The 60,948-nt window shown below is 43.7% G+C and overlaps 1 protein-coding gene and 1 long non-coding RNA gene across 3 annotated transcripts; one reads left to right on the top strand and one right to left on the bottom strand.

Moving 5' to 3' along the window:
* Nucleotides 1–4,095: 4,095 nt before the first annotated feature.
* On the bottom strand, nt 4,096–21,305 carry LOC118231259. Of its 2 annotated transcripts, XR_004766029.1 has the most exons (4): nt 21,220–21,305; nt 19,202–19,268; nt 18,831–18,912; nt 4,096–4,630 (listed from the first exon to the last, which is right to left on the bottom strand). It is a non-coding gene; the product is annotated as an uncharacterized LOC118231259 (long non-coding RNA). The 2 variants fall into 2 exon arrangements; XR_004766028.1 differs by lacking the exon at nt 4,096–4,630 and having other exon boundaries at nt 17,847–18,912.
* Nucleotides 21,306–25,743: 4,438 nt separating this feature from the next.
* Nucleotides 25,744–33,747, top strand: btg1 (B-cell translocation gene 1, anti-proliferative). Its single transcript, XM_035424911.1, has 2 exons — nt 25,744–26,150; nt 29,483–33,747. The coding sequence occupies exons 1-2, from the start codon at nt 26,006–26,008 to the stop codon at nt 29,869–29,871; spliced, it is 534 nt and encodes a 177-aa protein (XP_035280802.1). The 5' UTR covers nt 25,744–26,005; the 3' UTR covers nt 29,872–33,747.
* Nucleotides 33,748–60,948: the final 27,201 nt, after the last annotated feature.

Raw genomic sequence — 60,948 nt, 5'->3', positions numbered from 1 at the left:
AGAGAGATGACAGCACTTGGTCTGGTGTGGTTTTGGGGCTCCCACTGGGAACGGTGACTTCCTGGCTCCCCCCTTCCACGACTCATTATGTTTGTGTTGGTTTCATGGTTCAGCCTCTCCCGTTCTCCCGGGTCAACATCGGCGAGGGCATCGACAATACGGGAGAAATAGGGGCAATTAAATGCTAAGGACAGAGTGCAGTCCCTACCATTACAAGCCCCAAAGATTTTATGGATGTTTTACAGATAATTAAAATATAGCCTATCTGCACCTATAATCATCTCCTTTTGGAAAAACAAAGGGAGTGCACTATCCTGAAAGTAAAAGCACAATAGCTATAATTATAGTCTGTGCAAGGAGTAGAAACCTTTATAATACTGAAAGGAATTTGATTACTCTGGGCTCTCGGATGACTACATAAAACAGTGTCTTTCTGATGTTCTGTGTTTGGCAGACACTCAGTAAAGAGTTTTTTGTAGCGCCCAATCATTCAGTTCCTCTTTCCATTAAGCTGTCAGGAAAGACTGTGATTAAGACTTATTGTCAGGAGGTACAGGATGTGCCAGGGACGGGGGGAATGGAACCAGGGAGGAATAAGAAAATAAGACTTCATCAGAGATGAAGATGAAAACTAGACAGGACACAAACAGAGATGGATAGAGATAAGGATATGGATTGGTATTGGTATCCTGTGCTTTGCTGGCCCCATGGTCTAGTCTAGTCTGACTAATCAGCTGCAGACTGGACTCATGGTGTGATATTTGGGTTCAAAATCCCCCCTCTGTCAAAAGACCAGTCAACTACTGGCTGCACAATTCAAACAGCACAAATAACAGACAGGGGTTTTATGAGAAAGGAGAGTTCTAAGGACTCCCTGTATCCTGAGGCCGTGCGGCCTTTCTAAGCATCTGCATCCTTCTGACCCGCTGAAGAGGTAAAAATGTGAGCCAATAGCAACGTAGGTTTCCGCAGCACCTTGAGCTACCACTTATTGCACACCTTAAGGGTCTAGACCGAGCAGTTCTGGCAGTGCTGGCAAGTCACAGTCTGTGGTCTAAATGTCAGCACGTCTTAACTGATGTGCAACTGGCTGTGAACCTATAGAAAAACAGACAGTTTGATTTTCTTTCTGCAGAACATTCCGTCAAGGCACACAGTGTCATTAAACAGGCTCCAAATGGAAGACACGTTTTACATATGAAGATATATGCAGTTGAGCAGAACAGTATAATGGCAGCTATGTGGTGTGGTCTGATGTTCCTGCCATGTTCTATTCATATTTGCTTGTGGTCATAATACTGTATGCCTTTGAATTGATGACGAAATTTCAGTTAAAATCTGATATTTATCTTGGACAGATTTCAAAGCGTGATAACATAAATGCACTAAATCTAAAATGACATTGGGTTGTAAGCTTGACAATAAAAGAACAGCACCCAAGACCATGTGATGATGTTCAAACACACAGGCACACATACAGACACACACACACACACACAGAAAACCTGCTGACTTCAGCAGTCCTCATGAAGTCACAGTTCCTCAGCTGCAAAGTACCAGAAAAAGACATCTTTTGTGTGGGGGACGAAAACGGGAGAAGTAATATCAGTGGGAAGAGGGGTAGGGAGGGAGGGGGCACATAAACAGAGATGACCTCCCTCCCTGTGTGAGGATGTCTTTCCGAAGAGCCTGAAATCACAAAAACTCACGAAAAGAATCTGAGACACTCTGCCAGCGAAGCCATTCAGGGAAACAGAAGCCTGAGAGCCCATTACTGTGTGGGGGGAGCCGGGGTCAAAGGGCAGCTCACAGAGCTCTGGAACTTTCCAGGCCATGAATATCGGTCTCTGTATACCCTTAGAGTCCAAACTACCCTATTTGCTCTGACAGTCACAGGTATTTACGACACCCTGCAGGCTTGGGTTGGGTTGGCGGCTTCTGACCTAGGGAAAGGGGCTGCAAAGGGGATCCAAACGTCTGTATGAGCACGCACAGAAATGGGATCCAAACGTCTGTATGAGCACGCACAGAAATGGGACACACACAAATACACACGGACACACACGCACATACATACACACACGTGCGTGTGTGTCCGTGTGTATTTGTGTGTGTCCCATTTCTGTGCGTGCGTGTGTACAGTATATGTGTGTGTGTATGCATGTTTTTGTATGTCTGTAGGATCTTGTGTGTAAACAGAGAGGGAAGAGTGGGTGAGAGACATGGGCAGGCCTGCAGTCCTGTTACAGACAGAGATAGGCATGAATACATATATCTGTGATTAAAGTGATCTTCACTGAACCCCCCAACAGCTGCAGCTCCGTTAAACCCAAACAGTGACAAGATCCATGACTGAAACCTCTAAATGGACTCTTGGCAGGCATACTCATTGAAAGTGCTCATTCTCAATACTGTGCTCCAGTCACGTCCAGAGGGAGAGAGTCCAGAGGGAGGAAACATAACTTTCCACAGTGTCACCCAAAGAGAGAGTAGCGACTGTATTTCAGTGGGGTTTTCCCCTTTTTCACAATGCAGCAGTAATTGCGATTGGTCAGTCAGGCACCTGCTGGCCGCCTTCACCCACTACGCAAGAAGTGGAATCCTCTGGTGCAAACACAGAGCAGCTCTGTTCGGTCCCAAGCCGAGGGGAGAAAAAGCAGTGGCGGACACACATTTAGAGAGACACCCATACTAGTCAGTGCTCTCTCTCTCGAGCTGACTGAAGAGCCTTCACTGTGCTGTTTGTGGGAGGGCTTGGAATTGCAGTTTGTACTTCAGCATTGCGTCGGCTTGCGCCCGGCGATCAGGCGTCTGTATGAAACAGCCCTGATGTGTCAGGAGAAGAGAGGGAAAGAGGAAGTCCGAGCAGCTGAGGACTGAAAGGGGAAGGAAACCTGAAAATGTTGTTTTCGTGGGGTTTGGTTTTAGCATCAAACACACAGGGGTTTCTGTCCTTCTATTCTCAGAAATTAAGTAAGACTGGTAAATCTTGCCTTGAAAGGGACATTTCAGTAACCCCAATTAGTGCTGACTTGTGCTGGGCAAAACCACACGCTTACAAAAAACAAAGAGAAAAAGAAAAAAAAGTAAGAACAAAAACAGGTGTTTGAGAAGATACAATCAGAGTTCCAAACAGTGCTCTTACTCCACATTCTCAGCCCATAGCTCGGAGAACTGGTGACTGACAGATCAAATTGTAAACTGTTTTGGTTCGGCAATTTTATGCACGGCAGCAGTGAGGAATTAAATCTAACAAAGTTAACAGTGTTTTGCCTACAGCTCATGGGGTGTTGCTGAGCAAACTGGGCTGGTCTATCCTCCAGGACATGCAAACACACTAGATTATATCTTTGATGGAAATGACAACACTGCCACACAAGAGTGATTTGCATGCTGGACAGACCAAAAGTCAAAAGGATATATTTCATGTTCTTTAAAAAAAAAAAAAAAAAAAAAAAAAAAAAAAACTCTTTTCATGTAAATTTATTTCAGCAAAAAGAACACTCCTTGTTTGACCTGGTTCCTTCACTAATGACTATGATTCCTGCATTCGCAAAACAAAATGGCTTCTGTTTATTTCTTTAGACAAAATTTAATCAATTAAAAAAATTTTCATATCTGATATACATAATTAATCAGTGCATGTAGAGACTGTGACTGCTTATAGAGAATGCCTGCATCTCCATGTCGCAGTTTATAAATTTGGTCTGGGGCAAATATGAACTTACACTTCGATCTGTGAAAATGACACAGTAAACCGGCATAATGGTGCCATAACAAAGTTGGTTAATTTACATAACGGACAGCGGGCACGCTCCTCCTGGGACTCTCTGGTGCTTTTCTCGGTGGTGTTTTGGTAGCACACAAAACAACTTGCGGGTATTTTTCCTTTGTTTTTAACCGTGTTAGTCTAACGTTGAAAAGGGAACCGAAACCGTTCATCTTCTCCATGTGGCTCTGTTGTGAAAATCTGTGCAATGCTTATGAAATCGGTGGCTAAAAGTGCAAATGTGCCAAAAAGTTAACATTTCTGCAGTCTCCTTGCTGCTCGTTTTTTTTTTTAGAAGAAATAAATAAATAGAAGATACTCTGACATCAATAAAAAATAATTTATTCTATCTGTATTTCATACAATAAGACACATTTCTGAGCTTCTGCTGAATTTACAGTGATTTATGAAGTAATGGGCCATGTAACATCTCTCATCTCGCTGTCCCTCTCTCTCCCTTCCACACACGCGTCTGCACACACACACACACACACACACTCTCTCTCTCTCTCACACACACACTATCTCTCTCTCTCACACACACACACTCTCTCTCTTCCACACACGCGTCTGCACAAACACACACACACACACACACACAAACTGAAAGTAGGTTACACATCTGCCCCTACAGTGTCTAATCAGTCAGCAGACTCCCTTGTGCACATGCCATTCTTCCAGTACAGTGCACTGCTGTGATGGGGCGTCTGTAAGGCGGGATAATGGAGCCATTGAGGAGGGAGAGGACAGATGTGTTGGTGGAGGCGGACGGTCACAGTCGGGCATTGTGATCCGTCTTGGAGCAAGGGATTAATGGACTGCTGCTTTGCCCCTGCATTCTGGCCCGGGTAGCCCCGTCTCCTACGAGAGAGTGACATCAGCCCTTGGGGGTCAGGAAGGGGGGACGGGGGGCGTGGTCTGTGTCTGTCTGCAGGAGTCATGTAGCGGGCGGCTCGGTAGCACAAAAACAAAGGCCTATTGATCTCTCGCACCACTGGCCAAAAAAAAAAAAAAAAAAAAGCGGCAGCAGCAGCAATAACAACAACAACTGCCCCTTCCAGCCGAGTTGTTACATTTGCGCCACACTGCAACATACTCACGCTCCGGCCTTCTGGCCGAAAGTGAAAGGGTTCTGTGAACATCAGAACCAGGCCCAGATGGCTGTACCAACTGATGATGTTCAGGTGACTTCGTATGTTGTGAAAGACATCATCCTGCATTACGGTCTCTGTCACGACTGTTGCTTCACGAAACATGCTTTCCTTTGCAATTCGTGCTAAATAATATCAGACGCCACACATTTCACAAGAACAACTCTCATCAAACTGCTTTATTTGTCTGTTGGTGCAACAGTTTTACTTCCTCACTTGACCCTTTCTAACTACGATTTTTATCATTCTTGTGAAATACATCTTTTCTCGACTTCACATTAAAATTTTTTACTTACACAGTAATTTGAACTTATGTTTGAAGTTTTGCAGTTTTTTAAAATTTATATCGCTTAAAACCATTTTTCCTAAGCCGTTAAACAAAACAATAAAGCCCTCTTTCTTTTCAACCAAGGTAACTTGACCTTGAGCACAGAACGAATCTGAGACTCGCATCCCTGACTGAAACGTCTCCCTGAAAACGGTGAGAAAAGTACGGCTTGACTGTGACTGACGAGCCCTTTCGTTTGCGTAAACGCCACTGTTTCTCAGCCCTGTCCTGAGGTGGCCGCCGTCATTCGTCTTGGCATGGCACGAGCGAGAGTACACTTCTCGGTTCACGGTGTTCCTCGGTGCTGGAGTCTGTCCAGCGCACGATGGTGTAAACCCATGAATCATGGCCATCTCGACGGCTGCCGCCCAGCGCAATACCCTGGACTGGACTGACCCCCGCCATCCAAACTCCTTTCACTGTGAAATGTCTCACGACACCCCGGTGCTCTACCCAGGCACCAGCATCATAGCACCCGTATTTAGTGTGAGGGCCTTTATGAGCCTACCTGTCATAATTAAGTTCCGTTTTGCTATTCTACTCTGCCAGGTGCTCAATATGTGCATTACATGCACAGCCCCAGCCCAGTAGGAACCTCAACGATCGAACGTGAAATACAACGCATCTGAACACCTCTAAAATTTCAGATCTAAGAGGATTTCATTGATTGCTTGTGTGTGGAACTATATTTTTGGAATTGCATGTTGTGTATGTGTCTGTGTCTGTGTGTGTGTGTGTGTGTGTGTGTGTGTCTGTGCTCATATGGGCATTTGTGTGCGCTTGCATGAGTTGTACATATGCACATATGCAGGTCAGCACAGATAATTCTGACAGCATTGTGTGAAGAGATCCCTCCTATTGATCCTCAGGATGACCTCACTGTCTGTGGTATACATTTCTCATTCAGACAAGAGGCCAGAGGAGCGAACGACGGTCTGAACACGAGAGATTTTCTTACAGCTCCAACGGAAATTCACAGATCATGGCTACAACAACACAACACCAAGATAGTATTATTAGCTTCTGTTCAACAACAGAGTCTTATCTTAACTCTTAAAGAAGTCCGTTTCCTTTTTGTTTTTCTGCGCTTACGAAAAATATTTTTTGGTTTGTGCATGTGCGCATGTCTGTGTGTGTGCGTGCATGCGTGTTTGTGTGTGTGTATGTATATATGATGTGTATTTGCATGTCTCCTTCATCAGAGCAATTAAGCCTTGCGGTGAGAGCTGTTGTTCACACTGGCCAGGAACGTTTTGTTCTGTTTTGAGTGCGTGCAACTGTCTCTGCTGATGGAGTGACAGTGACATGTTTACAGCAGTTACCTTTCCCTTATTCCAGGAAAACAAAGCCGAGGCTGAAATTTTATCTGTGTGCTGATCAGGGCCATATACAGTATATATACATAAACACACACACGCTCATACACACACACACACGCACGCGCACACACAAACACGCACAGGCACGCACACGCACACGCACACACACACACACATATTGACAGTTATTTTGAAAAGTTTTGATCTAAACTGAGGCAGCACACCCAGTCCATTCTGGCTCAGTGTCATTGTGTTTCTCTATACAGAATCACAAATGAATGGTGACTACTTGATTGAAACATGTTCATGTCTTGTAAGGGGGAATTGACTCTGCTGCTGTCCCACTCAGTTACCTTGTCACTCCAAAAACATCACACTGACAAACTATATGCTACAGCAAAAAATTAAACGCATGGCTGTCACAAATGACATTCACAGATGAAAAATGTTCATTTGCCCAATTGCTCCTGTTGCATCTCACATCTGTGACACCTGAATCTAAGAGCACTCACAGACATAACACAAAGAAGTCAGACGACTGCGTAGTTTCCAATATATTTCTGTCATTTTGCAAAAAAGAATAGATATTGCCTCAAATAAGGGCCCATTACTTATTCCAGCTTTGTCCACAATCCTCAGAGGAACCCAAGAACCAACTGAAGTGTCTTTGAATTTGTACATGAAATTTCGGTAATCAGCAAGAGAAATGAACTCCGTTTAATTGCAAAGGGGAGAAGAGGAAGGGCATTTGCACCGTCCAGGGCATTGTCCTTCTTGGTCTTTGTTTCCGCAGCGATGATTCTCTCAGAAGAGATATCGCACATCTGTGGTCGTACTAAAAACACTGTTTAATCCTGTCAGGGTCGGGGGGAGGGGTACGCAGGAGGCTTTGAAAAGTGATTAGATTTAATTAAGACGCCCTTCCCGGAAAAGCTTCATCTGTATTCATGTGCAAAGTAAGTATTCTGTAAGTGATTCATTTGTCAATGATTGTATTGTTTTTTTTTCTTTTTTTTTTAAAAACCACCCTCTCTTCTGCCCAGCAAAGTGGTAAATGGTGTCTTTGTGGGTCACAGTTTCAGGGGAAATATTTCATATCTGGTCTCCGCTTTCTCTCCCATGAGTCTTTTGTCACAGGATAGTGTACAATCTATCTGACACAGAGAATGGAATTCCCACAGCAGGGACTACACCAGTTTGGTGAGAGAGAGACTTACAAAAAAAAAAAAAACATTCCAGCTATTTCAGCCTACACCAGCATTTCTAATCTAACGCACAGATGTTTTCCCTCCAATTACACCGTCTCCCACTGTTCAGAATAGCCAGAGCTGGAAAGAGAAACGTGTGTGAGAAACAGCCATGGACATGCTCTGGGTGTCTTAACTATGTGTTTTTTTTATTTTAACTATATGTTGTAACCGTACGGAGTACTCTTTCTCTGTCTCACTACTTCTCCCTTTCTCTGCCTTTTCTCACTCTCTCCATTCTCCTGTGCTCTCTCTGAAATTCTGAATCACTCCCTCTCTATCCCTGCCCTTATCCTCTCTTTCTCTGTGTGGGGGATGGCAGACAGATGACTCTTCGCACGTGCCAAGCTACGCTTTCAGGACGAAACACTCATGAAATTCCTGCCGCAGTCTCAGCGGTGCATTGTGGGAATGTTTTTAACAGTCCGGGTCAAATCTGGTTATCCCATCAGAAATGCATTCGATGTTACGCGCAGGGAACAGCTGTGAATTGAAGCCAGCTGAAAAAGGGACTGCCTCAACATACACTATTCATTCAGAACACAGATTTCTATTCTTTGATACTCAGAGACAGTGCACTGTGGCCAACTGCGAATCCTGTGAAATCTGTGGAGAAATGATGAAAATTTTCTGGCTTTCGTATTCTAGCGATAATAAAGAATTCCTTAGAGGTTGTGCTTTGCAGTTTGAATGAGACTAGTGAATGGAATAAGTAATGGTGGATAGAATTGCTTTTTCATGTTGACACTGCATTTCCTGGAAACCCATACTCAGATGTATCTGTTTGAACATGGATCTATGTGGGACCTCACCCTTCAACATAAATAAATGCTACATGTAGCCTGATGACTGCTATACCAGAGTGCATTCCTGCTTCTTGTCCAATGCACTCTGGGACAGGCTCCAGCACCTCCCGTAACCCTGACTAGGAATAAGCGGGTATAGATAATGGATGGATGGATAGATGCAATACTATCTCTAAAACAAAGCAATTGAAAATACTATGAAAAAGTATTTAATTTTCTCTGTGAGCAAGGCATTATATAAAGGAATTCAATATGATTTAGAGTAATGTACTTTGTTTTTCATCATGTACGTTATCTTTGGACACATGGTATTCTTAAGGGCACAGTGCACTATTATTCTCATTTCAGAAGTGCTTCCGATCAATTTGCTTCTTGTTAGCTCAACACACACAGCCACCTTAATGCTGATACTACTGAATGTGCTCCTCAATTTTGCTGGAGCAGCTGATTTTTTTTTTGTCAATCATCACAATGATCCACTTGCTATCTACCGTGACAGTTAGCAATTTACCTGTGGCCCTTCCCCACCATCTGGAACAGTTGCTAGGTTCAGAGTGCAGACCCTCTTCTCTCCTAAGGAACGGGGTTATCAGAGGGGCAGAGGTGGTCCACAAATACTCAACAAGTCGGGGACCTAATGGCCCATATAGGGTAACTAGCCGAGAAATTTGGGTGATAAGGGTTTGGGGAGTAACGTGCCCTCTCATGGTGGTGTCCCGTAGAACCTCGATGGGGAAGCAGCTGTCAGTTGAGTAACAGTTACCAGTAGCGAGGAGGCCAGTTCAATGGGGCAACAGTCTCACATCCCTGCCAGGCATTCGGTTCTTTACATTGCTGTTCTGTTCCCCGCTAACCTTTGTGTATTCGACTGACCTCTCTGCAAGCCGCCAACTCTTTCCTCACCACTTCCTGCTGAATGACACCCACCTGTGACATTTTTTTTTAACCTATTCCTCTTTCTTAAAAACCTCCTTCCTCACACTTCTATCGAAATCGGCTCGCGTGCGTATCTTAGACGGTGACTCCTAAATGAGCCACCGGTTGTGAAGTAAGGGCCCCAGGATCCACGCCCTGGTCCCAGGCCCGTGCCGATATTTCCTCATCTCTCATGCTTGCACATGCCTACCGAAGATCTTTGATCTCTGGATCATCCTGCATCACCGACTGCACAGGGCACGTAGAGCAGCAGAGTTAATAAGTGTGAATAATACAGAGATGTGCCATGCAACAAATAGTGCATGTGCGTGTATTTGTGGGGGGAGGGGGAGGGGAGTGGGGAACACACTAAACGGCTCATAAATGTATATTCTGCGTCTCATGTGATACTAGGAAAAACACTGAATACAGTATGTGAATGCAGGATATGATTTGTTTATACAGGAAACAAGTGGAAAGTTTGTCCTTTGTCCTCAGTTTTTGTTACATTGCAGAACGGCCCCCAAAGACTCCTTTCTTCTAGATGTGTGTTGTGACATTGAACAATGTGGTGGGGAAAATAGGTTTTTTACAGCTCGTACAGAAAACCCGGCAGCACCTCGGGACTCCAGCGGGGAATTTGCACTTCCTGTCGGCTCTCCGCTCTGTAAGCCAAGCTTTTTTGTCAGGAAAATGGAATAGCTCTCAGCAGAAGCTGCTGAACCCTGCAACTCCGTCTGCGTTGATTCATTACACTGAAATCATTAAACTGACGATTTTACTAAATCAAAATCTTGTACATAAAAAGTGCTATAGAGCGCCTGCGCAATGGAAAAGTCATATTTTGTTGGTCACATTATTTCCCTTCTCCTTCACAGACCTGATGTGATCTTTGGCTATTACACAGCTTTAAGAATTAACAGTGCGGTACCCCGTCAACAGCAAAACCAACAGCAAATCCAAAAACTGCCAGCTTCTAATCTTCAAAGCCCAGAAAATGTTACACTCAGAGGAATGGAATTTCCATGGCCCAGCCCTGAAAAAACAAGCCATTTTGCCTTCAGAAATATCCGTTGGTCCTGGCTTCAAAAAGTTGCAAAACAGGGAGCATGTGCTAGGAGGGATGAGGTTATTTAAACATGACCTGCTCGGGAGGGAAAAAAATATATAGGAAATAGTCTGGTTCCTTTAACAGTAGGGGTCTGTGCGATTCAAAATCAGAGAGCAGGTTGTAAGTGTGGGAGGTGTACGGCATGCGATGTGTGTGTGTGTGAATGCTGTTTTTTTCTGTGAGCTCATTGGGATGTATTTATGTATTTGTGTGACTGTATGCTGAATTAATAATCTTGTGCTTTGAGGGTGACAATTTTTGTTTGTGAATGTAAGCACGATCGTTGATTGTGTATGTGCATTAGGGGGTGTGTCTGTCCTGGTAGTAATGTGATTACTGCTAATCTATGCACTGAACACACAGGTCTCAGTGAGGCAATGGGGAGAAAGAATTGTTACTGGAACCCTGCGTGAAGCAGGGCTGGGTATTTCAAGCTTCTCAGGTGATCTAGGCATAGGGCTGTCATAACTTGTGTCCTGTGGAGCATTTTGTTGCTCCGTGGTGACCCAGATCAAGGTGGGTCCAATTTTCCTGACAGCACCCTCTGGTAAATCTGACCCCCAGGTGACATCACACCTGGGCCTGCTGATTCCACCCTTGACCCAATCCCCACCCCCAACCCCCAAAGTGACTTTGTGTAAAACCACAGCATGCTGGGTACTTACACAAAAAGGGTTGACGACACAGTGAACAAAATAACACAGCTAAGCCGTTGGGCCTTAAGGGGAGACAAGGCACTATTCTGTGTCTTTTTGTGACTGGACAAAAACAAAGATGTAGCCTCCTCCTCCTCCCCCCCCCCACCCCAAAAAGAAATCTTGGCCAGGTCTTAAAAATTGTTCCTCTGTGAGTTGAAATAATAAGGAGCTATTTACTGTCGGACAATTTATAAAGCGAGCATCACTACTTCTTGATTATTACAATCCCGACTGCGGTATATAATTATGACCACGGTTGTGGTCTGGTAGTTACTTTAACCAACATTGAATGATTTAACAAATGCTTAAGTGCCCTTTAACACTAAACAACGTTAATGGTCATTTTTTGGCGTGCGATTGTCTGTATGATCCCTTTCCTTTTGTCTTCTGGTTTCAAATTTGTATTTCACAGCACTTTTTTTTCTTACACTCCACATTTTTCCCCCTTGTCAATCTGATCCATTTTCTATTGTTTATTCTTCTCCCACACAGCCCTCCCCTGCATTGATACCACAGCTACTTCTCCCTGGTTACTGGGGATTATCTATGGCACAACTGATGGACCTTGAGGTTAACATGCACTTTGTTGTCATGTCTTTTATGTACTTTCCGACATCACCAAGTTTTTTTTCAGGCAGGCAGCCAGAACAAAGGGCTGTTTCAATTAACCAGGAGACCTTTGGCCCTCCCCTGCATAGCTGACAGGAGAATTTGACCCCTATCAGCTGCTACGGCCCAGACTAGTCTTTTTCTGGGAGCCGAACAATGGCGCAGTCGTGACCAGCCAGGGAGGCTAAGTGGGTGTAAAGTGGCTCATGTAGATTTCAAATACCACAGCTGACAACTGCTTAAAAAAAAAGGAACAAGTGGGAAAATTTTATATTGAAATTTTATACGGTTTATACCATTGGCAAATCATCATTGACAAGTCACTGACAAAAAGCTTTGACTTTGATTCGTTATTGAGGTATTAAGATTCGTTCCTATATCCCAAACTCCTGACAAAAAAGAAAATTAAATGTAATTACTGCTAGTTTGAGATGTCCCAGAATCTCAAGGAGAGCTAGCTGGGGATCGTGGATTAAACTTTTCTCAATGTCAAATAGTGCATTGCAGTGCTTGTATAGTCAATTTACTTTCACTTTTTCTTAACTTTTTGACAAATGACCTCTCAAATGGGTAATAGTTTAATCCATTAAAATGCATCTGTCCAAAAGGGAGCCAAAAATCCCATGTGGAAATGCGATGAGGTCCATTAGCTGGATATTAGATGAAGCAGTCATGCTGTCTAAGCTTCGCTCTGGAAAGGTCAAGACATTTGGGTTTGGAGCTGGTTGCTTTGCTTTGCGATTCGGGGTGATCCAAGGGTCACGTCCCGTGGTACCCAGGTGAGCGATCGCTAAGAGAGAGCAAACCTTCTGAGCTTTCCACAATGAAAAGATACACTGTTCGGTCTCGCACAGTATGCCGCTCTGTTATTTAGCGTATTTCCCAACGTGACTTGACTGGTCTGCAGACCACAGCTGCTCTTGCTCCTCCGCTGGTTCTGTGGGTTTCAGGAACGTGAAGCATTCCCGGGACTGCAGCAATGTCACCGCGTCTGTGGCCATATGCTGTTGGTCCTAAGGGAACGTTTGCAGAAAGAATGCATCCAATAGGAATGCCACTGTCCCATTCTAATTGATTACAAGGGAAAATGCCCCCTATCCCTTCGCAGAAAGACTTTTGCCTCTTTCTCTCCTTCCATCCTCCTCTCTCTTCTATCGGTTTAAGTGCTGCGATTGTGGTGACACATTTAACGTGAGTGCACCACCACTACACGTCTGCAGGATTTTCAGTAATCCAGCAGGATTGTCTAACATACATTAGGATTTTCAACTGTCCTGCTGAACAGACAACCACCACAATAAGATTTTAAGTGCTCTTACAGGATAGACCAAATCTGCAGACAAGTTGTGCTTGTCTTATTGGACAAGCTGCTTTATGAAGAGATTTTCAGTTGTTTGTTATGACAGGCTAATGCACCGCAATGTGCATTGTAGTCCTACGGTGTTTGGAGAGCTATATAAAAAGCTAAGTCTGATTGATCAAAGTGTATATATTATTAAAACTCTGCCTGAGCCCCTCATGCCCTGCCTTGTACTCAAAGGTAATGGGAGATGTCTGCACAGAGCTAATCACATCCACACGCAAGGAACACACTGTAAGGCCATTAATAATTCTATAGAGATGAACCAAAGTGATTAATGTTCCTTAATAATTAACCTTGATGAATTTTGGAATAAGGCCTCTGTATTAATGTGTATCTACAAGGTACTATGCGGAGATGGCCAGAAATGAACAAGAGATTTTATTTTTTCCCAAAAACAGCTTGAATGTTTTAAATTGTAAATGCGATATGTTTAATGGCATTAGGGACCAAACTGAAGAGAAAGAGAAAGAGAAAGAACTCTCCAAGCAAAGGTTTCAAAAGCGAATCAATACAGTTCAAGGAAAAGGCTTCTATCTTTACTGAGAGTAGAAAGACGATCTGTAATGATGATCTCATCTGTAATGTTAGGCCAGAAATTTCCTTCCATGAATAAAGCTGTAACATTTCCCAGAAAAAAAAGAAACTATGTGAAAATGAGCCAGTTGTTTTGTTCCCACAGCTGATAATTATGCTCGATTTGGCATAAAGTTGCTGCCAAATAAAATACATTTCTCAGATGCAGAAGCCATTTTTTTTTTGTCCCAGAAGCAGGATTTTCTTTTTGTGAAACGGAATTACCAGGGCTCAGGCAAGCCTACAGGGAGGACAGGCGGCGGGACATGCCCCGACACGTCAGAGACACACACAGGGGCAGAAACCGCAAAGGCCGTGCCTGGATGGGCTGGGACACTCCTCCGTGACTCGCCCCCTGCTCCCTTCCAACAAAAAATCTGCCTGACCCCCACAGTGCGAAACTATCGGTTTCACATGGGCGTGTGCGTGAGTCACAGGCCGGGTCTCGAAATGGAGATCAGGTAACGACGGTTCAGCCGGCGTCTGCACAGCACGATGCTGTCACGGCCTCTCTTCGTGTCCGCACTGCGGGTCCAGGACAGACCGGACCCCACAAACGTCTGTGCCATTACACTACACTACATGGCATTTAGCAGACGCTCTTATCCAGAGCGACTTACACAACTTTTACATAACATTTTTACATTGTATCCATTTATACAGCTGGATATATACTGAAGCAATTTCGGTTAAGTACCTTGCTCAAGGGTACAACGGCAGTGTCCTAGCCGGGAATCGAACCTGCGACCTTTCGGTTACAAGCCCAGTTCCTTACCCACTGTGCTACACTCCGCCATGAACACGGCGTGGACACAGTCAGCTTTAGAGTGAGCTGCAGAACCCGAAAAACACTGATCGGGCTCGTGCTCGTAAAAGGTGAACAGATTGCGAATCTGCCTGGAAATATTTTCCCGGTGGTACAGACCATAAATCACAGTTCAGCAACGAGTACAGCCATATATTATACATGCTCCAAATATGTCAGTTCGTGAATATCTCTTATAATGACTATTCTCTGTATATGCTCTTGAACCGTACCAGATTATTCATTTAGTCTGTATTCACGCTATATATACTGCATACATATTCATTTATTTATGATAGTTTCACGTGACCCGGGGATAAATATGAAAAAACAAAATCACTCACAATGTGGGTCTCTAGCAGTTGTGGTTTCTAAATGACTGCACTGACCATTTTCTTTCTTTTTTTTTTGCCAGGAGCTGGCTCTGGCATACACCAGCGTGATCTAAGTCCGTTTCTGTGGTCTGCTGACGTAGTCACATTCATACCTTAACTCTCACACCCTGATATTCATTCAACTGCTCTCAGATCTAGTTAACTATGAGAAGGTGCCATTCTGAGTCTTCATTTTACCTGAATTCAATATCAAAGAGAGGTCTGTTACTTCTATATCATATCAGAGGGGTGTCCCTGAGGGAAGAAAATTGATAACATTGATTGCATTGATTAGTTATTTTCATTCATTTCGACACCGTTTTCACGTCACGTCACAGTCACCGTTCAGTTTTTGTATACAGTTTCCAGGTACTTTTGACGCTTTTAAATGATAAAGACTTGGACCATTATGACCATGTAATTGGATTACACAACACTCAACCAACAATTTTGCCTATCATGACTATTCACATTGTAACACACATCCTGCCTGAGATAAGTAGTTAGATGAAGAGATGGAGGGTAAAGTCAGCACCATCGAGCGCCCCACCCCTAGCACCCCCCCCCACACAGCACTCAGCATCGAGTACAGACTTGTCTGGTGCAAACTGGCTCAAAACCAAAGCAATAATAGAAGCCCTTATCCCTGATGGTGAGCTCCTTGACCTCACACAGCCCGTATCTTGAGTTCTTCATACTTGCCACTCTCTTCATCTTCTTTGGTTCAAGGTTATAACTGTCCTGGGGGGGGGGGGGGGGGGGGGTGGCTGTCATTTCTCACAATCACTGCCTTCTGTCCCAGATGTGTGATGTCCATGCTGTAGTCTGTTAACTGCCCCCTGTCACTGTACGGTTCTATCGAAGTAGCTTTGTCATACGCCTTCACATGTCCAAAAACATTAGGCGACCAAAGAGGAGGGTTTCCTTTAGTATCTGCCTGAAAGCTACCTGGTGGATTTCGGCAGACAGACTGCACTTTTGCCAGTAAATAAACTGTCATGCTAGTTTGGTGCTACAAGCAGTTAGGAGAAATGACCCGCCAAAACTGTCAGATAGATTTTTCTAAATCAGAATTTGAAAATAATATATATGCATGTATTTTGCTAGGATGTTTTTTTCTTTTTTACAACAGAAATTTTATCAACAGAAACTATTCCTCATGGTTATCATGTGCTCAGCATGGATACGCCCCGTATACAGCAAGGCTAAACCCCGTATACAGTATGCAGTAAGTTACTAGGCCAGTACAAACAAACCTCCATGCACCGCTACACTAGTGAGGACTTGGGGCGACATAGCTCAGGAGGTAAGACCGATTGTCTGGCAGTCGGAGGGTTGCCGGTTCAAACCCTGCCCTGGGCGTGTCGAAGTGTCCTTGAGCAAGACACCTAACCCCTAATCCCTAACTGCTCTGGCGAATGAGAGGCATCAATTGTAAAGCGCTTTGGATAAAAGCGCTATATAAATGCAGTCCATTTACCATTTTACCATTTGATTAAGCGCAATGGGCATGGACTTTACCCCTTACACTAACCTTAAGCTAACCTTAAGAATCAGTATTGGCATAAATTGCATTTTATCAGAGCACCAACCTAGGAACAGTCATATAGGTTTCATATATTTTTGCACCAACCTAGCAATTGTTGCATCATGCATTTGTTCACGAAAATGTTTCGCTTTCTCCTATGACTCCTATTCATTAATCTGTAATGCGTACTGCACTAAACCTTTCCTGGTATTGCAGGGGAATTCCAAACTCTGTTGGTCACATGGCTGTGGCCTGGTTAAACAATAGGTGCCAGGGAATAGTGAAAGTGTTTCTGCGTTGGCTATTAAATAAACACATTTCCCAGAAGGAGTGCCGTAAGAGTGGAGAGTGGTGATCGGTCAAGCACAACAATGGAATATTTAAAAAGTTGGTGACCTCTCGATGTTATATAATGTCCTTCCTTTAATGGTGACAAAGGACAACAGCCTGCTTATTAGATGGTTATGGTATGTCGGCCTGCCTTTTACCCTGCATGTAGTGTCTCTCTCTTTTTTTTTTTTTTTTAGCTGTGAGTGTCGACAACCCTCCATAGTGAATGTGAGTCAGTAGATCCACAGCAATAAGTTAAATCTGCAGTATTTCAGAAAATGACCATGTTGAAGAAAACATTTCACAGATATACAGACTTATGCTAGTGAGGCTGGATCTACATGCACAGAATACATATAAGCTGATACAGTCATAGGGGTAAGACCTACAGGCTGAACAGATACAGACACTGTCATGAACTGGAGTAAACTGCAGGGGCGGTACCGGCAGAGATGCCTGCTGTGTGGCGCTGCAGTGATTTGTGCCCAAGCTATTACACGTGTGCCGCTCCTCGTGTCGTGGTGATCCGAGGCCGTGGCAGGTGTGTGCGGTGGCACTGCAGTGACTGCGGCCATTAGGGACACGCTCCCGCCGTGCTGCAGTGAGCTGTGAGCACGCACCGGTTTACAGGTGTCGAGTGTCGGTGAGCAGCGAGCCCGAATGCGGGAAGATCACAGCGCATGCCTGTTTCTGTCCCGGCGGTGAGTCACCACCGTGACAAGCGCCGGCTGAAATACACTGGGGAATATCATCACCATGTACGGGGGCCTGTTTTTTTTTTTTTTTAGATTTTTAGTTTTTAAATACAAATGACATCTTATACGCGAAATATGAGAAACACCATGCAACCACAGGTGCCGTGCTGAGATGCCCCCGCCCCCCCCCCCCCCTTCCCGGCCCCCAAGGTGTAGTCTGAAGAGGTGCTTATTCATACATTTGTGGAAAACAGCCCATGACTCTGTCTTCTTGGCTGATTGGGGGAAGGTCATTCCAGAATCGGGAGATGAAAACAGATTCAGGGCAGCTCGAAGAGATGGGACAACCAGCTGGCAAGAGGACTCTGAACTTCAATTTACCAAAGGAAGGTCAGCTGTACTGTATTTAGCCACACCACCGTAATACATAACTTCTGAAACTATTTATGAAAAGGCTGATGTACTATATATAGGGTACCGAACAGAAGGGCCAGGGTTCAACGAACTAAAGTTGCTTTGAAGATTATCCACAACTAGTCTTGGGACATTGGTGTGTATGCCCTGGCCCCACCTCCCGGTTGAATTTTATAGTGTATGGCTGCTGATGTTTGTGACATTGATACATAAATATTTAAAACTTGCTAATGAATGCTCATGTTTATACCGTGGCCTGCAGCGTCACAGCCTCACTTATTTTATTTAATTACTTTCATTTTACAAGTTATGTTTTATTTGCTTCATATAGTGCTGTCTTGCTAAGCAAATTAAGACATGGAAAATAACAGCCTTATAGATCATAGTACAGTGCCTCATCTTTGGAGCTGTAGGTTTAAGGGGAAATACTTAATGGGGCAACTACTAAGGTACTTGGATGAATAGGACCAAATTTCTGTGTCTGGTTTCTCTTGGGAATGACACATTGGTTAATGAATCTATTCAGACTTTACCCCATGAATCATAGTGGGGAGGGTTCGTGTAAACACTTTCCATGAGGTACATCCTCAAAAGTCACTTTTAAACAACATGCCTTGGGTCAACAGATTTATTTACTTATTTACTTACGTAGACTCAAGCATTAAAACTGAATTACTGAATCAAAGCTTACAAAATGGAGGAAATAGAATGACAGAATATGTAAGAATATATAGAGGGATACCAAGAATACACTGATATGTTAATCTACAGTCTTGTAAAAATCAAAGCACTTACTGGTTCCTGCTTCCAAGTTTGGGGACAGTGAGTCATGGACAGTTAAAGGCTAACAGATGAATCCCAGCTACTGTATGAAGTTCTGATGGAAAGAGAAAAGTGAAGTATGAGCGATATTTCTTGGTCTTTCAGTGTCATAGTATGGTGAAAATTCCCCGGTATCACTTGTTGAAATGCTGACCCCCAAAGCAGTAAAGTACAGCATAAATAACATTAAATATATGCATCATCAGTGGCAATGGAACTTGTGTTTCTTAACCAAGAAAATACTATACCATATGACTGTCCAAAGAGAAATGTCTGTGTTTTCTTCTTCACATGAACATGACATGTGGTAACGTTATATGTTAGATAACAGAAAAATCTCATACCCAGAGTCACTTGTGATAGGTGAAAAGCTGAAGGACGTAGGTGCAGTGACAGCTCTGATATCCCTCCCTGTGGAATAAAAGTGACACAGGGCTTAGTAATCATACACACCACAGCCTTGTGTTGCACACGCATTTAGGAACACAAGGCTGTGATATACCCCACTAATAATATACCCCAGGCAGACCAAAAAACGCAGGTCTTCATTCTGGCTTTGTTCTGCCTGGGGTATATTATTAAAAGCTTGGCACTGGTGGCTTAATGATGCTTCAGTTTCACTCTACCTGAAGGTGTTTCGAATAACCTCCCACCGGCCCCCAATGCTGTTACTCATTTTTACAGAACGATTACAGGCATGACTGGGGCGGTTTATTATGAGACTGTTAAATGTGAATAAGGATTTTAATGGATGGTTTGTTTTCAGGCCTAGACAGCTCTTGGATTTGTATATTAATTGCCCGGCATGCTCTTGGATTGGTCCTGTTGCTACCTGTTTTACTTTGGGATTGGTTGTGTCACTACCCATTTTTCTCCAGGCTTTGTATGCTGTAGCTTGCGTTTTTAGCAACCTCACTGCAAAAAAAAGTCTGTTTTGACAAGTTCTTGTGTCTTCTTTCAAATAGAAAATATGAGTTACTTTTTGCTTGACAGATGAAATTGTTTTACCCCACTGGCAAATCCTGAAATGAGTAAAACTGTCTCACCTCATTGCCTATCTTTTTGTCTTATTTAGCAAAATTGTAATAGAAATAAGATTTTAAGTACAAATATAAGACTAAAATACTTGTTAAAATCGCCTTTTTTGCAGTGCTGATGCCGTATACTAGACCAATGACTCAATGACTTGTGAGAAGACAGTATTTTCTTGAATGAAGCTTGTATTTTACACTATAAATATTCCTTGCCCTCCATTTTTTAGTTGAAATGTACTTTGATAGGCCTTTCTTTTCCTGATCAACACATACCCTAATTCGCAAGAGTAAACAGGCAAAATATTTCCAGGAATATATAGTCCCATCCATTGTGGAGCTACGGAAATAATGGATTGCTGATGGCTTGCCCATATCTTCCTCCCTGAGGTGGAACGATCACTTGAGATTGATGCACGGCCCTGTGGAGATCCATAGATTTAAGATGGAAATCGGCAGTCTCGTTAACAAAACGTGTCTACAAGCATTGGCCCTTGTCATGAGTGATAAAGCCTTATACAGTGGATGAAACTCAGGAGGTGAAAGGGTCAGTGTCGAGACATCCTCACTCCCCACAGAAAATCAAGAACTGTTGATGTGTGAATAAGATCAATTAAATGTTTATCTTTTTTTTGTTTTCGGGAGCCGTGCGCTTTTATTTAACAATGTTGTGGTGGATTTTTTATTGTTAAATTGCCGGAGGTACTCTTCACTCAGGAACTCATCGGTTTGAACGAGTCTTAGAATTCCAAGTTACTAAATACGCAATAGAGAAAGGGCCTCACAGGTAAATCTTTCCGCACGGCATATTGTAGCAAATGTTATATGGAAGTGACATAAGGTGTGCTCTTATTTTTCTGGTCTGTAGAACGTTTATAGGCAACGTATGCTCAATGAAACAGCCTTGGCTTCGCTGAGGAGTAAGAAACAGACGCAAAATTGCCAGCAAGCCAGCCTAGACAAGGCTGTTTCATTTAACTGACACACAGCTGGGTGTGGATATTGCAACAGGTTACTTTGATAATGTGCTGCCCAGCATTCAAATTCACAACCCCAGTATCCAATGTCTATACTAGTACTTCAAACACACCCCCCCCCCCACCCCCTTAATTAATGATTAATGGGTTGGCTTTCCATGGAACCCACCACAGTACAGAGTTTATTTTCACAGCCAGAAGGTAGACCGTTGAAAGTGGCGAGAACTGCAAGCATGGCAATCATAATGCATTTCATTTTAAATAGACCATTAATGGTAATGACTGGAATACATCAATACTTAGCTTTAGATCATATGAAGCGGACATGGATCAGCCAAAAGTGATGACGCTTACCAGGGCCTGACATCATGCTGGATTTCCTGTCAGACCTAGCTCTGCTTCATTCCTGCTCCACATGCTGTTGAACCCAGTGGAAAACTGAAGCAACAGAATCAATGTTCAGACCCAAATGGGTTCATCTGAAACACACAGAAGCTATAATACAAGCACGAGAAAGATCTGATCATCAGCGCATAAGGTCCAAGTTATTTTACCCGTTTTTAGTCCTTTTCACCAGTCTTTAGGCACTTTGCTTACACACCTCCCATTTCCTACCATAAATACACAGGACATTGAGTTTTATGCCACTGTACTTGAAATAGCTAAGAGACATTTAAAAATAAAGGAGAAACTCAAGGCTATTTCATCAGGTCAAAAAGGCCACAGGCTTCTGCTAATAGGGAGATGTATCTGTGTGCCACACTTGCACCAGATACAAACATTCCAATCAATGAACATTAGGAAGGCTAGTAAGTCTTAAAGAGGTTTTTTCAATACATAAAATATTTTAATTCACATATTTTACTTAATATTGCACCTGTATCCCAGAATGAAAAATGTGAATACCAGTTGATACAAGACATTCTAATTATATATATATTTTTTTTAATTTGATTGATGATTATTCCTGTAATGAATTCCATTGCCGCACGGGATGTTCTTTATATATTATTAAAAGTCCATGATGTTCAGATTTCTTTAAAAGAATGGATCACGTCTCAGGCTCGAAAAAATTTAGGAGGAAATGTATTAGTGAGCAATAAATAAAATTCAAGTTAATGGGACTGAAGTACAGAGACTGGGAAGGGTAGCCTTGCGTGTCTGTTACAGGAAATTCTTATGTTCATTTTTGGAAGTACAGTAGGACCTCATCGGAGGAATCCCCCACAGCAAAAGAAAGGTTTATGAGGAAAGCAGAACCAATGAAAAGGCTGCATGGTCTCAGAACTACACCACAGTTTCACGCATCCAAATTCTACTTAAGAGTGGGTGGGTTTTCCTCTAGTTAACAAGAAATGTTAAGAATTAAAGCCGCAAGTGGCGTTGGGAGGGGTCCAAGCATTGGCACAACTGCCCTATGGAGCGATTTTTAATCCTTCGATTATGTTCAAATTAACCAACAACTTTTATGTTTGGGGTCAATTTGACCCCAGCAATACAAATCTGCAGAAAATAATTGTAACTGAAAGTGTTACCCAAGTTTCTCTCTCAGCTACTTTAGGCCTTTCTACTGACCATCTTAATAGCCCAGTAAACAAAACATGACTCCCCCCATCCTCCCCTTATACATCAAGTATTGATTTTATATGACTATTGCGAAATATGCAAATGACTGTACAATCTCATTCATTGACCTAAAATTGAAAACAACGTATGTTTTGGTGTTTGCAGGGCTTTATGCTGGTATTAAGTGCTCATTAAAAAAGAAAAATAACATTTGGAAAGAAACACACCTTTTATTATCAAGCACAGTAACATTTTATGTTTGGGGTCAATCTGACCCCAGGAAAAAATATTAAAAATGTCAAACATTTCAAATGTTCAGGTTCAGAAAACACTTCAAAACATCAATAAGTAACATATAACAGTTATTCAATAATGAAGAAACACCAATAAAAAGTAAATTCACCAGAATTGAGTTTTGATAAAAAATGAACATAACAGCTCAACTAGGTACCCGTGTGTATCAATTCTTCAAACGAGATAGGTGGAAGTTTGTCACGCTCCTGTCGTCCCTGCCTTATTCCCTGTCATCAAAGCGTATGTGGGAGAAAACATGAAATGTCTCCAGAGACATTGTAGCTTGTTGCTTCATCTTTTGACTTCCTGCCAAAGCAACCCAATATAGCATTGCTAGTGGGTCACATCCAGCTCTTTCCAATTGTCACCATACACACACCTCCCCTCTAAGTTTGTCATCTCAAGAATATACTTTTGCATTGATGGTGTTATGAAGAGTTCAAATGCAGACTTTGTCTTGTACATGACTGCTAGCATATCTGGTGGGGCCTGGAACCATTTTGATGACATTAGCAGCACTAAGTCTACCCTGTCTTTCAACTGGGGATCCAGACCATGGTAGTTCTCCATTTTTGGAAGTAAACATGTCAGTTATTGGTGGTTGAGAAATGACAGGAGGGTTTGTTAGTGGTTGAGAGGCGACAGGAAGGTTTCTTGGTGGTTGAGAGATGACAGGGGGGTTTCTTGGGGGTTGAGAGATGACAGGAGGGTAAAATGGTAGTATTTCTCAGAATAATGACAGATTCAAAGACTAAACGAACTCACCCAATATTGTCTTCAAATGGATCCATGCCAAAGAAAAGTAATGATTCATCCTCTCAAAAAGCTTTTGCTAACAAAATTTTAGTAGCCTAGCATGCACTCTGGCTGGCACTGTCTTCCATTGCTTCCCCGACATTCAGACCCTCCCCTCACTGATTAAAAACTAGATCCTACGGTGTCGGATTACTTGCGTCGCCATGGATGTCTTCTAGCCGCTTGCCATAAAGAAGTTTACTAGATGTCGTAACACTTTAGATTTGGAGCGACAGCTCTTCCGCACCCCAACTAATTAAAAATTCCAAATGGCGGGCTTACGGTGTGGGAGTTATGACCTTTAAAACATGACCCTTTGTTATAGCGCCACCATCTGGCCGACATAGGTGATTTGTAGTGCCTGAGTAGTGGGGGGCCATAGGAACCCACCTACCAAATGTGGTTGCTCTACAACTTATGGTTGCTGAGCCTAAGACATTTTAGCGGAGAGAGCTTCCACGCCCCAACTAAAAAGTCAAAATGGCGGGCAAACAATATGGCGGACATAGGTGATCCCAATGGCAATGGCACGTTCAGATGCATAGGTCCATGAAGTTTTGTGTTGATCTAACTTATGGTGTGGGAGTTATGGCCTTTTACGCATGACCCTTTGTTATAGCGCCACCATCTGGCCGACATAGGTGATTTTTAGTGCCTGAGTAGTGGGGGCCATAGGAACCCACCTGCCAAATTTGGTTGCTCTAGGACTTATGGTTGCTGAGCCTCAGACACTTTTAGCAGAAAAAAAAAAAAAAAAAAAAAAAAAAAAAAAAAAAATCCTAATACAATAGGGTTCCACCAGCTTCGCTGCTTGGACCCCTAAAAATGAATATTCAACTCTTTAAAAAAAAGCCCTTGAAAAATATTAAGTGAAACATTTATCAAAAATAGAAAATGAAACAGTGCGATGTACTCCAAAAACAACAATTTACAGTTTATTTTTTTCCTGTAGTATAAAAAAATATATTTTGATAGAACAAAAACAATATATTGGCTCTCAAATTTACTAACAAATTGTTCTGAACCAATTAAAGATTCTATAAAGGTGCTAGTTATAATGTGCAGTGTGCTTTACAATTTGCAGCCAGTCTATTGCTAAAGCACATTAATTATTTTTCTTTTTCTGGCTGTATTAAACCTTCACCCACTGTTTATCCATCCATGAAAATGCACGTTTAATTCCACACATGGTTTCTTCTTTCTTTAATATTTGATAAGTGTCCCAAGTAATGGCCAACCCTGTATGACACAAGAAGGTATTCATTACAGAACATTAATATTCTGGATCACTATCTCCACAGACTTTCCGGTGGAAATGCCGAAAAGCAACTTCAGTAAGTAAAACTTTATAAACTAGTAAAGAACCCTAGCTCTTTTCAAATTAACCACTATCTATGGTCACCGTCAATTGCAAAGTTAAGTTGTGCAGGGGGAGGACATGATAGTCTTGTAATCACTGAAGAGCAATCAAGCAAATTTAACTTTTTAATAAAACAGTAATGAATGACAATGTGTGTTTATTTACTACTGCGTTATTCAATTAAAATATTTGCAAAATGTATGAGTATAGGCTACATGTAAACCTGGATTGTATGCATACCCTTCCGAAAACGAAGACGTGTATAATTTAGGCCTAGTATAATTTAGAAAACTATGGGCATTGTTTAAAAGTGGCTCGTAAGCTAAGCGGACCGGGACGGGTTTTTCTTGGAAAATAACCATATATCAAACCATCAAAACGCAATTGCTGCAATGTCCATTTGATTTCCTGACAACAGTGACTGGTTCTTCTCGGTCCAACAGAACTTCTGCGCTGCCCATGAAACACCATCGTGAGTTCCATGATAAGCCGAAAGAAAACGCGATATTGACAGGCCTAAAAATCACTATTTGCCGTGTTAAAATATCCCTTTCATTCTGTAACCATACCGATTTCATTTTAATCAAAATGGTAGGCTTCTGTGCTGGACAACAGATTTTCGAAAAGAAAATGGAACCCAATGGCCAGCTCTCCGGTGGGGGGTAATATCGCGCGTTGCGCTCTCACTGTTTGTTTATTTTCAGACGAGTGACGCAAAAGTATCCACTCCCACGAAGGGCTCGTCATTGCTCTGTAAGCCCAGTATTGGTTAGGTTTTGTTGCTGTTGCTGATGATGTCGCCTTCGCAAGTAGGCGGGTGCCGTATAAAAACCCACCTCCCCGTCTTCTAAGTCCACTCTGTTGACGGAAAGTCTTAGGGGAGGGTGTACCCAGTGGGACCTTGCCCGTATATTTATCAACAAAAAAAACAGGCGCCCCACATCGTACCATCCTGGCACACTCACTCTCTAAAACTTTCCTACCTCGATAAATAAATGCCCAGAATAAGTCTTCAAGAAATAAAACAACCGAAAAACAAGGATCACCACAATACCTGGGACAAAAACGCCTTGGCGAGAAAATACCCAGATAAAACACTCGGATCCCTCTCCTCTTACCTTCTCAATGCATCCCCTTTGTGCACGGGGCACTATGAAACCAGAGATCGCTGCGGCCGTCGGATTTCTGTCCAGATTTCTACGGATTAAAGGACATGTGAATGAACGACAACTTCAAACATTCAGTCTGTCTCTCCAGGATATTCTGGCAGGTACGCATAATAGTTTATTTCTAACTTTAATCGAAATGTACTGTATTTAATTAAGTATAATTGATTCGATATTTAAATGATGTGCAGCAAAATCACATTTATAAAATTAACAGGACTATAGATCATTATCACACACGAAGCTAACCCAGATCTCATCGTGCCACGTAGCTAAACATGGAAATACATTTGGAGGCGAATCTGTATACCCGTTTAGACAATTTTGTTCCCACGGACAATTGTAATCATTTTGATTAGATTTCAACATTCAGGCTACACTGTCTAATTAACTAAGACAGTGTGCTGGTTTCATTTGGAAATACAGCCTAATGTAGATCGCGAGGTTATTTTTGTTGCGCTGCAGTACCACGATAGCTAACAAGGAAGTAGCGCGTGGCTGATTATTTTGCTTGTGAGCTAGCTTGCTGCTAGCTATGTAGCCAGGACAAGAACGATCGAATCACATTCAAGAAAATCGGCGTAACGAATTACGTAATGCAATGTTACGAAAAGTAGGTTAAAATGTTTCAGTTTTCTTTGCACTATTTTTTAGTATCACACAACTTGCAAACAGAACACGACTTTGTTGAGCGCACCCTGATAGCCTACAATACAGCCTTGTTGTTTTCGTTCCCTCTGCCCTCTGTTGTAGCTGTGTCGGGTTAATGCAATGCAGACTCAAGCACCCAAACAGCAAGTCTATTTTGCCGTTTATATTTCCGCACTCTATGTGTCTAATAAACAATTTACACAACCCCGACGAATGATCTGTTTTAAGTAGGTGGGACAATATTTAATGGCACACTAGTGTACTAGTGGAATAAGTATCATTAATTTATAGTTGGACTGGTTATGAATTAAATTCCAAAGGAGTAGCCTCACGGGCCTACTTGGTAAAACTATCCAAGATCGCCGACCCAATGCATTTTAGCCATTTGTAAATTTTAGAAAAAAATGAAAATAAATTATTCTTTTGAAGTGAGATCAATTACAGTACATCACAAATATGTTGTGGGTCAAGTAAATCAATGCACATGGATTAAAAAACTACTCTGAGGTGTATACCTGTATTATAACTGGCGATAAGTGACTTGGAAGGGCAGAATTTCACAATTTTCAGATGCTCATAAAAGGTTTCAATGTACTGAAAGTCGTTCTTACATTTGAATTGATATTTTAAAGATTCAATGGCATTCTTTATTTTCCTTAAAATGGACACAACCTCTGATAATTGATGGCAAAATTATAAACTTTATTTTTGAGGTATTCAAGAGGAATGTAGTATACTTATACTCAAAATAGTATACTAGTATATGTAGTTTTCTGAAATTGTCAGCATTTGTGTTGCAGGGGCTTGTCTATGAAGTTAGCTTACAAGCACATTTGTAAATGTCACAGCTGTGATTAAATTCAGGGGGAAAGTGTGCAAGGAGGTGGATGGATGGTTGTGTAATTTTTCATAAAGTAGTTAAGGAATCATGTGAAGGCTTACCCCCTCCCCCTATCCCCCACACACAAACACAAACACACACAGATGGAACAGGGAGAGAGAAAAAAAAACAAGTGAATTGAATACCCGAGGCCCATGATTGTGCCGTCAGTGAACTTCCTGTTTATTTCTACTTCAGTATAAGTGGGGACAGTGTTGTGGTCCAGTAGTAAATCGCTTGATCGGTTTTAGAATACAGTCTAGTCAACTCGGCTGCAATGGAATGTTTTCGTTCATTTTTTTTTTTTGCCCTTTTTGTTCATTTACCTGAGCAAAAAAAAAAAGAAGGAACGATCATAATTAAACATAAAGACAACAAATTTCTTCTGTTTCATTTTCTTTTGAATGGTTGTCTTGTTGCTTAGGAGAATACTACATTTTCAATCCCAGCCTCTTGTTTGGCTCTTGTTGGTGGATTACCCTTACGTTAGCAATTTTCAGAGGGAGTAAAGGGGAAAAGGACAAGTTTTAAATATAGTTAGCCTCTATTATGAATGTTTTTGCTCTTCAGAAATGAAGGCAAGAGATGTTCAAAATTCCAGGTGTCAGCGTCTCCCGTTTGGGGCTGTAAGGCCGGCCTATTGTGTGCCTCTGTGTCCTAGTGCCAGGCCCTCCATTAGAGTGGAACAGTATGTTCTGATAAGATACAGGGCCCATTATCTCATGTAGATGTGCAGGTGTCCTCTAGGCTCCGTCCTACTTTGGGGGGTTTCAATGGAGGCTCATTAAGTTAAAGTGCAGATGAATCACGTTAAACCACCCCCCCCCCCCCCCCCCCCCCACCCCCCCACCCCCATTTCCCTCTGGGCAAAGTATGGGAAACACGGTTTCCTAATTGAACTCGAAAACTCGTAAATATCTCACGCAATGGTCGAAATGGTACGCTGGGAAAAGTTACAGGGTTTAGCCAATATTTGTTCTGAAAAATTTTAGCTCCATCTGTGTACTGTAGTTTATCTCTTGTGGTTCTGTGTTGTCCCACAACTGAAAAATGTGGTCTGTATTTATTGGAACAATGGGAACAGAAAATAAACTGCAAACTGGAAAAAGATAATCGACACCAAGTTTATTTTTTATTTTTCACGAAGGAAAGACAGTTTGCTGTGTAAAAACAAACTGGACCCCTATTGCGCTTTCAGTCTTTCAGTATGGGAATAAAGATTGAGGTGGTATTTTTTGTATCCCTTGCTTCTAAGTAAAGTAAACACGGGCAATTGCGTGCGTGTATGCGTACGTGGGTGTGCGCAGATGCTCATATGTGGTTAAAAGACTGTGGGCAATGTTTTTGCCTTAAAAAACAGGAGTCCCTCACCCTGAACTTCAGACCCATTCGTCGTGTTGTTCATTTCAGTCAGTCAGGAACTGTGAAATCAGGCCAAATGGGTTGTGCAATCAAGCTGCCCCTCTCTCGCTCACGTAGGCCGTCAGACGCCTTTATGGCTTATCGACAGAGTGTGGCAGACAATTTTCATCACATGACACAGGCATGCTGCCCATCCTGCCTCTGGTCTTATTTTTATATTCACTTGCGCGCACACACACACGCCCACTAACAGGTCATTCTCAAATACTGTTGGTCCTTTGCGCATAATAGTAGCCTATTTAGCTATGATTTGGTTAAAATAAATATTTCACTCCTCAGTATCTTGCTTGTAAACATGTTGCCCCATGAACATTTGGGTGTGTAGCTGGGTTCCATAATTACGTCATTACCAGGAAATTTTACCATTACCATTTTTATTGCGTCTGTATATCTCATAAACGCAATGTAAACTGTGGGTTTTTAATCCATTCGTTGTGTTCCTCCCCTTAACCTCCTTCCTCCTGTCTCCGAATCTCTTCACAGAACAGTACAAGCACCACTGGTTCCCGGACCGGCCCTGCAAGGGCTCGGGCTACCGCTGCATCCGCATCAACCACAAGATGGACCCGCTGGTGGGCCAGGCCGGACAGCGCATCGGCCTGACCATCCAGCAGCTGTACTGCCTCCTGCCCAGCGAGCTCACGCTGTGGGTGGACCCCTTCGAGGTGTCCTACCGCATCGGGGAGGACGGCTCCATCTGCGTCCTGTACGAGTCCCAGCCGGCCGCCCAGGGGGGCTCGGGGGTGTCTGCCGCCGCCTCGGCCGGGGTGCTGCCCCCCCTGGTGGACAGTCGCATCAGCTGCAAGGAGGAACTGCTCCTCGGGAGGACCAGCCCCTCCAAAGCCTACAGCATGATGACCGTCTCCGGCTAAGGGGCTGACGATGCAAACCAGAGAGTGATACCGACGGGGGGAAGAAAAGAAAAGAAAAAAGAAAAAAAAAAAAGAAAAGAAAACAGAGGGCTATGGCCTGCTGTCGTCCAGGGGATGGAAACCTCTTAGGGTTCTTTGTGCTTTCGTTACCATTGTTTTGTTTTGTGTTGTGATTTGGATTTACTGAGAGCCCTGTTTCTTTGGGTTAGAGGACAGCGGGGCAGCGGTGAAGATCAGCAAAATGGCTGCCCCCGGTGAGAGATTGGTGAATCCTCAAAGCTGTCAATGTGGACTTTGCACTTTCAAATATCATTGTGTTTCACCCGAGCCCTACCACCCCACATCCCCTCATCCCCAATTCTCCCCCAACCACCTGCCCACCTTTTACACCCTACACAACCACCTCAAGTTTTACGGAACTACTTTCAGGATATTTACCTAAATATTTCAGCATATTGAAGGTGTGTTTATTTTGTTTCTTTTTTTTTTTTTGAAGGGTTTTGGCTTAATGGGGTTGAAAATCCTGGAAGTACTTCCATTTTTTGGGTTTCTGAAGTCCAGACACTGCCAGCAGCTGTCCCAGCCATTCCCAAATGTCTGAAAAGAACCTCTTTTATACATACAAGGTTTTGGACCACAGGACATTTGCTCAGTGGCTGGTACACTTTGGGCACCCCCCCCCCCCCCCCCCTTTCCTCCAGTTCATTGACCCAATGGTGAGTTCCAGTAAGCTGTTGTCATTGGTTACCTGTATGACGGTGGTTGCCACGGATACCATCTTCCTATAACTCATTTGGCAGAAGCTCCAATGGCAGCTCTGCCTGGTTGGGGGTGGAGGCTTGTGGGCGGGGCTGTCATGTCTGACCTCCTTTCATTCACTCGGTAAATGAATGTTTTTTAAAAAAGATCCAGAGTGGATTTGATTTGTTCCTCCTTCATCACTCTGAATCCACCGTGTAGCTAAACGTTCCTCGTCTGAACGACTCAGAGAAATTTGTGTTTCCTGTTATAAATTGACATTGAATGCACTTTGACATTTAGATAGTGTGGGATGTATATTTTGGATAAAATGGCCGCATTCCATTCACTAGAATGTCGTATTTTATGATGAACATTTACCCTGTGCTTCTGTTCGCCGTGGTACCAGCTTGGCAGGTCTTGTGGACGTGTCTAGTTTTTAACCGTGTGGTATGAGTGGGGAGGAATTGGGTGTTTTAGTGTTGATATTGTGTTTGAAGTTCAGTCACGTCTGTTGATATTGAAGTTGGCTTTCAGGTTAGAGTTTTAGCCGTTCTTGCATATGTTCCCTTCTGGTCGAAGCCAGAGACTTTGCTCGGGTTTCGCAGTCATAGCAGCACAGTGCGATGTTAATTTACTTCCCCACTCATTTATGATGTTAAGTGTCAATTACTGATTGAAAGGCTTTGGAACAACTCAGCTTGAGCAGTGGGGGCCTGTTTGCACTAAAGTCCGTGAGCGTGAGGTTTGAAAGTTGTAAAGGAGGCGTATTTGCAGCTTCAGGACTGAAGGAACTCCCTTTCCCCCCTCAATGGTTTAAACCATCTCCAAACAGAAGGGGGGGTGGGGGGGGGGGGGCTCTATAAGGGCACATCTTCTGAGGGAGTTGGGTACTTTTTGTCTTTGCCTATTTTCTCTAGGCCCAGCAAGGAAATGACTGGAATCCCTTTGTCGTATTTAATAAAAACAAGAGCGAGGCACAGTTCATGGACCACAACTGCTTTAGAGGAACCCCTTATTAGTGCCTTTTCACCCCCTTGCATTGAGACAAAGGTACTGCTGTTACATTGGGGGAGCCCCGGTCCCTCCGTCGGCGGGAGAACGAGGGACGCTATAGTCTTGAGCTGCGTAGGCGCAGCCAACAACGGCAATAGGTGAGGTGCCGGAAGGCGAGCCAAGTCCAAAGAGGTGCAGCGGGCCCGTGGAGCGTGCGGTGCCACATATCACCCTCCCCTGCCCAGGTGTGGGGAACCGGAGACCAGTCAAAGGGCAGCTAAATCCACTCCGGCCCCTTTCACGCGTACACCTGGCGGCGGCGAGCGACGCCAGCACGCGCACTGAGCACGCTCCGTGGGGCCCGGCGGCCCTCCTCTCTCCTCACTGGAGACAGACAGACAGACATACAGACAGACAGACAGACAGGCGTTAAGGCAGAGGGAGAGATAGAGAAGGTAGACTGCACTGGAGGGCTAGCGTCTCGGGCGAAGTCGTCTGCGTTTGTTTACAAATACTGAGCCAAAATTCTCGCTGAATGGAAGCTGTAGAGGCAGACGGTTTTCAGCATTTATAGGGGCTCGAGATGTTATAGTTCTGCGTGGAAACTCGCCTGTCTTGTCGGCCTGTGGAGATTTGACCATTGCTCCAAATCTAACCCCCCCCCCCCCCCCCCCCACTCCTCCCTCTGCCAGAGTGCTTTCGTCCATCTGTGAAAACCTGCGGTTCCACCTTAAGCAAATGTATGGAGTCATAAGGGGCTTAAAGCTGTGTTTGATGGGTAAAATAACAAAAAGGAATTGATTTTAATGCATTCTCTCCCCTGCTTTAATGTGTCATTAATATGGTAGGGAGACTTTTGGATGGAGCTCTTACCCCCGATATATTTTTGTTTACTTTTTAAAAGTCTGTAAAGTTCAGCCATCATCTTTTTGGTCCCTGGGTTTTAAAATTATGTAAATGTCCACAGATTCATCAAAATTAATCTCAGTGTTTAAACTTACCAATGAAAGGAAGCGCAGATTTACTTCACCCCCATTTTTTAAATTAAACTTTTATCCCTCTGTCTTAGTGTGCACTCTCAGGGCTGAATACTCATACTCTAGTGTGCACTTACAGGGTTGAGTGCTCCTCCTCTAGTGTGCACTTACAGGGCTGAGTACTCATACTCTAGTGTGCACTTACAGGGCTGAGTACTCATACTCTAGTGTGCACTTACAGGGCTGAGTACTCATACTCTAGTGTGCACTAACAGGGCTGAGTACTCATACTCTAGTGTGCACTAACAGGGCTGTCAGATGAGTATGATAAAAGCTTGATGACAGGGACGTAGTGGCACATAAAATGCACTAATATGTAAAGGTGTAGTTGTTTGAAATTAAGACAGGAGTCTGTCCAAGAATGTACCGTCAAACTCAGGCCTTGGAATTTTGGACCTTCAATAAACCCTTAAGAAAAAGTATTAATTAATTATATGAAAATGGAAGGAATATATATTTTTAAAATGCCATTGATGATGACTATATATCCATTTATACCACTGTAAAATGTGTAATGTGTGCATATTGTAAAATACGCAAGTCAAGTTGTACAACATATGCGTAACATGGCATAAACAATGGAGACATGCACAACATACATTTCCTTGATATTCCTTTTCATATTTTGACATTACTTTTTCATAAGGGAAGCCATGGTGATGGGTGTGTTGGTAAGGACCAAAGCAAGTTATTCTGCTAAAAATATCAGTTTCCATTCTCTGTGCTCATGGACTAATGCCCTTTGTTTTTTTGGTTTTTTTTTCTTTCTTTTTTTGTTTTTGATTAGAAAATAGATAAAAGGAAAAAAAAAAAAGTGAGCTACCCAGGAAGAAAAGCTGTCTATTCTGTGATCTCACGTTAGTACACCCCTGTGATGTCACATTAGTACACCTCTGTGATCTCGCATCAGTACACCCCTGTGATGTCACGTCAGTACACCTCTTTTGTGTTTGCTCTCTTCTCCTTGGGTGTGCTATGATGAACTGCTGTAAATTTGTACAGTTCATGTAAATTGATTGTGAGGAAGTTGTACAGATTTCTATATTTTGGAAGAGAAGTTTTTTTTTTTCCTCTGTAATAAAAGATTTCCTATCTTGGCAAAGTATCCATGCTGACCAGGCTCTTTCTTTGAGTTCCTGATTCTGGGATCGTTTCCCCCTGGCATCTGGTCAGAGCTCGCATGTGTGGTGACGCTGCTAGAAGGATTTTTTTTTATAAATATAGAATGTACCCTCTCCTTGGGGGAGTAAGCTCCCTGCATTACTCTCCTTTGGACATCTCACGCTCAGCGCTGAGCCGTGGAGATTTAACGCTCTTCTCTGTGGAGATTTCCTGGCCTCCGTCTTTTACAACACACAGGGGTCGGAACGGGCCGCGTGCAAACACTGCACGCCTGCTGGGTGGCCCCTCCCTCGCAGCCATGGCCCAGTCGTGGAGAGGTAGGGGGTTGTGATGGTTAGCATGGCTAGCTCTCACAATGGTACTAAAACCCTGGCCTGTTGGAGCAGGAGTGCTGCGGTTCTTGCGAGGGCCAGCTGGAAGATCTTTTGCCTCCACTGCTCTTGGGTTTGACATTTTGTGTAAATGCCATGCAAGCCGCTGTATGACTCATTGACCCCTAGTTTCAACAATAGATGACTGACGGAAGCCACATACGCCCCCAATGCATTCCCTAGACGCTGTTGTGCCATAAACTGCCACTCAGTTCAGTCTCTTGCCATCAAACAGCCATTCACTGAGGTATTGAAACACACCATGACCAGCAGTGAGGCCCTGTTCACTTTGTATAAAATGAAAGCCTCTATGCACAAGTGACAGAGAGCTTTTCAGTAAGAACTGTTCTTCAAACTGATACAGTATAACTTGGTACCCTTCATAATAATTATGAAGGTTTATTATGAAGGTTCTTTCAAACCTTCATAATAAACACACTGCAGCAAGCTAAGAATCAGAAAATCTAAAAAAAAAAATCCTGATGATGTCAGAGCAGGTGTGCTTTTATGCTAAAGAAACTCAGAGACTGAAGTACAATGGACCAATCTGCCAGATGCACTCTGAGATACATTGACAACCTGTGTATGATATACAGTATTATCACGTGTGATTTAGAAGAATTTGGTCTCTTTCCTGAATGTGCAAATAGTTTCCTACAAAACGGTCTATTTTACAGGCCGTGCAAATGGTTTCCTGCTTAGAATTAGATTGAATGCTGAGAGTAATCTGTATTTTCTAAGAGCACGGGAGGCAGGAGACAGATTATAAGATGTTACTACGCTCAAGTTTAATAGGCTTGCGGTTTGGAATTTCTGTTTTAGCAATGAAATAGCACACCGACTTGAATACCACTTTATGAAACCATTTCTTGGCAGCCCGTTTTAAACCTTACTGGAAAGGAGGACGGAGACTGTAACTTTCAAAGTAGCACACACCATCATACTGATATGGACATTGGTATGCCCACAGACATATATATATATGCACATCCACATAGACGTAGATATGCAGGCATGTACACAAACACGTACACCAGACACGGGCATGGTTACTCATACTCACGCTGAAGTCACAGACGTGCGCACACACACACACACACACACACACACATGCGTAGTACAATTTGCCGAATTGCACAAAACAGATCAATTACCCAGTAATGTTTACAGGTTCCTGGTTTCTCTGGTTGCCCAGCAGCCACCATTAGAAACAGACCTTTTATCAACAGGAAAGGAAAAAAAAAAAAGAACTGGTTTTGCGCTGGAGCAGAGCTGCTCCTTCCTTCTAGCTTTTGTTCCCCAAACTTTGATTGATAATTTTAGGGAGGAGCAGGGAAAGTGCATTACACAGATAGAATCTTCAGTAAAGTGGGGGCTGAAGGCATTGTTTTCAAAAATCGACTGGCCTGCCATGCTCAGGTTTTGTTTGCATATTAGCATTAGCCTTCAGCGAGCGATAACGCCAACCCAGATGACCTCTGTTCCAACGGTTTTGTCTGTGTCAGCACTGGCCAGTGACAACATCAGCCGACGGCATCGGCAGTCCGCAGTCACACCACTCTGCTCGGAGGCCTGGCCCTTGTTTAAACTGGCTTTCTGTCAGCTTCTATTTCGAAACCAAATGACTCTGGGCTTCGGGCACCTGCGGATGCAAACAGGAATTACCTGTCTGCCTCGCCCCAGTGAAGTCAAAACTCCTCAGAGGCAAGCCTCAGGTGAAAAATAACAATGGATGACAACACGGCTCTCGGTGTGGCCACCACTGTTTTCTGCTGCCGTGCTGACAATGCCACAAGCCATGTGACACATACAGTGTATGTCAGACAAAAATATATAACACATATAATTGGGTGACTGCTTCCACTTCACTAATGGTGAAAGTTAATAGATAGTGAAGTGCGCTGTGTGGACAGTGTGTGGAATCAGGAGAGAGGCTGTGTATCACTTTGAGAGGTACTGGGCCTGAACACAGGCTCCCTTGAGGGTTAAAAACTAGTAATACATTATGGAGAAAAACAACACTTAATACAAACACCTGCACATTATTATTATACAAAAAAAACAAAGCAAAAACATAAACCAATTTTTCTTTATAGCACTAGAGAGATGTAAATAACGTAATGGTCACGTTCCAGTGCAGTTTTCATTAACAGGTGTTCTAGAAGAGAGAGAGAGAGAGAGAGAGAGAGATTGTCTATTTAGAAAAGCCAAAGCCAGAATGACAAGAAGTGCGCAGAGTTTCGCAGGGGCTGTTGTGAATGACGACAAAGCCCTTGCAGCTGCTGTAATTGCAGTGTTTTTCAGGTGTTCCTGCTCAGAAATGGGCTCTTTGTGTCTGTCTGCAGCACACAAAGAGAGCGCCTCGCCAACACAGGCTGGCCTTGTCCCCCCGCTGAGCCGTGCAGGAAAGGGTGTTCACATCCCTCTGACGTCTGGTCGATTGTCAAAATATTTAATGGGTCTGCAAGTTCGCACTGGTCCCCTGACCTCAGAATACAATTAAGCACACGGCAAGCCGGGAACGGACGTACAGGTAATAGGAACCACGGTACGGTCTCACTCTGAGTCACGGCTGGTTCTTGTTTTTTCCATTGTGTTACCTGGAATTCAAAGAGAACTTCAGGCTGTTGAAGCTGTAAACCTGCAACCACCGTGACCTGGTTTTATAACTGTGTTTCTTATTAACAAGCTGGACAGTTACAGACAGCACTCAATGTATCAGCGGCAGATTGCTCTTAACGTTGCTCATGTTTGTGTTTATGGCATTTTGTTTGTATTCCTCTCCTGCATATAATTCACTGATCTAATGCTGGCCTGTTTTTATCATGTCCGCCTGAGTGAAATGAAAATAGTCTAATTAACCGTACAAGGTGCAGGAGAAATTCTACCTTGGGACACTGGGCCTCTTTCACAAAACCTTTTCTTAGATTATTCTTACTTTTGTTCTTAAAAATGTCCCAACGAAAAAAACAACATGAGATTCATGACACAAGTGCAGACCTTTGTTTCTGTGCACATCCCAGGTTGTGTGAGATGATGAATGCTGTGCTGTGTGTAAATTTTATGCGCAATCCTGTTCGTGTGATTTGCATGAGGAAACAGACGTGAACAAATACGGATAAGAAAAACGTTGTGAAAGCCGACATGTTCTTGGACATGTTCTTCCGGGCGGTTGCGATCGAATGTGACTGTGAATGAGGCCCATTGTTTTGACACTGAAGAGGTAAAATGCATAAGATGTCTTACGCATTGGAACTCTACCCCTCTTAGATGCGTACCTGTGGATTGCAATTAAATCTGCAGATTGTTGAAGATGTTTTTTTTTTTTTTTTTGCACGCTTACCGAACTGTAGCACAGAGTATAAAATGATGCTAAGATGTTCAACATCTGAAACTGATTGACTTGCTCTCCGTTGAGAATATTGGTCACTGATTCTGCAACAGGACATTTTCTGTCCGAAAAGCGAGTCAAAACGGTCTTCTTGATGTTGAGGGTCAAGCCTGAATTATAAAGCTGTTTTTCCACTGAAATCTTATGTCATAGGGTTACAGGATAGTTGCTGCCCCAATTATCAAAAATGGTTGCATATCTGCCGCATCTGTTGTCCCTGTCTGGTGTCTCTGTGTCACCTAGATTCTGTCTGTTTTCTCCTCTTTTCCCATCACGTCATTTTCACTGTCGGGCCTTCGGGTATCAGCCGTATTTTCATTAATCATGAGCCGCTGTGCTTTTTCTGTGTCACTTTTTACAAGCCGTGTAACTTAAGGGCAACACGCCATTTTATCAATTTTCATAAATGTCTAGATCCCGTAAAATAACTTGTTACTCCTCCACCGCCTCTTCTGTCTGCCACGTGTAAAAGTAACTGCACAAAATCCCGAAATGTAGGTTTGCAACCGTTTGCAAAGGCCCGCTGCAAGACCGCAATGAGTCAGAAAGAAAGACAGAAAGAAAATGTCCTTTATTTCAGGCCCATTGTGTACAAAGCCATAGTGTCTTAAACATGGCCATTTCGAAACTCCTCATAAGAGTGGGATTATCTTCAGAACCACGATCAAAGCCTTTATAATGTGTTTTTTTTTTGTATGGATTCACTTGTGACTAAAGGGCTTGGCCAGCTCAGCAAACCATGCAGATTACGTGCAGAAATCCATGCAGAGGGAAACTGTGTGTGTGGTGGGTTTAAATACGGGCCAAGCAATAGCACGGTTTTTTAAAGGGGGGGGGGGGGGGGGGGGGGGGGGGGGGGGGGTTGTCCTCTGTTAGTTTCCCTAGTCCCTGCTAGTTTTTCTACAGTTTCTCAATCCGGTGGAAGGGTATGTGGTGGCCGGTTTTAGATAGGCACATCATGTCTATTTCGGCTTTCCTGCTGTACAATAAATGTGAGACGAATGAGCCCAGTCAGTCATTTAGGGTTCCTGAAAATAGTCTGTTATTTATCGAAGAGACTTTTGGCATTCGTCCCGCTTATTCAGAACGCCGACCGACGTCATGTCTATTTAAAGACTTGATATTTCACGTCGATACTTGTGGGACAGCATGTTGCTTTTTTCCCTCTGCTTTAACCCACAGCAGGAGCAGGAGCAGGAGCAGGAGCAGGAGCAGGAGCAGGAGCAGTTCAGGATGGTGGTTTGTGTCGTTGTGAGTCACTTCAGAGGTCAAATTCCCTTACCTCTGCCTGTACATATATACTGTATACTATGTATACTGTATGTATTTATGTATTGTAAAGCCTCTTTGAGACCATGAAAAGAGCTATATAAAATAAATTTATCATTATTATTATTATTATTATTATTATTATTATTATTATTATAAAATGGTAATAAAACAGGACAAAGTACTGCGTGTTGGTGCTTGTTGGTAATTTATATTAGTTGTTGCATGCTGTTTGCAGTTTGCCAACGTGGACGTTACAGTAGCTCCCACAACTCGTCTTTTTTGGTGCATGCTTCTGATTTGTATCCTTTCTGTGCTAACTTCCATTTCAGTCCTATTTCCACATTCTGTATCTTTACAAGCTGTCTGCCAGGTAGCCCCAGAGCATACATAAACCCAACCAACCACAGGTATTGTGTCTGAATCCTGTTTAAAATAAGCACTTATTAATACTCTAAGCAGTACTTTGTAATAGTTCAATAGCTATCTTTATGGTAGAATAAATAAACGCAGCACATGCGTACGAACATATATGAACGCGACCACAGATCTCGCTGCCGTGAACTTTACGTCTGCCATATGCAGACATGTTTTATCCTGTGCTCCCCTGCTGTTCCCTATCAGCTTCGACCCTCTACTCCCCCCGCCCCCACACAGGGATTAATGTCCCAGTCTGGCGGTGGGGGTGTGTTTTTGTGATCTGATATTGCCCTCTTAATCTCAAGACAGGGTGGGGGGCAGGGACAGGACCAGACTGGAGTTCCTCTCGCTCTCTCTCTCTCTCTCTCTCTCACTTCACCATGGCTCACACTGTAAAACAGGGGATCCTGAATCTTATTCAGAAAGGGCCGGTGTGGGTGCAGGCTTTTGTTCCAACTGAGCGGTAACACACCTAATTCTACTAATCAAGGTTTTTAGCAAAGACTTCAGCAGCTGATTAGTAGAATCAGGTGTGTTACCGCTCAGTTGGAACAAAAGCCTACACTCACACCAGCCCTTTCTGGAGAAGATTAAGGACCTCCTGCTGTGGAGGCCCTGCTTTTCTTACATGAATCCTTCAGACAGGAACTCCTAAAAATACTTGCTTGCCTCGCCTGGTCTCATTATCCCCTTCCACCCCGCTGGCCCCCCTGGCCTTCAGTCGGCCTGTGACAGACAGGACCCAAAAGCTCAATTTCGGACAGGAGCAGGTGTAGGGGGTGGGTGATGAGTATCAAGGGTCAATGGGCTCTGTACAAACCTCTCTTTTTGGACTTCTAATTTGGGAAAGGCGTAACAGTCAGACCGTACAGACGAACTAAATGTTCCCCCTGCCTTATCCATTAGATAACAGGCTTAGTAAGCACTGTCCTCGGGAGTCTTGTATCAAATGGAACGCCTGTTCGGTGTTGAGGTGAGAAAATGGATTGGCTGTGCTCACTGGTTTTTAAATCTGACAGAGGAGTGTTGTGTGTAAATCAGGGCGCCAACACAAACCCTTCTCCAATTCTCTTGTGATGTGATTTTCACTGAAGCTCTCCTATTTGTCTTGTTAAGGCTAATTGATGACATAACATGGCTTTTATTAAATGAGCCTCTGTACCTTTGGATGGTTAAAATCAGCCCTTTTGAGTATATAATTACATATATATATATAATTATGTATATAATGCCATTGTACAGTGGCATTATAGAGGGAGAACCTCAGACAAGAGAGGGATGGATAAGTAACTTAGAACTGACAGTATCAGGAAAGGGTTACACTTTCTATTCAAACTACAAAACTACATAGCTTTATAACACCATACATGAAGAGATGCCGTACATATACCTATTTGGATTAATTGACAGGAAAGTGGTGTATTTAACAAATGTATTGACTGAAACCTGTATGAAAGGTGTTACAGAAACAACCCGAATAAATACCTTGACTCAAAAATACCCTAACCAAATCTGCACCATGTTAAAATCTGTTGTGACATAAATTCATGGAATACCCATGTTTTCAATAACCACATTTAAACATTGGGATGAAAACCAGCATACACAGGGGATCTGCAGGACCAGGGTTGGGAAGCCATGGTGTAGGGAAAAAATCTTGAGTGGAGAAACAACTCAGCTGACCATTGTAACTGCAGCTCTCGAGTGCCACAGGTCTACAGAGTTTACAGAAGGCTTTTAAAAAGGCCCTTTATCGTAAACAATACCAAAAGTCTTTTACAGTTCTTGTTATTCTTTTGATTGTGCTTTGGTTTCTTTCTTCCAAGAACTGAGCAGAATATAAATGCCAGTGTGTGCACACAGCGCTTCAGCTGTTTCCTGTTTTCTGCCCGAGAAGACACCGCAACAAAAAAAAAAAAAACGCACACCTCACACAAGTGCAAAAAGTACAAAGAGCCTGAGCGATAACGAAACCTCTTCCATCTAAAAGAAACGATGAGAGGAGGACTGCAGTCACTGTCGCCGGGTGCTTATTCACAGCTGTGAAAACAAATGTGAGTGAGCATCACCGTGGAGCACAAGGCATCTTTCTGACCATTACGGTAGGAGTCGGTGGAACATGGTCACCTTGTGTCAGTACCGGCAAAACACACAAACAATAAGGAAGGTGAATCTCAGTAACTGAGATATTCTGTGGTTATATTTTTCATCTGGAATACCAAAGCAGAGTACTGCCTTCTGCCTGCACCAAAAGCACAATGACATTAGTTCCGCCTTACTGATTTTTATGCCTCCTGCGTATGTCATGAATACAATATTTGTGAACTGAATAACCTTGACTAAAGGACGATTGGGTTAGCAAGTAACTGCAATCGGTTGGGCTATAGACCTAATTGGTTACTAATTTATCAGGGTTTTTTCATTGGAAAGCTTGTCCTACAGTGGAAATTAAACTGAAAACACCATAAAAAAAAACAAACAAAAAAAAACAGGGTATTTCCAGACTTTTACTAGATCTTTTGCATGGATTATGCACAGTGTTTATGTGTTCAGCCATGGTATTCACTCAGCCATGAGTGTGCATGTAGACGAGGTTTCCAGAAAGACCTGGAGCGATGCCTTAAAAGCAGAGATATTTCTGGAAGCCATTTATTACAGTGTCACAACTAAAGTGAAACCCTTTGGAATGCCGTTTTTAAAGGGGAGCTGGGAGATGGACAGAGATAGAGAGAGAGAGAGAGAGAGCAGGCCTCAGGCCTGGCCCTGTAGGCCTCAGGTTTCTTGCCAGATAGATTTGAGACGGGCTTCGGTGGCTGGCCCTGGCGGTGTCAGGTTTCATCCGGAACAGCTGCTCCTCTCCTGGTGCCGCTCTCAGCATTCCATGGGCATCTGCTCTCCATTGGCCTATTTACACCAGGAGGCTCCTGAGCCTCTAAATGCTCATAATCAGCTGTGCCTCTGGAAGCAAACAAAGTGCCCCCCAAATCCCAACACACACACACACGCACACACACGCGCATATACACACGCATGCACATACACACACGCAGACACACACAACCACACATGTGCGTACACGCACACACAGACACACACACCCACACATGCGCATACACACACACACACACACACACACTGCGTGTACACGCACACACAGACACTCTCTCATATGCCCAGGCACACTCTCACACGCACGCACACGCGTGCAAACGCGCATGCTCGCACACAAACACACACATACGCATGCATGCACGTGCACGTGCACACGCAACCTCCCTTCAGTTCAGCTGATGATTTTAGTGCTTGGGAATGATGGAGATCCGCACCAGAAGAAACAATGGGAGAAATTGAGAAAGCGCCTTCATTTTACTAAGGGGAAAGGAATCTGCATCCGCCTTCCTCTTCCTCCTCTCTGAGTCACTGGCGTTGACTGCCAGCTCATGTGCCAGCACAGCTGAGGGTTGCATTTGGTGTGTAGCAAAGTCAGAACCCGGCTCACATGCCTGTTCAAAAATAACCTCCAATTCCTTAAAAGTATCTCAGAGCGCCATGCCGCCACACAGTCTCAGCACCGTATGAAACAAGATGGTCGGTTACAATTAAAAGGGTGAAGGCTGAAGTCTTTAGTAGAAATATTCAGACAGCAAGGGGAAGGAACATAGACACGGGTACACACACACATACACACAGGCACACGGACAACACACACAGACATAGACACACGCACATGCACACACACACGTACACACATACATACACAGTCACATTCATACACTTTCAAGCAGAGGCACACATTTCACCTGTGCAGACACATACACGCACAGCCTCAGACACACAAACCGTCACGATGTATGGATTATGGGAGAGCTAGTGGTGAGAGCTTGGAAAAGCACAAGTAATGAATGACAGGGTGACCAAATGGGCCAAGATGCTCTGTCCCAACACATGGTCATTTGGCTTTGGGGAGATACTGTAGCTTATGTGCTTTAGTAAATGGCACTGGTTGCTTAAGTGCACGTTGCCAGTTCTGTTCACAGCACTAGGCAGGCAGTGACATTGCAATACAAAGCGGCCCATCGAAATGCAAAATGCAATTTTTGCATTAACCGCTCGGCATGTTTGGAGTACGGGAGGGTGAACGCACTGAAGATGGGAGTCTGTTGGTGGTGCTTTTTATGGAAAGCGGACATTGCTGATGTTGGCACTGTGCTTATAGTAGAGGTCTCAAATAGATGTTAGGGTGAAATGTTGCCCCTCTGATGATTACTTTTGTGGTGGGGAGCAGGTAGAGTACTGGTGTGTCAACAATGCCTGAGTTGAAGAGAATAAATAAAAGGGGTTTTGGGCACTGTGACTTGTGAAGAAGTGGACCAGAGGAGCCTGTTGCAAGAGACGGACGCATGCTATTTGTTGGTCATGTTCGGCTGACTGATGTATTTGTGGACAGAAGAGACACATCCCAGTCGATTTGCGTAATGAGTGGAGACATGTTTAACCATCATCCGTCTCCCGGGAGCCAGGGAGCCTGAGAAGGGGTCAGATAACATGATGAAGGGAAAAGAGGGAGAAGACATTTGGGCTAGAGGAAAAGTGGAGAGAGGGAGCTGTACTTCTTTCAAGTGACATCACAAAATCGAGAGAATGAGTTGTATCCGTGTGTGTGAGTGTGTTTGTGTGTGTGGATGTATGTTTATGAGTATATTTGTGTGTGTGTGTGTATGTGTGTGTCTGTGAGTGTGTTTGTAGGTGTGTGTGTGTGTGTGTGTGTATGTGTTTGTATGTTTGTGTGTGTGTGAGTGTGTGTGCGCGTGCGTGCGCGCGCGCGTGTATAGGTAGAGTACGTAAACACTAGTGTGTCTGTCCTTGACTGGGCTTTGTGTGAGTGTGAGCACGTATCCTGTTCAGTCTGTTTGTCCTGCTGGGCAAGGCCACCAGTTGCTCAGACTGTAAGCTCATTGGTTGGCTGCCAGCTGTGACTGCGGCAGCGGGGTAAATAACAAAAGAGGGTGTGATAGGCTCTCACACAGAGCAGGAAGAGGCCTGAACAGCAGGGACTGGGGCTTTCCAGATGGCACAGACAATTCCCCGCCTTACGAACAATACCCCTAGTTCTTTTTTTTAACCAGAGGTCTTCGGCATGGTCTCTCCTTCTCCTTTTCTCCCTTCTTCCCTAGTTTATACATCACCACTGTTCTTTCTTCGTCTTGTTTCTCCATACTCTGCCTCTCCCCCATAGGTTGGCATGGTCACCGCTCTGATATGGATCTGATAGTGATATGCAGCGACAGTTGGGGAGCGGCTGTGTGGCGGTGGTGTGAGGAGGGAGGGAAAGAGAGAAAGAGTCTGGTGCCATCTCACTGTGGTAAACCAAACTTAGGAAAACTTAAGTCACTTATATCACTGTGGTGTGGTAATGCAGCCCTATGTTATATATATAGCAGCTGCTGTAAGTACCTGTAGTGAGAAACAGCAGTGCTGGTGCTGGTGCTTATAGCCAGTGGTGCTGTATGGGGGTGGGGGGATTAGGATGATTCCAATGCCTGGGGTGGTGGGAACCAATACGTTTTCATGGGGCCCAAAATCCCAGGTGGCACCCCCCTGCTTATGGCATTGTTGTGGATGCTTGAGTAACTGCCTCATCTTTGTTTCTTTGATTACAGACTGAACTGTTAAACCATTATCCTCTGCCATATTCTCACCCAAATTTCTCATACTATATGCAATTGCTACAGTATCTGTACTGTTTCTTCAAGTCAAATCAGTATCGAATGAACTGAAATTATCATTCATATTTAATTACCTACAGAACAGTAGATATTTCCAATTGCCAAATGAATCTGTGTGATGAATGTAGGTTATGAAGCTAAAGCTGTGACTGTGACTTCACCCCTTTTACCCCGTTAGAACCAGTTTTTCTTGCTGAGGCAAGGCCTGCTTTTTAGTGACATCTGTGAGGCATTTCTTGAGGCACACATAGACAGGAAACCACTAATCACTCAGACTAAGAGACCTACTAAAACAGACACACCCACACAATAACTCCAACCAAAGCAACAAAGGCACAATCTGTATTTTTGCAGAGATAGCATAATTTACTGTACTTCGTTGGAAACAAACACACTGTTTCCTGTCCTTCCCCTTAAAATATACTAATCAAATAGAAATGTTCAAGGTTTCTATTGATAAAAAATGTTGTTACATTCAACACAGACTTTTTAAAAACCTCCTGTTGGCCTTGATATTCTGCGCAATAATCAACATTTTGTCAGACGTGTCCTCAAGACTGGAAAGGAATTTCACGGATCGGTAGGACAAACAAAACCACGCTCAATAATATCACACAGCTGTCCTAACACTCCAACACAAGCACATGTAAGCGCTGAGGGTTTATTTTAACTCGTTAAAAGCATAAGCACAAAGCCAAAGAACTGCAGCACACTCATTTCAGTCGTTATTTTCACAGGGTTAGCATACCGAGAAGAAGTGAGAGTGGAGTGATGAAAGCTTCTTGTTTTCTCAATGCAGACATTTGACATTTACATTACAGCGGCAGTGTCCTATCGGGGAATCAAACCTGCAACCTTTAGGTTACAAGACCAACTCCTTATACTAATTATACTACCCATTTAAGGTTTCCTACAGTGGGGTTCCATGCACTGTACCTAGACTTTTAATGGGCTTCTTCCATCAAATCAATAACTTATCAGAGAATGGACACTTCTTGTATTATCCTCTCATGATAGTATGATGTTGTTGGATTGATGTTGGTGAGGGTTTCTGTTGTGCTCTGTTTGTATCACCAGTGTCATATCATGCTTAGCTTGTTTGTTTCTTGTTTCTGAAATGTTTCATTATTTCACACAGTAGGACATTGTCTGTGACTGTATTAAGGTCATTTCATATTAACTGTAAACCTTCAGTTTTGCAAAGTTTCCAGAAACGTGTGGTAAAAATGACAAATATGAACTTGATTTACGGATCAAGCCATTGATTGATTATTTTCCAGTGTCCTGAGCAAGTAACAAAAGACGATGGTTTACAATCGGTGTCAGACCAACAAACAATCTGTCATCACACTGTTTCACATTCTTGATTCCGCTAATTATATTTTTGGCCAACGGTGACACGTTTTTGATTCACATTGCCCAGCTTCGGAAATTTTCCACCCTGGGAACAGGTGTGTGGCCCCTGCAGGCTCTGCCGTTGGTCACAGCGAACAAAAATAGAAGGACTGCAAACGTCCTGCTCGTTGAACGCAGCGGCCACATGTATGACGAGCCCCTTTTGCTTCTCGTTTCTCACATCCAGTCGCCAGCGATTTCCAATCAAGCTAATGAATAAACCAAATGAATGATTGCTGGCTGTTACATAAGCCCAGTGCAGTGGAGTGTAGCACACGGGATAGGATGTTCACGCAGGGAGGGGCAGGGGTAAAGGAGGAAATTAAGCAATGTACGGGCAGCTTGTGCCACAGCTGAGAAAACAAGAGCTTGTTTCTGAGCTGTATAATTTCTCTCTGCTTACCTCTAATCAGTGTCCTTCCCCGTAATGTGAATGGGCCTTCGTGCCCACGGAGTTTATGAGTGCTGGGGGGATGGAGAATTAACTGGAAACTCGTTGAATTCAAGGAAAGGCTTATTTTTAATGCGTGGCTGCGCTTGTGCCTCCACCTTTGGAAGCAATAGAGATTCCAGTGGCACATAAACTCAGAATGGCATTGATATGCTGCACAATGGGACATTTTTGCATAATGGGGCACTTTCATATCTTTAAAGGCTTCATCTTACATCTACCAGTTTTAATAAAATAGGGTGTGAAGCCAGAATGGGGCAACTTTTTATTGTTGTCAAAATAAAATAACTCTCTAAAAATAATTATTGCTTGAACTTCAGTTTGGCACCAATAAGTGGAACTGGAAGCAGTCTTGTTTATCCATATTTTAATAACTCTGCACATGTATCCCTTTATTACCACACTAAAATGGATAGAGTTGGAATACCTGTTCAAATTTGAATGATTATTTATCTACAATATTTTAGAAGCTAAAGTTAAAGCAAGTAATTGTTTAGTTATTATAGTGACAGGCACTTGCATTCTGTCTACTTTATTTGGAAAAATTCCCTGAAATAGAAATGATTTCAGTAATTCCTTGTTCATTAACATAAAAAAAAAATAAAATAAAATAAAATTTATATTGTTATACTGGCCCATAAAATCCCCCAGACCATTGGTTGCTATGGTTAACAACATACACACATGGATGAGAACAGTGGAATCTCACATAGCAGAACAGGTGGAAAATAATCTGAGACATTCCATTTATTCCGCTCCTAAGATGATACGTTCTTTTGTAATATAAACATATGGGTGTTTTAACAGCCAGGAGACTCAAGGCTTGGATTTAGCAATGCGTTCCTTTTTTTTTGGATAATGTCCATGTGCTGGTGGAGTATGAGTCTTCCAGCAGTTGGATTACCACAGTGAAAGTAGCCACCACGGACTCTCGTTCTTCCTCTCTCTCTCTCTCTCTCTCTATTTTTTTTCTCTGCGGTGTGGTGGAGAAGCCAGGGGAATTTCCAAGCTCTGGGCCCTGTCAGTGATGTAATTGCGCTGTGCTCTTCTCATCGAATTTCCCCCTGGTGCAGAATTCCCCCTGAGGGGTCCAACGGAAACACACACCGTACATACTCCTTCACCCCCCAGCAGGTGTAGCGTGATTTGGGGCTCCTCCTCCTCCCCCCCTGCCCCCCCCCCCCCCGATCAGACACACCTCGTAATAGCGCCCACACCCTCATGATAATGGAGCGGCGGGATTCATTTTCGCCAGCGTCAGCTAGAGGACCGAGGACGATAGGCGGCTCTGCTTCGCTCCCTCCCGAGGTTTCCGTGGACAGAAACGGCAGATCAGGGGCCGGGGTGATAGTGTGTTTTCTTTGAGGACGTAGCTGTTTGCTGAGAGACTCGCAGGGGGGGAAAGGCCCTCTTTGTTTGCCCCTGAAAGTGCTTTTGCCCTCCAGCTGCAGCTGATAAGATTAAGTCTGTGTGGAGTAACAGAGAGAGACAGAGAGAAAACCAGAAAAGTGCACATGACGTAATCACAGTCTGGAGGGCTTGAGAACGACTTGTATTGAAAATGCACCATAAATATATGCTCGCAGCGTGTATGTCAGACATCAAGATCAGTGGTTTTGTGAGACATTGTGGGCTTTTTCCAGTGACCTCTATCTCTGTATCTGCCTTCCACAAGGTTTTTCTGGCTTAATTGATAAGAACATCATCTTCTTGCCCTCCCCCCCTTGGTCTGTCTTTTTCATGCTTGCAGACTTTTGTCTTATTTCTGAATTTGTTAACTGCATCACCCCCGAATTAACGAGAAAAAAATGCTCATTGTAGCGTATCTTCAAACTATTCCCCAGTTACTGTATGACTCTCTCAAATCCCTCTCAAATACACAATCTACCATCTGCTCTCTATAGCAGTGATCTTATAAATGTGGTAAACACAAATACATGTCTCCACTTTTCATTCCAGACTGTGGGATACCGCCATGCACTAGACTAGAGCCTATACAGAATGAGATTTTAGATAAAAATGGACACACACACACACACACACACACACGCACACGCACGCACACACACACACGCACACATACACACGCACACCCTCTCACATACTCACACACACACACACACACACGCACACATACACACACACACCCTCTCACATACTCACACACACACATGCACACACACGCACACACACATGCACACACACGCACACACTCTCACATACACACACACACATGTACACACACACACTACAGATGAATTGGCCCTAGCAGATGAAGGCGAGCAGAATAGGTAAGGTGAGCAGGTAGCAGACAGATGAGTGCACCCAGGTTCAGAGAGAGCGCTGCCCTTGGAGTGCATTCCTGTCAGTTATCTCATCTCCGCTCTGTCTCAGCAGAGATCTAAATATCCCAGGAGGATTGGTCTTGCCTGCCAGTCAGGAGCACAGGCCGCAGCTACAAATGTAAAAAACATTTCATCTCATTTTTCAAATATTTTATCTACTTTTACAATTTGGATGGCACAATGACTGTAGTAGCTTTCCACTTTATTGCATCATGTAATCAAATTGGTAAACAAAAATTGTCCTACTCCAGAAGACTACTTCATAGGGAATCACATGGCAATTTCATTATTAATTTGAATCAGCAATTATATGTTTTTGCTCATGACTTTTGAATATTAATTTGCACAACATGAACCTACTCGTGGTTATCATTCATAGCCGACCGTTCGATGTCCTTTTCTGTTATTTACACCGTTCTGGGTGGCGTTAGGATGATCGCCCACCCGGCTTGGTCTTCACTATCTTCATCTACTGCTTTGAAGTCTGGCCCGTTGCCAAGCAGACCCGCCAAGAGAGTCCGCCGTGTTTTTGCTGATACGGCAATGAGAAGACACATGACCTTGTTTATTTAGTTCAGTTTCAGCTCAAGTAGTTCGCTCCGCTCGAAATGGGCCCCTTGTCGTTGACACATTGTACACCTGTGACACGGAATCTCAAAATAACGCCCCTCTTGCACAATGAAACAGGTAATAGCGTGACCGAGGAAGCAATTTGATGTGCTGTGCTTATTTCAGAGATATTACACATAATGGCTGCCAGGACTGTGTAATGCCACAAGCCAGAGTGTGAATTATCTTTCTGTAATTTGCCAACCCACAGAGTGATGAGCAGAAGGAAGAGTTCTGCTTGATTTGAAGAGGAAACCCAGGGAGGAAGGTCGAAATGATTCATCTTGAGAATAACGAATTAAGCAATGTACCGAATGTTCTCTTTGCCAATCCTTCATTAAACCCTCCCGTCCGAGCTGAGAAACGGTACAGTATATTACAGGAAAAAAAGAAAAAAACAGTGCTGGAAGAAGCAAAAGCGTCTGCCCTTTTGACACGATGGCTATATTTTCCCTCCGCCAAGAATGAGCATCCACTGCTGCGTGCACAAGTGCGGTCTCAGCAATCGGTCAATCAATCAATCAGCGAATCAGCTGTCAGGGGCAATCAGCATCAATCCCTGACAAGCCGTCAATAGAAAAAAAGACATTCGGCTTTTCCCAGAGAGGAAGTGCACTGTTGCGAATGAACGCTGGCAGAGGCACGCACACCCTACCTGCTCTCCTTTCCATCTACTGCCCGTATGTGGGTCAAGGGGGAGAGTGGAGGGTTCACACTTCAGACCAGTTAGACCTGCTGTTGCTGAGGTCATGGAAATAAGCCCCCCCCTCCGCTCCCCCCCCCCCCCCCCCCCCCCCGGCACCTCTTCTCCTGCAAGGACAGGTTAACTTTCTTTTGCCCTGTTCTCATGACAACCCAGAGTCCCTTCACACACAGTCACACAGCAAAGCCTTATGGGCCTCACTAAGAGAAAAGAGAGAGAGAGAGAGAGATAGAGAGAGACAGACAGACAGGCAGATAGTGAGAGAGAGAATGAGAAAGAGAAAGGGAGAGATCATTGTTATTTGTCTTATCTTTCAATTTACATTGTCTTTTTATTTTGTCCATTTCATTGTCCTGCGTCCAGGTGACCCAAACTCAGCAGGGTTCAGTCTGTAGATGCTGTATGGTGACTCACGACGGTCGGTTGGGTCAGGTTCTCAACGGATCTTCGTCAGCTCTTCCTGTCTGCTCTCGAGCTGCTGTAGATAACGGCCCTCATGTGCCAGTTTGTCATCTGTTTTTGTGCTCATGCAGCATCTTTCAGTTCCTTTTATACCCCAGTTTTAATGTGAGTTTAATTGTGTATTTTCTATGGAGTCCGCGTCTGCTCCCCTGACTGGCAACAAACTTTCCCCAACCGCCTGGATGCTAGAATTGTTAGATATTTTTAGAAATGAGGCAGCAAGCTTGCAAATCCCCTTCCCCCCCCCTCCCCCCTCCCCTCTCCCCCCCCCCCACTCTTTAATTCATCTCCTCTCAGACCCCTGTGCTGGGGGACGGGGAGCTTTAAATGCAGCTGATGTAATCAGCTAATGCTTCGTATGGCAGAGCCCCTGGCGTGCTCTGAGCTGCAGCAGCCGATCACGCCAGCGCGGTTCGGGGGGGGGGGGGGGGGGGGGGGGGTTAATTCAGCTCTGTCTGATGGGGAACCGACGTAAGTGTCCAGCACTGCAATGTGACACCATTATAGCCCCCACCATTAAGTCTTACACACCCTCCGAGCCAGCGCCCCCCCCCCCCCGCCCCCCCCGCCCCAGCCCCCCACCACACAGCCACAGATACCGTTTGCACTAGGTGGACAGGCCGTACCGGGCCACAATGCACTGCTGGACCAGAGACCCGGAGAGGTCCAGACTGTAAGCTTGCTGAATCCAGAGGCCTCTGGCCGTCCTGTAATTGCCCACATGAATTTCTCATGTCAATGAGTCCGATGTGATCTTGAATAATGTCTTTGACCCTTTTGCCTTCGGCCCAATCATTCCACTCCAGAAGTAAAGCATAGCCGAAGCTTTTCATGAATATTATTTTCTAGCCCTAAGCCGACGTGACCCAGTTGCAGAAGTGAGTATCTGAAAAACAAAAGAAATCTATTCATGGTACTTTTTGGGTGGATGGGGGTGGGGGTGGGTGGGGGGGTGTTGTTTTCAAAAAGTGGCTTCCTTCGATCTTTAGGTCTATACCCTGTGGGCACGATTCATCTCTGCACAAAACACTGTCCTTCTCAGGTCAGGGGTGGTTACCCCTCTGTGACAGACAACAGGCACTTTCAGAGACAGCTGTGTAGGGCAGTCAACTGCTGGATGTGTGTACTAGCATGCAAATATACTGCATGCGGACAAGTGTGTATATATGAAGAAAATATGCATGTGTGTGCATAAAAGTATGTGTGTGTGTGTATGTTTGTATGTGTGTGTATTTGAGCGCCTGTGTCTGAAGTTTTAACCATGTCCATGCTGGCTATGCATCTGCCATCCTGGAGAGGTTGAAAGGACAAGTAATGGCAGCCAAGCTGATCGTGCCAGTCCCTGTGCCATCTGTGGGGCCCTGGTAACAGAGCCCGGTAGGCGGCACCCCACACCCTGACGGGGGGGGGGGGGGGGGGGGGGTCCGGGGGTGTTTTATTACCCCTGCACGTGACGCTAAATTCCAGCAAGGTCGTACCAGGGTGTGCTAAGCCACTGTAGGCGTAAGAGCCTCAGCAGAGCTAATGGGCAGGAACAGCAATGGTCCTACTGCAGCTCTGCCGGTGTAATCCGACAGCGCCGCAGTCGTCACGAGCACCGGGCCGCTGCCAGGTGAACGCGCTGGCCCGACAGACTATCTGAGGCGCGCGCTGAGCCAAGTGTAGGTGATAATGAAGCCGCCATACCGATTCCACGTACCTGCAACTATCACACGTCCACGGGCCTCTCTCTCGTCCCTTCGCCAGAGCCCGCAGGCCCTTGCCGATCGGCCATATGTCCGCCGGTGTGTTCCAGCGTCCGGCAATGCTGGGACAGCCTGGCGCTGGTGGAATCTGCCAGCACTTGTTAGCGACCAGCCACCCGCGACGTTGCTATCAACTGAAAATTCGTGCTCTTCTCTGGTAGCTCTTCAGATCCCAAAGACAGTTTCACAGAGGCGCAATCAAAAGGCAAAACTCTGTCTGAGTTTTGGCCTTGCAATGTAGAGGCATAAAAATTATGAGCATATTCTGTTGCCCTCTAGACATGTTTTGTCTAGCCCGAAAAGTCAGCCAAACGCATTTTCAAAAGCAACTTGCAATTAACAAAACTGGTTCTCACCAATACAAATGTAATGTGCCTTCAACTGAACTCAAAATGCTATCATTCAGTTGCTCATTGCTTCTAAGATGGAATCATAACACTGACAATAACAACAGTTGGCCCAAAGAGCTTATGAGACACAAGCCCCAACACAGGGGTCAACAAAATATTTTATTAATTTTAGAGTAATTAATGAATGACAAACACAGCCAGCATTTCACCACCACAGTCAACACAGGGTGTGTTTCCTCACTTCATAAAAGATGTGATGTTGCAAGTTAATGTGTTTCCATGGCGATAAGTGAATCAGTGACATCACCAATTTCCCCCTACTCAATCCCTGTAATTGAGTGTAGAGATAATGACTGGTTTCATTGGCTGGGTGGAACAGTTCTAATCCTACATGAAATTTGTAGGACCTATAGAATGAAAGAAAATGTGGATCCTGGTTTGCAGGGACTTCACATCTCCCTTCAAATCACAAGACTTGGTTTATGGGACATGGTTTATGGGACGCATACTGCACACAGTCATTTTCAGAGAAGAGAAGCAAATCTGTTGAGCCTGATGGTGAGAGTTAATTACTTGTTATTTGTGCTTCAGGCAATTTGGGAAAAGAGAGAGACATGAAGTTAGAATCCCACAAAATGGAGAGAAATGTTGCCCTTACGGTTTGCAGTATAAATAATCACACACACACACGTACGCACACACACAGATACGCATTGCACAACGCTGTTGTTTATATTTCCAGAGATTTTCTTAGTGAGGCCACATGCAAGCTACTGTCATGGCTTTACTCATATTGTCATGCTGCCAACAAATGAAGAAATCCCACTGCACATAATCCAGATCTCTCTCTCTCTCTCTCTCTCTCTAAAGAGAGCTTCATTCTCTAAGCCTAGTCTGTCACATTATAAAGAAAACCACACAGAGGCACCACTGGATATATCCCATTAATAATCTTCCATTATGGAGAGACAATCAGTTAGAATTGAAAGATCTGGTGTAAGATAGGGATGAGACTGCACGCCTCAATGCAGAAGCTATGAAACTGTGAAAAAGTGGCCAAGGTCATAACAGACAGAGTGTTCAGTGGTTTTAAGACACACTATGGGGAAACCAAAACAGGACCCTTAATTAACCATAATCCCCTTCAAATCCTCGACTTGGAAGCATATTCTAGGTCTTACATAGAGCAGGCGCATCTTGAATGCATTCCGCTCTTTGGATGGATAGCCTGACCCAGAAACTCAGCACTGGGAGAGGTACATCCACTGTGAGGCCTGGCAGCTATGAAGCTCGGTGTGAGACATGCCAGCATCAGATTCCTCTCGCAATGCCGAAGGGATCATAGGGAAAAGGACAATTCCAGCCGATTAATGACATGTCACATCGAATTAAAGAAGCACATTTTTTTCCTGTGAAATGCTGATGTGTTACAGATGAAGTGTGGATTTATATGTATGCGAGTGACACACGGGGATGAAAAAAGGCTCACCTCTGCATTGAATGAATTTCTTTGGTGTGTGTGTGTGTGTGTGTGCATGTATGTGTGTGTGTGTGTGTGCACATGTGTATATGCGTGCGCTTCTGTGTGTGTGCACCACAGCATGAGCCTGATTGATTTGTATGTATCTCTTTAGTTTTTTTTTTAGCACTGTGATTGCACAGCAGACTGTCACAGTGGTTTTAGTAATGGCTGCTGATGTGAAGAGCAGAACGTGTGTAACCCAAGGCACTGTGACCAAGCTCTATTTATATTCTTCTGTGATGAGTATCCCTCTATAGGTCCCTCCAGTCTCTAGTACAGCAGCGCCTCCCATTTCAACTGTTCATATTTTGCTGGAGCTCTTTGTCTGGCTTCCCCAGGGACTTACAGGGTATGCACTGTTTATGGATTGAAACGGGGTGCTTGATTGCTTTTGAGGCCCTAATCGATAGCCATGCTCATAAAAATATAAAATAAGAGTATTTTCTTTGTAGGTTTTTTAATGCACACGTTTGACTAATTTTGACACAAATGATCGTTTTACAAGCTACTTTGTGCAAGGAATGTATGCAGCTTAACTCAAAATGTATTTCAAATCTGTATCAATCTATTGGTCACAGTAGTTGAGCATTGTACAACACCAAATACAAAGTATTGCTTTACATGGCAAAGGTAGTTAAATCCGAATTACCTAGCTTTGCTGTCACCTACAGAACACTGGTTACAGCAGAGCCAATCTCTGCTTGAGCTGTACTGTGAGACCTGGGCCCTGGCAGTAAATGAGTGCAATATAAAATTGGTATAGAATTGGTATAGAATTGGACAAATCATACCTTTAAAAGTCTCATAATTTTCTTGTCTGAAAGTTTCAACTTGGCTGTGATTGAAAAGATGGAGAATGCCTGAATGTATTTCTACGCCATTAAGAAAGGAATATGCTCCGATAAAATGTTTCGATTCTAATATGCCTAAAGATAAATAAAGATCAGTTATTCAACAAATTGCATTTTATCACAGTGATGAGGCGTGTGTGTGAATGTGTGTGGGTGTGTGTGTGCGCGCGTGCATGGGTGTGCGTGTGTGAGAGTGTGAATGTTGTTTCTGTATGCGTGTGTGTGTGCCCGTGTGCATGGGTGTGCATGTGCGTTTTTGCCTGTGTGTGTGTGTGTGTGTGTGTGTGTTGTTTCTGTATGTGTGTGTGTGTGTGTGCTTTGTGGTTCCCATCAGATGGCTGAGGATGGAATTGCCTATGTATAAGCTGTGGACTAAGCTGTGTCACTCTTCTCTTGTTCAATATTAATTATAGAGGTGGAAGAGGACACAGCGTCCCCTCAGCCACCCCCCCACCCCCACCCACTTACCCAACAACCCCCTCCCACTTACCCAGGATTGATCATTGACACAAAGAGCCTCGGTTTTGAACCAGACACAGCTGAAAGACTCCCTGCAGCACATCCAACGGTTTCCATTCATCCAGTTCAAAGAAAAAAGGTTTCTGCTGATATTCCATAGTTCACATAGGCAGTACCGGATGGGAATGAAGGTTTATTTTTAGTGTTTTATCATTTAACTTTCATAATATCCTTGACCCAATCTGACATATTTGTAAATATCTGCATGCACCGGTGAGCCTCCCTCACGTTCATAGTATTATTTATGATCAATAGTATAACAAATAAGATGTAATGTTAATTAAATGTGTGCCCTCCCCCATCGGTTGTTCACACTCCTCAAGCATGTGTTCCGCTTGTTTCTTATTGAAAAAATATAACTGCGTGTGTGCGATTTAAAACAAGTAATACGTGCATTTAAAACAAGTGATTACAAACAGAAGCCATGCAATGGCGAGCCCCCTTGCGTGCCTTCACACAAGACAGGGGCCCCCTTCACAACAACAACAACACCATCAGCCCAGAAAGCATCGGCATGCGCTCCCCAGGACCGATGTGTGTGAGGGGGCCTCGTCCTCCATCTGTTTCATGGCCTGCTCCATCCTCCTTTCATTATCACCGCGTATCCCCATCGCACTGGAGAGCTGGGACAGGAGAGCAACCTTCACGTGCCCTACATTGTCTGGTTCGGCCTCGCTCCTTTTTCGCACACCTCCACGCTGCCAAGAGTTTCAGCGAATCACGTGACGCCGCTCTGCCGCCGCATTGTCAGAGTTTGGGTTTCGTTCTCATTCACAGGAAAAAAACGATTGTGTCTTAGAATTGAACGTACAGTAAATCCCAGAAAATACTTCCATTCAGCGGATGAAAAGAAGTTTTGAAAGAAAGACATTTGAGCCCGCTCTGAATGGCTGAACATTACGCTGTGTGGATCGGGGGGCTCGGTTCAGAATCGGAATCAGTTACACAATGGGCCCCTTTCAATCTTCGTCTGTACAGTAGCGAACATTTTATGGAACGATCCAGTCTCGGCCTGGAGTCTATTCATGAGCGCATCCTTGCCCTGGCAGAGCTCTGACAAATCCTGGCATTCTGCTCGCTCTCCATCCATCTGCCAGTGCCGGGGAGGATGAAAGGGGACCCTCACAAAAGGCTCAGCCTTCCAAGGGGGGGGGGGGGGGGGGGGCTTCAAAGGGACAGGAGAGCGGGGGGTACGGGCCATGTCACACCTGGAGTCTGTGCGCACTGTCGCTAAACAGACGACGGAGGATAAAGAGCCCGGCTTCGGGGAGCGCGTCCCGCACCTTCCAAAACATAGACAGTGCTGAGTGCTCTTTCAGACACTGCATTGCAGGTATGTAGGGGCTGGTTTCATGGTGTTATGTGTGCTGGTACATCTATGTTTGAGTATGTGCATGTTTATCTGTTTAATGTGTGTGTATGGGAGTATATATATGTGCGTGTGTACATGGGCATATTTGTTTCTGAACATACAATAATATATATTATAACATTGCAAAACATTTTAACAGGTTTGTTTCGGTGTCTGTGCTGGCTATTGAGAAAATATGGACAACTACAGAATCCTGTAAGTTCTGTCTGTCTCCGGTACAGTACAGTATGCTGACTGATGACTCCAACATTGGTCTAATAGAGTGTTATGAGAGTTTCCTAAGACAGAGACCGTACAACGCCACAGGAAAAAGCGCTACAGCAAAGAGTAAGCATCTCATGACCGAGAAAATGCTACAGCACTGAGGGAGGAGTGTGACAGTGCACTGTTACAGCCCGTTTGACCGTCCTTCTGACATACAAAATCTATAACAGAAAAAAAAAAAAATCTGCAAAAATAAAAAAATAAAAAATCATGAAAAGGCCTCTGTTCGGAACTTCCAACGGGTCAGAAACATCCGGTTCGAAAGGAACACCGAGGCACCTGGCGGATCAAACGTGCCACAGAAAGCCTTCCTACGTCAGCGCCTGTGGTCTGTCAGCCTGCATCAGTGCAAAGTGTGCACGCCGCTGCCTTTCTCTGATATGGAAAATGTCACATGTACGCCACAAAAATCTCTTTGTGCCCTTTTTACCTACTGTACCCCTCTGGAGAGGAAAGCATGGCAGCTGTGGGCATAATGTACTATGTTATAGTACAATATGTCCACAAAATGTACATTGAAAAACATGTCTCATTAGATGAATCTAAAATTTTTACTTCAATTTGTTTTGCTTTATTTGTTTTTTCTGTTTTTTCTTTTAGTTATTCTCATTGAAAACTTTTAGGTTGATTTGCATGAACCTAAACATTTTCAATTGAGAAAACTATAGGCGAAAAAAAAGGTGTAACAATTTGAAGCAAAATTTTAGGTCTACCCGAAGAAACATTTTTTTCTGTTTATATATTTCTCTTCCTTTTTTGCTCAAATTGAGCTATTTAAACATTTTAACTTTTACTGAATGGTGAGGCAGTAGCACTTGAAAATGCGTTCATTTACCAAAAATCACGACAAAACAGATATTTTCCTCAAACTAAAGTCATTTCAAGTAATTCTGTACCATTTCATTACTAGGAATCCAAATTACATGCACAAAACCATCTTTCCGCTCTTCCTGATGTCACAGTGTTACATTACTACTCGTTAGTGAGTGAGAAATGAAAGGACTCTCCAGCTAAATTTCAGGTTGCTTTGCTTAAGCCAAATAGTCTCCGAGGATTTTATTATTTTGAAACCTTCAATTTAAAACGAACAGTGATCCCTTCAGCCTTGCTCTTCCCTGTTTTCAGTTCTCAGTGTGCACAGGAAGAGAGATTATGTGCCTCCTCTGTCTTCCCCACACATGCAGTAATGCTCAGAGGATGTTGATGTTTCCACAGTATGCTGATGTCATTTCCACCTAGGCCAACCAGGTAGAGCTGAAAGCTTAAGCTTTTCATTCCTGAAGCCTCAGGCCTAAGATCCACACTGCAGGCCTCAGGGGTGCCAGTGTCACAATAAGCCCCTTGTTTGCCAAATCAAATCATAATGTATTTCTATAAAACATTTTACAAAGAATTTACAAAATTAAGCATTTTACCAAGTCATGAAAAGCTTTACAGCATATCTTCGCCTAACCCCTCACAAAAGCAAGCCAAGTGTGACAGTGGCAAGGAAAAATATCCCGAGCTGGCATAAACCTTGGAAGAAACCTTGGGAGGAACCAGGCTCAACAGGAGAGAGGCCAGCTCAGGGTGAACTTCCAGGTCAGGGTCAAACACCAGCTCAAGGTGAGATATACCGCCTCCTTGGTGTTAACCTTGTACTCCATAGACTACAAAACTTCTTCATTTTAAAGGACAAGCTAGTGCTGATAACCCTGTCCATTGAGGTCCAAGGGCAGAGCCTCACCCATATATGGAAGTGGCTACGCATAGCAATGGCCTAGCCTGTCAGTAACAAGGCTGTGAAAATGTTGCTATTGTCAGTAACGGAACAACACATTGTGATTTTTTTCTTCACTGCATTTGTCGATTTGTCAATGGTAAATCCAACCTCATCATGTCACTCCTGCAAAAGCAGACACAGACAAAATGAAAACACAAGGCCACTACACACATACACGTATATATACAAACACACCCAAATACACATACCAACTCATGCACACACCCACACACATACTGTACACATTCACCCACATGCACACCCAAATACACATGCCTACTCATACACACACCCACAGACATACACATGCACCCACACACATGCATGCATGCACACACACACACAGATTTTACTTAAGTTCCCCACTTCCACAAAGGTAACACTGGTCTGTGGCCACTGGAATGGAAGTCCCTACTCAAGTAAGTGGAAGGGGCAGAACTGCATGGAGCAGAACTGCAGGATGTGGGCTCCACCTATTTTTCACACGGTGAATGCGTGCGTGAAAAAAGACATAATTCCCACTAAACAGATAATTGAGACATCTACATGTACAATAGATATGACGAATGTACAGTAGATGTATTGTTTCTAAAGTAACTGAAGGGGAATGAGGGGACAATTATGCTGAAATGTAATGTGCTGCTTGTTCAAATGTAATTTAGGTCAGTGCCACCTTCACATTTGGGGTTATGGATCGCATTACCATACTGTATAAGGTGAATGGGATGGGTTTTAGAAGGAAAGAAAATGGCTCACACTGAATTCATTATGCATTTTGTAGGACAATCTATATGCGTGCAGTGGATTAATGAATACATTTATAGCGGGGAAAAAAGCTTTCAGTTTTGAATCTGGTGTGAAACTGGGACAGACTCCTGACCTCTGAGAGTTTAATACTCCTTTAACTTTCATGTGCCCTTGAATCTAGCGAGAAAGGAGCAGTACACAAAGCACACACTCGCGTGTACACACACACGCGCACACACACACATACACACACTCACACATGCACACACACACACACACACCCTCACACACTCAAAGAAAGAAAGAAAAAAAAACATTAAAGGAACATAATTTGTTTTTGAATTTTGAATTCCTCTTTGAAGTGTGACTTCTCAGTGACTTGAATAGCAGCCAAATTCAGAATAATCTCTCGTCCTGTAAACAGAACCCTCCGGGGTGGGGGGGGGGGGGGGGGGGGGGGTTGTAAGTAGTAGTGAGAAATAGGGTATTCATCAATTTACATTTCATATTGTTGCTGGGTAAAATACGCTAATGTTCCTTCCCTCTAACCTTTAAAGCTCCTTGACCATCTTTCCCAGCTCTACAGTGCAGTAACATTGTGATTCATGAGGGCACTGTTGCACCAAGCTTGCCAAATCAGTGCCATGGCAATGGAATTGAATGGGATACTGACTGTACTGATGAAAAAAAAGGTGTTGAGGTGTGCTAACGTGTCTATATTTAAGTGCGTTCCAATTAACTCCATTGCCTGGAGAAGACTAGATGGCTTATTGTCACAGCTTATGGATAAACCTATATGAATCACATGGGAAGATATTAAGTGTATGCTGGCATTGCTCTCTTATTATTTTTTTAAATGATGCATTGCATGTTTGAAACCCAAACTAGCCAATATACAGTACAATGTTCT

Source organism: Anguilla anguilla, chromosome 7 (assembly GCF_013347855.1).
Source record: "Anguilla anguilla isolate fAngAng1 chromosome 7, fAngAng1.pri, whole genome shotgun sequence".
NCBI lineage: Eukaryota > Metazoa > Chordata > Actinopteri > Anguilliformes > Anguillidae > Anguilla > Anguilla anguilla.
The sequence above is the reverse complement of the archived record's forward strand: the minus strand, read 5'-3'. Positions and strand labels throughout refer to the sequence as shown.

What these genes read in the sequence shown, in the direction of transcription:
- btg1 (XM_035424911.1), top strand. Translation starts at nt 26,006, where the DNA reads ATGCATCCCCTTTGTGCACGGGGCACTATGAAACCAGAGATCGCTGCG. An exon ending in TCTCCAGGATATTCTGGCAG is followed by an intron (nt 26,151 to 29,482) that starts GTACGCATAATA and finishes ATCTCTTCACAG; the next exon opens with AACAGTACAAGCACCACTGG.